The sequence below is a fragment of the Suncus etruscus genome, chromosome 17 (assembly GCF_024139225.1).
Source record: "Suncus etruscus isolate mSunEtr1 chromosome 17, mSunEtr1.pri.cur, whole genome shotgun sequence".
Classification (NCBI taxonomy): Eukaryota; Metazoa; Chordata; class Mammalia; order Eulipotyphla; family Soricidae; genus Suncus; species Suncus etruscus.
Genome location: NC_064864.1, coordinates 75,945,553 through 76,017,641, shown reverse-complemented (window position 1 = coordinate 76,017,641; position 72,089 = coordinate 75,945,553). Strand labels below are relative to the sequence as shown.

General features: G+C 40.5%; 1 pseudogene; it reads right to left on the bottom strand.

Annotated features, from left to right (window-relative positions):
- Positions 1-13,533: 13,533 nt before the first annotated feature.
- LOC126033512 (outer mitochondrial transmembrane helix translocase-like) lies at positions 13,534-64,369 on the bottom strand (annotated as a pseudogene).
- Positions 64,370-72,089: the final 7,720 nt, after the last annotated feature.

Here is a 72,089-nt window from a genome sequence, read left to right as displayed (position 1 = left end):
TTTCTGTGCTTATAAATGTTACATAGAATATGTTCATCTCGATTTTATCTCTGAATCCAGGATTCAAAATGTGTTCACTTTAATTTTTCTGAATGAATAAATAAATGAATGAGACCCATTTATTACATCTCCACCATGCAGCAACTCCAGCGGCCCTTAACAGGAATTCAGCACACAGCTCCACATGAGTGCTATCCATGTCCAAAGCTGCTCTGATTGTCATTGCTTCAATACAGGGCAAGAGAATTCTGGAAGTCACTGACCAGATGTGCTGCAAATGTTTCAAAAGGCAGTAGTGGAGTGTCCAGAATGAGGCCATAAAAGCTCCATATGTGAGTCCCGCAGAGCTTGATAAATGCTTTGAACAAATTGCTAGTTTGGGATTAGCCCAAGTGTTTCTCAGCATCAGTGACCTGTGGATTGGGTTTATGATGATATATATATTTGCTTTTTGGGTGATGATCAGGGGTTACTCCTGGCTATGTGCTCAGAAATCATCCCTGGCTTAGGGGACCATATGGAATGCTGGGGCCCTCCCTAGGTTAGCGCACGCAAGGCAAACACTCAACTGCCTGCACCACCATTCTGGCTCCATAGGATGATAAATTCTTAAGGAACAAGGGTCGCTTTCAGCATCTCTCAGAATCATGGGCAAGTGGAGGCTGATTTATCCTTAAAAAATTGTGTTTCCTGGCAAAAGCTGGCTCCCTGTGTGTGACACCAGGGGGGGAAAATCCGCGAAAGTACACCGGTCCAGTGGGGCTCAGCTGTGAAAGACTGTGAGTGTGACCTGTCTATGTCTGTCTACTGTCCTCTTGCGTGAAACTCTTGCGAGTGGGGCAAAAAGAGCCTCCAGAAACCTCGCTCGCCCAGACGCCATTTTCAGGGAGGGACTTCAGAGCATAAAAACCGGCTAAGCTTTGCAAGAGCTGGCTCCCTGTGTGTGACACCAGGCGGGGAAAATCCGCCAAAGTACACCGGCCCAGTGGGGCTCAGCTGTGAAAAACTGTGAGTGTGACCTGTCTATGTCTGTCTACTGTCCTTTTGCGTGAAACTCTTGCGAGTGGGGCAAAAAGAGCTTCCAGAAACCTCGCTCGCCCAGACGCCATTTTCAGGGAGGGACTTCAGAGCATAAAAACCGGCTAACCTTTGCAAAAGCTGGCTCCCTGTGTGTGACACCAGGCGGGGAAAATCCGCAAAAGTACACCGGCCCAGTGGGGCTCAGCTGTGAAAGACTGTGAGTGTGAACTGTCTATGTCTGTCTACTGTCCTCTTGCGTGAAACTCTTGCGAGTGGGGCAAAAAGAGCCTCCAGAAACCTCGCTCACCCAGATGCCATTTTCAGGGAGGGACTTCAGAGCATAAAAACCGGCTAAGCTTTGCAAGAGCTGGCTCCCTGTGTGTGACACCAGGCGGGGAAAATCCGCCAAAGTACACCGGCCCAGTGGGGCTCAGCTGTGAAAGACTGTGAGTGTGACCTGTCTATGTCTGTCTACTGTCCTCTTGCGTGAAACTCTTGCGAGTGGGGCAAAAAGAGCCTCCAGAAACCTCGCTCACCCAGACGCCATTTTCAGGGAGGGACTTCAGAGCATAAAAACCGGCTAAGATTTGCAAGAGCTGGCTCCCTGTGTGTGACACCAGGCGGGGAAAATCCGCGAAAGTACACCGGCCCAGTGGGGCTCAACTGTGAAAGACTGTGAGTGTGACCTGTCTATGTCTGTCTACTGTCCTTTTGCATGAAACTCTTGCGAGTGGGGCAAAAAGAGCCTCCAGAAACCTCGCTCGCCCAGACGCCATTTTCAGGGAGGGACTTCAGAGCATAAAAACCGGCTAAGCTTTGCAAGAGCTGGCTCCCTGTGTGTGACACCAGGCGGGGAAAATCCGCCAAAGTACACTGGCCCAGTGGAGCTCAGCTGTGAAAGACTGTGAGTGTGACCTGTCTATGTCTGTCTACTGTCCTCTTGCATGAAACTCTTGCGAGTGGGGCAAAAAGAGCCTCCAGAAACCTCGCTCGCCCAGACGCCATTTTCAGGGAGGGACTTCAGAGCATAAAAACCGGCTAACCTTTGCAAAAGCTGGCTCCCTGTGTGTGACACCAGGCGGGGAAAATCCGCCAAAGTACACCGGCCCAGTGGGGCTCAGCTGTGAAAGACTGTGAGTGTGACCTGTCTATGTCTGTCTACTGTCCTCTTGCGTGAAACTCTTGCGAGTGGGGCAAAAAGAGCCTCCAGAAACCTCGCTCGCCCAGACGCCATTTTCAGGGAGGGACTTCAGAGCATAAAAACCGGCTAAGCTTTGCAAGAGCTGGCTCCCTGTGTGTGACACCAGGCGGGGAAAATCCGCCAAAGTACACCGGCCCAGTGGGGCTCAGCTGTGAAAGACTGTGAGTGTGACCTGTCTATGTCTGTCTACTGTCCTCTTGCGTGAAACTCTTGCGAGTGGGGCAAAAAGAGCCTCCAGAAACCTCGCTCGCCCAGACGCCATTTTCAGGGAGGGACTTCAGAGCATAAAAACCGGCTAACCTTTGCAAAAGCTGGCTCCCTGTGTGTGACACCAGGCGGGGAAAATCCGCGTAAGTACACCGGCCCAGTGGGGCTCAGCTGTGAAAGACTGTGAGTGTGACCTGTCTATGTCTGTCTACTGTCCTCTTGCGTGAAACTCTTGCGAGTGGGGCAAAAAGAGCCTCCAGAAACCTCGCTCGCCCAGATGCCATTTTCAGGGAGGGACTTCAGAGCATAAAAACCGGCTAAGCTTTGCAAGAGCTGGCTCCCTGTGTGTGACACCAGGCGGGGAAAATCCGCCAAAGTACACCGGCCCAGTGGGGCTCAGCTGTGAAAGACTGTGAGTGTGACCTGTCTATGTCTGTCTACTGTCCTCTTGCGTGAAACTCTTGCGAGTGGGGCAAAAAGAGCTTCCAGAAACCTCGCTCGCCCAGACGCCATTTTCAGGGAGGGACTTCAGAGCATAAAAACCGGCTAAGCTTTGCAAGAGCTGGCTCCCTGTGTGTGACACCAGGCGGGGAAAATCCGCCAAAGTACACCGGCCCAGTGGGGCTCAGCTGTGAAAGACTGTGAGTGTGACCTGTCTATGTCTGTCTACTGTCCTCTTGCGTGAAACTCTTGCGAGTGGGGCAAAAAGAGCCTCCAAAAACCTCGCTCGCCCAGACGCCATTTTCAGGGAGGGACTTCAGAGCATAAAAACCGGCTAAGCTTTGCAAGAGCTGGCTCCCTGTGTGTGACACCAGGCGGGGAAAATCCGCCAAAGTACACCGGCCCAGTGGGGCTCAGCTGTGAAAGACTGTGAGTGTGACCTGTCTATGTCTGTCTACTGTCCTCTTGCGTGAAACTCTTGCGAGTGGGGCAAAAAGAGCCTCCAGAAACCTCGCTCGCCCAGACGCCATTTTCAGGGAGGGACTTCAGAGCATAAAAACCGGCTAAGCTTTGCAAGAGCTGGCTCCCTGTGTGTGACACCAGGCGGGGAAAATCCGCCAAAGTACACCGGCCCAGTGGGGCTCAGCTGTGAAAGACTGTGAGTGTGACCTGTCTATGTCTGTCTACTGTCCTCTTGCGTGAAACTCTTGCGAGTGGGGCAAAAAGAGCCTCCAGAAACCTCGCTCACCCAGACGCCATTTTCAGGGAGGGACTTCAGAGCATAAAAACCGGCTAAGATTTGCAAGAGCTGGCTCCCTGTGTGTGACACCAGGCGGGGAAAATCCGCGAAAGTACACCGGCCCAGTGGGGCTCAACTGTGAAAGACTGTGAGTGTGACCTGTCTATGTCTGTCTACTGTCCTTTTGCATGAAACTCTTGCGAGTGCGGCAAAAAGAGCCTCCAGAAACCTCGCTCGCCCAGACGCCATTTTCAGGGAGGGACTTCAGAGCATAAAAACCGGCTAAGCTTTGCAAGAGCTGGCTCCCTGTGTGTGACACCAGGCGGGGAAAATCCGCCAAAGTACACCGGCCCAGTGGGGCTCAGCTGTGAAAGACTGTGAGTGTGACCTGTCTATGTCTGTCTACTGTCCTCTTGCGTGAAACTCTTGCGAGTGGGGCAAAAAGAGCCTCCAGAAACCTCGCTCGCCCAGACGCCATTTTCAGGGAGGGACTTCAGAGCATAAAAACCGGCTAAGCTTTGCAAGAGCTGGCTCCCTGTGTGTGACAGCAGGCGGGGAAAATCCCCAAAAGTACAACGGCCCAGTGGGGCTCAGCTGTGAAAGACTGTGAGTGTGACCTGTCTATGTCTGTCTACTGTCCTCTTGCGTGAAACTCTTGCGAGTGGGGCAAAAAGAGCCTCCAGAAACCTCGCTCGCCCAGACGCCATTTTCAGGGAGGGACTTCAGAGCATAAAAACCGGCTAAGCTTTGCAAGAGCTGGCTCCCTGTGTGTGACACCAGGCGGGGAAAATCCGCCAAAGTACACCGGCCCAGTGGGGCTCAGCTGTGAAAGACTGTGAGTGTGACCTGTCTATGTCTGTCTACTGTCCTCTTGCGTGAAACTCTTGCGAGTGGGGCAAAAAGAGCCTCCAGAAACCTCGCTCGCCCAGACGCCATTTTCAGGGAGGGACTTCAGAGCATAAAAACCGGCTAAGCTTTGCAAGAGCTGGCTCCCTGTGTGTGACACCAGGTGGGGAAAATCCGCCAAAGTACACCGGCCCAGTGGGGCTCAGCTGTGAAAGACTGTGAGTGTGACCTGTCTATGTCTGTCTACTGTCCTCTTGCGTGAAACTCTTGCGAGTGGGGCAAAAAGAGCCTCCAGAAACCTCGCTCGCCCAGACGCCATTTTCAGGGAGGGACTTCAGAGCATAAAAACCGGCTAAGCTTTGCAAGAGCTGGCTCCCTGTGTGTGACACCAGGCGGGGAAAATCCGCCAAAGTACACCGGCCCAGTGGGGCTCAGCTGTGAAAGACTGTGAGTGTGACCTGTCTATGTCTGTCTACTGTCCTCTTGCGTGAAACTCTTGAGAGTGGGGCAAAAAGAGGCTCAGAGGAGCACAGCCGCTCCGCTTCGCTACGCGGCCGTTCACTCTTTCTAAGGAAAGAACTCCATTGCAACAAGAAGGAAAAATCACACTAAGAACGGCGCTATATCACAGAAGCAAACATTTCTCTCTGGACTGTCTTCTCTGTTGCATGCTCGGGCCTAAGATTTGACCCAGTGTGAGGCTTCATCCACGGAGGACTCCCCTCACTTAGAGGCAAGTCAGCCCATCCAGAAAGGGAGGAGCCAGAGGAGTGTGCTGCCTACATCATATAGACAATGAATACCACTACAACACGTAGAAAAACCCACAATACAAGTGTGACAATGGGGAAACAACGCAGGCCAGCATCAGACATAGAGAATGAAGATGACAATTCTGAGGACCAGATAATGACTGAACAACTAATCAACCTCTCAGATAAGGACTTTAGACTAGCAATATGGAAGGTGCTCAACAGACTCCAAGAAACCATGGATCGAGTTGAACAGAACACTAATAAGAACCAAGAAAATATGAAGGCAGAAATGACAAAACTCCAAACTGAAATAACATGTCAACTAACAGGACTGAAAAAGTCAGTAAACGAAGTGAATGACAAAATGGATAAGCTCTGGGACAGGGTATCAGAAGCTGAGAATAGACTTGGTGCTGTGGAAGATGAGATACATAACAATTCCATACAGCAGGAGAGATTGGACAAAAAACTTAAAGCAAATGAGCAGACAATGGAAAAATTAGTCAAAGAATGGGAACAGACGAAAATAGAAGTCTATGATAAGATCAACAGAAACAACTTAAGAATCATTGGAGTCCCAGAGACCCAGGAAGAAAATTTCCAGGAAGAATCAATGGTCAAGAACATCATTAAAGAGAAACTTCCAGAGCTAAAGAATATATGTGATCAAATCCTGCATGCCCGAAGAGTACCAACCAAAAGAGACCCCAGAAAAACCACCCCAAGACACATCCTAGTCACAATGACAAATCCCACAGATAGAGACAGAATTCTGAAAACAGCAAGATCAAAAGGAGAAATCATGTTCAAGCAAGCTTCCCTGAGATTTACAGCAGACCTGTCACCAGAAACGCTCAATGCCAGAAAGCAGTGGTGGGATATTGTGACAAGACTGAATGAAATGAATGCTTCACCCAGAATACTATACCCAGCAAAACTCACTTTCCGGTTTGATGGAAGAATACATGGTTTCACAGACAAAAAACAGCTCAGAAACTTCACAGACACAAAACCAGTCTTAAGAGAAAAACTGAAAGACCTAATCTAAGACAAGACTACCCAAAAGACACACCAAATTTTGAAATAAAGATGGCGTTAAATCCCAGGACAATTCTTTCTCTCAACGTCAATGGACTAAATGCACCAGTTAAGAGACACAGAGTGGCTAAATGGATCAAAAAACTCAATCCAACCTTCTGCTGCCTACAAGAAACGCACCTGAATAGTCAGAACAAACATAGACTCAAAATAAAAGGCTGGAGAAAAGTTATCCAAGCAAACAACACCCATAAAAAAGCTGGAGTGGCCATACTAATATCAGATAATGCAAACTTTATACTCAGGAAGGTTGTAAGGGACAAAGACGGACATTTTATATTAATCAAGGGGTACGTAGAGCAGGAAGAATTCACTCTCCTAAACATATATGCACCGAATGAGGGGCCAGCAAAATATTTAATACAACTGTTGACAAATCTGAAAAATAATATCAACAACAACACAATAATTGGGGGGACCTTAACACGGCTTTGTCAACACTGGATAGGTCAACCAGACTGAAACCCAACAAGAATATACTAGACCTGAGGAGAGAAATGGAAGAAAGAGGCCTAGTGGATATATATAGGACACTCCATCCCCAGAAACCTGGATACACATTCTTCTCCAATGTACATGGGACATTCTCCAGGATAGACTACATGCTGGCACATAAAACATACCTCCATAAGATCAAGAGGATAGAAATTTTGCAGACTACCTTCGCTGACCACAAGGCTCTGAAATTATTTGTGAACTCCAAAGGGACTCAGAAGAAACACTTTAACACCTGGAAGTTAAACAGCCTCATGCTCAATAACCAGTGGGTCCGAGATGAAATCAAGGAGGAAATAAAAAGGTTCCTGGAAACAAATGACAATAAAGACACAAACTCTCAGAACTTATGGGACACAGCAAAAGCAGTACTGAGAGGAAAATTTATAGCTTTGCAAGCACACATCAGGAAGGAAGAAGGAGCTTACCTGAGTAGCTTAATGACACAGCTAATAGAACTAGAAAATGCTCAACAAAAGGACCCAAGAATAGGAAGACAGAAGGAAATAACAAAGCTGAGAGCAGAAATCAACGAAGTGGAAACTCAAAAAACAATCCGAAAGATCAACGAAAGCAGAAGTTGGTTCTTTGAAAAAATAAACAAGATTGATAGACCACTGGCAAACCTAACAAAGAAAGAGAGAGAGAGAAACTTGATAACTCGTATCAGGAATGAAAAAGGAGAGATCACTACTGATATGACAGAGATTCAAAGGGTAATCAGAAACTACTTTGAAAAACTCTACGCCACTAAAAATGAGAACCTGGAAGAAATGGATAAATTCTTGGACTCTTATAATCTTCCACGGTTGAAGGAAGAGGATGTAGCATATCTAAACACCCCCATCACCATTGATGAAATTAAAACAGTAATCAAATGTCTGCCGAAAAACAAAAGCCCAGGTCCAGATGGATTCACTAATGAATTCTATCAAACTTTCCAAGAGGAACTACTGCCAATCTTGGCAAGACTCTTTCATGAAATTGAACAAGCAGAAACACTTCCAAATAGCTTTTATGAAGCCAACATCACCTTTATACCTAAACCAGACAGAGACGCTACCAAAAAAGAAAATTACAGACCAATATCACTGATGAATGCAGATGCAAAGATCCTCAACAAAATCCTGGCAAATAGGATTCAATGCCTCGTTAAGAAGATCATCCACTACGATCAAGTAGGTTTCATCCCAGGAATGCAAGGCTGGTTTAACATCCGTAAATCTATCAACATAATACACAACATCAATAACAAGAAAAATAAAAACCACATGATCATATCAATAGATGCAGAGAAAGCATTTGATAAGGTCCAACACCCATTCTTGATCAAAACTCTCAGCAAGATGGGAATGGAGGGAACCTTTCTCAATATAGTGAAGGCCATCTACCACAAGCCAGTGGCAAATATTATCCTCAATGGAGAAAAACTGAAAGCCTTCCCTCTAAATTCTGGCACAAGACAAGGCTGTCCTCTCTCACCACTCCTATTCAACATAGCACTGAAAGTACTTGCTATAGCGATTAGGCAAGAAAAGGATATCAAGGGAATCCAGATAGGAAAGGTAGAAGTCAAGCTCTCACTGTTTGCAGATGACATGATACTCTACTTAGAAAACCCTGAAGACTCTATCAAAAAGCTTCTAGAAACAATAGACTCATATAGCAAGGTGGCAGGCTACAAAATTAACACACAAAAATCAATGACCTTTCTATATACCAATAGTAATAAGGATGAAATGGACATTAAGAAAACAACCCCATTCACAATAGTACCACACAAACTCAAATATCTTGGAATCAACTTGACTAAATATGTGAAGGACCTATACAAAGAAAACTATAAAACTCTGCTCCATGAAATAAGAGAGGACACACGGAAATGGAAACACATACCCTGCTCATGGATTGGCAGGAATGACATCATCAAAATGTCAATACTCCCCAAGGCATTATACAGATTTAATGCCATCCCTCTAAAGATACCCATGACATTCTTCAAAGAAGTGGATCAGACACTTTTGAAATTCATTTGGAACAATAAACACCCTCGAATAGCTAAAGCAATCATTGGGAAAAAGAATATGGGAGGAATTACTTTTCCCAACTTTAAACTGTACTACAAAGCAACAGTTATCAAAACAGCATGGTATTGGAATAAGGATAGGTCCTCAGATCAGTGGAATAGGCTTGAATACTCAGAAAATGTTCCCCAGAGATACAACCATCTAATTTTTGATAAAGGAGCAGGAAATCCTAAATGGAGCAGGGAAAGCCTCTTCAACAAGTGGTGTTGGCACAATTGGATAGCCACTTGCAAAAAATTAAACTTAGACCCCCAGCTAACATCATGTACAAAGGTAAAATCCAAATGGATTAAAGACCTCGATATCAGCCCCAAAACCATAAGATATATAGAACAGCACATAGGCAAAACACTACAGGACATTACAGGCATCTTCAAGGAGGAAACTGCACTCTCCAAGCAAGTGAAAGCAGAGATTAACAGATGGGAATATATTAAGCTGAGAAGCTTCTGCACCTCAAAGGAAATAGTGCCCAGGATACAAGAGCCACCCACTGAGTGGGAGAAACTATTCACCCAATACCCATCAGATAAGGGGCTAATCTCCAAAATATACAAGGCACTGACAGAACTTTACAAGAAAAAAACATCTAACCCCATCAAAAAATGGGGAGAAGAAATGAACAGACACTTTGACAAAGAAGAAATACGCATGGCCAAAAGACACATGAAAAAATGTTCCACATCACTAATCATCAGGGAGATGCAAATCAAAACAATGATGAGATACCACCTCACACCCCAGAGAATGGCACACATCACAAAGAATGAGAATAAACAGTGTTGGCGGGGATGTGGAGAGAAAGGAACTCTTATCCACTGCTGGTGGGAATGCTGTCTAGTTCAACCTTTATGGAAAGCGATATGGAGATTCCTTCAAAAACTGGAAATCGAGCTCCCATACGATCCAGCTATACCACTCCTAGGAATATACCCTAGGAACACAAAAATACAATACAAAAACCCCTTCCTTACACCTATATTCATTGCAGCTCTATTTACCATAGCAAGACTCTGGAAACAACCAAGATGCCCTTCAACAGACGAATGGCTAAAGAAACTGTGGTACATATACACAATGGAATATTATGCAGCTGTCAGGAGAGATGAAGTCATGAAATTTTCCTATACATGGATGTACATGGAATCTATTATGCTGAGTGAAATAAGTCAGAGAGAGAGAGAAAAATGCAGAATGGTCTCACTCATCTATGGGTTTTAAGAAAAATGAAAGACACCCTTGTAATAATAATTTTCAGACACAAAAGAGAAAAGAGCTGGAAGTTCCAGCTCACCTCAGGAAGCTCACCACAAAGAGTGATGAGTTTAGTTAGAGAAATAACTACATTTTGAACTGTCCTAATATTGAGAATGTATGAGGGAAATGTAGAGCCTGTTTAGGGTACAGGCGGGGGTTGGGTGGGGAGGAGGGAGATTTGGGACTTGGGTGATGGGAATGTTGCACTGGTGATGGGTGGTGTTCCTTTTATGACTGAAACCCAAACACAATCATGTATGTAATCAAGGTGTTTAAATAAAAAAAAATTAAAAAAAATTGTGTTTCCTTTCTATAATATCATCAGGATATTTCTTTTCTTTCCTGATAGTTGAATACACTTCACAATTTGGTATCTATTTTTCATAATTTAACAGACATTACTTTTTATTCAGAAGAATATTTACTTTTACCTGAATATACTTCAAGAGATTATCCAAATGAAAATCTATTTATTATCTATGAGTCATTAGTGTATATTTATATCTTTATTTTAATCTGCCCATACCTGCAATTATCTATGTTTATTTCTATATGTATGTGGAGAGAGATATTTATGTCTATCGCTGTCCATTCATGATTTTCCTCACCTGGGGTATTGGACCTGGAGTTCACATTCAATTTTTTAAGAATTTTGAAAGCACTTAGATGCCACACATACTTCTGATGTTCACATGTTACTTTTCATCCACCCATCTTTTCGATGTGCTAACTTGAGAGAATCGCTTTCCCTATCTCCACTGGAAGCTTTGTCAGTTCTGTTGAACGAGCAGTATAAACTGCCCTATAACAGCTTCTTTTGAGCTTTTTTTTTTTTTTTTTGGGCCACACCCGTTTGAAGCTCAGGGGTTACTCCTGGCTATGCGCTCAGAAATCACCCCTGGCTTGGGGGGACCATATGGGACACCGGGGGATCGAACCGCGGTCCATCCGCTTGCAAGGCAGACACCTAATCTGTAGCGCCACCTTCCCGGCCCCAGAGCTTTTGAAGCACTTTTGTGGAGGTTTTAAATGAGAGTAAACATTTGAATCAAGATTGGAGAATCAGGCATGCAGCATTATTATTGACTCATACAAAAAAATAACTTTCTGACGTCTACCATTGTTATCGGCTTCATGAGTTATTTTGCTTTAAGGGGTTTTCATCTCTCTCCATTGGGTTTTCTTTCTTTGGGGGAAACTTTGAACTGACATTGATTATATTTGATAATATCTAAAACAAAAGTTGATTGGCAAATCGAGGGAGGAGATCACTTCTGGGCCAAGTTGCACTCACTGAGCTGAACTAGTGTCATCAACTGCACATAATCTACATATTAATACCAACGAGAGTCCCTGGAACTTCATTAAAATTCCCTCCTTCCCTTCTGCTCACTCTCATTTTCATTCCAACCACATGTTCCAGCTAATCACATACAAACAAATGATAGTGGAGGGTGCCGTTTCCTCTCACTGCCATTTCGAGTGATTGGGACATTTGAGCAGGTCTTAAATGTATGCGATATTCGAAATTTTATGGCTGTGACAATCAGGTATCTCGAACTCTGGAAGGCTCTGCTCCTGCTATTTCTTAGGTGCTTTGGATAATCACGAACCCAATTAGTTCTTGTCTTTGTCTTCTGATTTGGACCTAGAAGTCACTTCATTCACAAGACGGGGCTGTTGCTTAGCCCAGGGTGCGGATTTGGAAGAGGCTTGTTTTTATATGTGTAAGGAATGTTCCTCTGTATTGGTCAACATGAAGAAAATACTTTTGACCTCACAGGTTTAATAAAAAATGAGATGAATCTGGACATTGTTTTTAACTGGCCAGAAATTCCTTAACTCTGTGCATTTGGTTAACATTTTAAATTAAAATCAGATACAAAAATGGAAAGTGAATAAGGAACAGTCTTATCTAATTTTATTCATTTTCTCCAAGTTTAGAATCTTTCTTACAATCTAGACTCTGTCTCTTTTCTTTTTTCTCTGTTCCTGCCTCTTTCTTATCTGTTATTTATCGTCTTCCCTCTCGCCCTTTCTTGTCATCAGTCTGTTCCTTTCTTCACACTTTTATTCATTCCCCTGTCCTCTCTCTACCAGTTCAACTTTCATTTATTTTTCCTTCTTTTCCAAAAGTATTGGGAGTTAAGTTCCTTTTATCTCATTTACTGTGCATTCAAAAGGACCTTTTTTCACACCCATGGACAATTATGATGCATTGTAAACATTCACACTTTACTAATGATCTTCTGGGGTGCTGATTTCACCCAGAATCTGGGCTGTTGCCTTTGTCTGCTTTAATGTAGGTCCCTTCTTGGTCTTGGCCTCTCTTAACCTTGATCACCTTAAAGGACATAAGAAAACATGAACCTCCTTCTGTTTTTTGTTTTCATGATTTCAGAGAGGAAAACAGACACAAACGTTACCTTCCCTCTCTGTCAATAAATACTTAGAAGAATTTTATAGACATCTTAGCCTTCATGTCATTCCAAGTTCTCAACTCTAGCCTCTTTCCTCAGCATCTATATTTTGCTCTGTTCCAGGACAGGTAATATGAAGTCTCCACTTGTTTGGTCTCCATTGTTTTGCTCCTGTGATGGGTCAATGGAGCCCAGGGTCCTAAATCATATGGTGTTTCAATATGACGAGACTCTGTCTCAGGGTCTTTGCTCAAACTGGATGCTAACTTAGGGAAACATTTTTAGGAGCCGTGAAAAGAACAGCTGAGTGTCCAGTTCATCCAGTAGCTTCTCTCCAGCACAAAGCACAGCTGTGCAAACTAGGTTGAAAGTTTGAGGAGCTGATAAAGAAGTCTCAGACAAAGAGGTTCTGCTCTACATTGCGACCTGGGGGGGGGGGTAGTGTCAGTCTGAGTCCAGCCACTTAACAGTGGACTGTCAAGACTAGAACCTCAGCCCCCCTAACTATCTTCCACTTGCAGCTTGATGGGGCTTAGATCTGCAGACACTGATCCTCACATTATCTTTGTGTGTGTGTGTGTGTGTGTGTGTGTGTGTGTGTTTGGGGGGCACATCCAGCAGTTACTCCTGGCTCTGTGCTCAGAATTGCTCCTGGCTCAGGACCATATGGGATGCTGGGCATTGAACCTTCCTCCTGGGTCAGCCGTATGCAAGGCAAATGCTCTACCACTGTGCTACCACTCAGGCCCCAATCCTCACATTATCAAGTTACACAAGATCCCCCCCCACCTTTGACCTCTCTTAGACAAATATACATATCGAATATGTACACATATAGAACAGACTCATCAAATTAAATGTTATTCAGCCTTGAACATATGTGCTTATTTATTTTGTTTTGGGTCCAAAGCTGGCAATGTTCTGTGTTACTTCTGCCTTTGTGCTTGAGGGTCCCTCCTGGTACTGCTTAGAGAACCTTAGGTGGAGCAGGGATCCAACGCTGTGAGGACAGGCAGGACACATGGTGTAATCTCTGTATTGTCTCTGGTCCCACTTGGCAGTTTTGAGCGTTTGTCTGGAGGACATTATCCTGTGTGGCAGAGAATGAACAGCAAAGCCACAGGGGCGTGGGAATTCCTGGAGATGTAGAGGCACCCAGTGGGCAGCCGGCTTCATCTTGGAGAGGAGACACGTAGAGTGCTGCTCTGTGGACAAGGATCTGTTCATTCTGCAAGAAGGTAAAAATCTCAGCTGTGTACTACATGCCAACTTGTCTAGTACAAGGCTTAGTGCTATGTACCAATACAATGGTGGAGGTCTGTATACATGGTGCAGGGACTGAGGTGCATGTTTGCATACACTGGACCAGGGTTTGACCTCCAGTCTCCCTGGATCCCAAGCATCATGGGGTGCCACTTTGGAAGCTGCCGTGCATTGCTGAGCCTGGCCCTAATGGACCTCTGCACCTCCAGTGCAGTGCCACTACATAAATGGGCCTGAGCACTCAGTCTTGAGTAGGTTGGCTGAGTGTCTCTAGGAGAAGCATTCAGGCCATCTGGACACTTGGGAGGTACTCACACGTGTATGCACATACACAAGCACTAGAACACATCCACACACATGCACACATTCACACACATGCTTACATACATGCACATACATACACCCATACACTTACGTATACTTGCACATGGGTTACTTACATATACTTACATTACTTATACATGGGTTGTTACATGCATACACACATACACATTCATGCTGATACACACATTCATACACATGTACATATATACACATATTTACATACATGCATATACACAGATGCACACATATACACAAATTCACACTTGCACATGCTCTAATGCAAATACACATACACATATGTGAATAAACTGTTACACATGTACACATGTGCACATTCAGATAATACATTCACATACATACACAATACACCCTTACACATAGACACACATACACATTCACACATATGCACACACAAACACACACTATCAGTCAAGAAAGCAGATTTTATGTTCTGTGTTATTGAAGGAACCAACAAATGAGTGATTCAGTTTGAATTTCCAGCTAGTTGGAAAGTTGCTGGCTTGAAGCAAATGAGATTTGCTGGAAACAAGGGGAGAATGGAATATGATGTGCACCCCACTGTTTTGAATCAAACCTTCCTTCCTAAAGCAGAAACCATTCTAAATTGACTCACACTATGTTGACTTCTTGGTTTGGGAAAATGTCCTGGTAATGAATTACTATACTGCTAGACAGTATAATAGGTAATAGGACATTAAAACAATATACTTAATCAAAAGGACACATTAACACACATCTACATGCTCACCATGCATAGAGCTTTTTTGAGAAAATCATTTTTTTACATACTGGGCCATTGGTAGACACTGACCCCAATATTGGCACAACAGTCATGCCGTTGAGAAACATAAGAAGTTAAAAATTACAAATGTTTATTCTGGAAAATAGTAAATTAAAAAAAAACCACTTTCATTTGGAAATCCCCAAAATGGATCCACAGCTCAACAGAACCAGAGTTGAATTAACATGAGACTAATATCCTCAAATCATTTCAGGTCCTTCGCTATCCCCAATGTGAGAGCCAAAAAAAGCAAACAAACAAGGCTCCGAATTTTAAGTGGACCCTATAGGATAAAACCAAGGGCTGAGTAATGAAAGAATCTTCTTTTAAAGCACAGAATAATCACCCCCAAAGAAAGGAAAGGATGATGGAATCAAGGGGGTTCGTGAGATAGTAGTAGAGTATAAGCACTTGCTGTGATATTTTTGATATCTGGTGCCATCTATGGTCCCTGAGCATTGCTGGGAGTCACTCCTGAGCACAGAAGCAGGAGTAAACTGTGAGCACCACTAGGTGTGGAGCCCCTCAAACACACAAAAATTGATGGTAGAATTAATGATGAAAATAATAAAAGCGCTTTCTATGGGAGCCAGCCCAGAGACACCAAGGATCTCTCCAGGACCCACACCTGGTAAGATGTCCCCACCCAATTAGTGTGGGGCCGATTCCTGCCGTGTGATTGGGCACCCAGAGACATTATAAAGGACAGCTGCCCTGCTCTCTGCCTTCTTTCTGCGGGAGACAGACCAGAGACACCAAGGATCATAATCTCTCTAGGACCCACACCCGAGGAGCCTTCGCTCTGTGCCACGCTTATCTTTTAACCCCTAAACCCCACTTCTCCACATTGTAAAAAGCAATCTACAAACTTAACAATGGGGAAATTTTGCAGTACAACCCCATGTTTAAAGAATCAAGATGGCTGCTCTGATAATCCGAAAAGTACCAAACAGTTAAGTATCCTCTCAGATAAGATATTTAGAGTAGAATTATGGAAGATGTTCAGGGAGTTCAAAAAAGCATCGATAGACTTGAATGGAACACAAATAAGCATCAAGAGGATTTGAAGATTGAAATTAGAAATTTTCATACTGAAATAACAGGTCTGAAAAACTCGGCCCATGAATTGCAAACCTCAATAGAAAACCTCTCCACTGGAGTAACAGCAGCTGCAGACAGGGTCAGTGAGCCAGAGGATGAAATGCAGAACAACTCCATACAACAGAAGAGATTGGAAGAGAACTTTAAAGCAAATGATCAGACAATGTCTAAACTACTCAAAGCATGTGAACCGATGAAAATAGAAGTCTTTGAGAAAGTCAACAGAAACAACATAGGAATTAATGAAGTCCCAGAAAACCAGAACAAGAATAATAAGAGGAGTTGGAGAAAGAGTGAGAACAGGAAGAGGAGAAAAATTTTAAGAAGAATAAGGTGAAGAAGAATAAGAAAATAAGGCAAAGAAGAGTAAGAATAAGGTGAAGAGGAGTAAAGAGATTATTGTGAAAAATAGTAAGAAGAAGAGGGGGAAGATGAAAAGGATTCATCCTTTTCTTCTGAAAAAGAAGAGGAGGAAGGAGAGTAAGAAAGGGGCAAAGAATAGTAAGAAAAGAAGAAAAAAAGAGGAAGAAGAATAAAAGGAGGAAGAAGAATAGGAGTAAGAAGAAAAAGAAGAGGAAGAAGAGGAGAAAGGGGAAGAAGGAAAAGAAGAGAAGAAAAAAGACAAGAGGAAGAAGGGAAAGAAGAAGAGGAAGAAGGGAAAGAAGAAGAGGAAGAAGAGGAGGAAGAAAAGAAAGAAGAGGAGGAGGAAGAAGAATAAGAGAACAAAGAGGAGAAAGAGGAAGAAGAGTCTACAACCATACCACCCTGAATGTGCCCGATCTCAGAAAGAGGAAGAAGAAAAAGAGGAAAAATAAAGAAGAAAATGGATTAAAGATTTATTTTAATTTTCTTTCTTATAATACTGTCTTTGTTTAAACACCGTGATTATAACATATTTGTAGTTGGGTTTCAGTTAAAAAATTAAAAAAAAAACTTAAAAATAAATAAATAAAAATTAAATTTAAAACAAACAAAAAAAGAAAATAATAAAAGCATGAGCCAGAAGAGAAATCAGTACTTTGTGTCTTAGCCACAAGTTCCATATCCTATGATGCTGCCAGGAAGAAAGACACAGATGAGGCACTACCAGTCCAGAGATGAGAGAGATTTTTATGGTCACACCCACCTCCCCCAGGATGGACAGCGCAAGATATTGCTTGAAATAAAGAGGTGACTGCATCATGACCAATATCTTTTTAGAAAAGGGCATAATAGTGCTATAAAATATAATACACCCATTCTAGATACACACATTCTAGCTACTCACAGTACTATGTGACATGCTGTATTCATAGCATATATACAAAAGCTATCAGATACACCTACAATTGAGAATTTGGAATGGACGTTCCAAAGTTACAATTGAGGATTTCCACTCTCTTGAGCGTGCCACTTCACTGAAGAGGTGAAGGAAGACACATTTAGGAACTAGGGTTCCAAGTCTGGGTAAGACTAGCAAATAGAATTCCATTTTCATTTCTGTAATTAACTCTAACTTGTCAAAATATATTATTGTTTTTAATACACTGCTAGATACTATCTGCAATTATCTTTCAGGATGTTAGCATCTCTGCTCATGAAGGCATCTGTGTGGCTTTCATTATCTCTGCTTTATTAACTTTGCTATCACAATGCTTCTATCTGGTTGAAATGATTGAGGAAAATGCTAGCTTGCCATCAACTCTCAAGAGGAGGTTCCTGGGTCTCTGAGATTTTCACAACCACCCTAAGTTCAAGTACCTGACCTGTTGACAGTTAATAACAACTTTTAAACACACAAATACCCAGGAAGAGTCTAAGGAAGAACTACGTTCCATGTTGTGACAGATTACTACCAGAAAATGTGTGTGCCTTTAGTAGATCATGAGCAGATACACACTATTTTTGGGCATCAAACCCAATATCTCTCATTTGTTGTTAAGCTCCATTTCCCATGCTGAGTTTGCCTTTCCTAAGGAATTAGCTCCTTCTGTCTTGTTCACTGTGACTCTTACCACACAGGCTTGCATTCTAGCCATTTCTATATGGACTGTCTCCTGAACTCTTTTCCTTCTCATCCAACCATACGCAGATTTTGTTTCTGATCACTAGCTCCCATCTGGAAGCCCAATTTAGAGTTCACATTTCTCCTTTTACTCCTATTTATTCTCTTCCTTGATGCTCCCATCAGTTTCTGCCTTTTTGACTTTCATCTATGTTCTTTTAGATTCTCATGGTCTCTCTACAGAGACCGAGAAGGGCACATAGGGGTGAGGTCTTTACTTGGAGTTGCCCATTGGGAGGCATTATGTCTGAGCTGCATCACAGTCTGACATCCAGGACAGTCCCACTGGCAGCTCTGAGCAGCAGGAGGCTTTGCCTTCCTTGGTTCTGCATCTAAGACAGACACACAATCTCACTCTGGGTACTGAAGCCCCAAAAGTGGAAACAAGATTTCCACTTTCTGATATAAAATGAGGTGGCCCATTGGGATGCGATTAATACAGGAATTACGTGCAGTTGCATCCACCAGGAAGCAGATAAAATGCATTTATAGATGCTTAGAAATGCAATTCTTAGGAGGTTATAATGGATCTTTGTGCAACTGGAGACTTAGGCTGAGAGACAGACATTTCTTGGTATTAATCTACCACTCCTTTACCTGCTTCATTCCTAATGGGCTCGTGTGTAAAAAAATTAGATAGAAAAGAATGTCTCCCTCCACCTCCCCCCAAAAAAACTTATGCCTAAGTATTTCCAGAGAAGCAGTAGGTTATACAATTTTGGGAACAAATGGTGTATCAGGGATCTCAAACTCGCGGCCCGTGGGCCACAAACGGCCCTCCGTACAACATTTTGTGGCTCTGCCCTAGAGGAATCTTTTTTTGTTTTGTTTTGTTTTAGTTGTTTGGGTCACACCCCCCAATGTTCAAGGCTTACTACTGACTTTGCACTCAAGGATCACCTCGACTTTGCCTCCTGCGGCCCCCAGGTAAATTGAGTTTGAGACCCCTGCCTTAGATTAAAGTGCAAAGAAATGAAGCATCTTCCAGATCACTAATGTTCCAGAAAGAAAATGCCCATACAATAGCAGAACAACCCTAGGCAATTTCCTTAAATGTTTGAAATGTCAACTTCCCAGCTAGACTTTGTTTTGACGTCCACAGTTGCACCGAGGGTAGAGTCTTCACTTTTCTAATGAGACTGAGAAGGGTGAGTCGTGACATTACTAGTTGTGGCATCACTAAGCTGTAGCATCACTGAGTTATGACATCACTGACCTGTGACATAACACCTTCCTCCCCAGAACTCGGCAGAATCCCACATCCCACTGACCTTTGACTGCACCCTAGACTGGTGCACACAGTGAGGATGGATTGAATTGTATATTGTGTATACAAGAATTCCTGAGTATCAGGGAGAATAAAGGCACCCCACACGCTTGCTTTCTTATCAAAGAGGAGGTCCATTGTTGAATCAGAAGCCTGCTGCTCTAGGACTTAATTTTTAATTTCTTTCTATTCTTTCTGCAGCATTCTACTTGATAATCATTAGGGGATTACAAAATGTTCACTCCAGATTTCCACTTCCTGATATGAAATGGGGTGGCCCATTGGGATGTGATTAATACAGCGATGAAAGTGGAGGCCCAGAGCCGAGTGGAAGATGCGGCCGGAATAAAACGCTCGTGCTGTTAGTGCCAGTGCCAAGCAAGCCAACGAATCTCCCTGCGTGCCTCTGCGCCTGATCCTGACTTCTATAAATAATGTGATAAATTGCAGATTTCACATGGTCCATTAGCACTTCTCCAGAGTTAAAAGCTCCAGCTCTCCATAACTTATGAATCTCTTCCTTTATAAAAAAAAAATAACACACAAACCATTCTGTATTCACATAAATCAATGCTGCCTCCATTGCTGGGGAGCCAGAAGAGGGAGCAGATGTGTGGAGAAGCAAAGGGATGTGACACCCTGCCTGGGGATGGTTGTGTGTGTAAGAAAAGAACCATTAAGAGACTCGGGACCATGGACTAAGGAGCAAGCCCAGGCAGATTGATACAAAAAGAAGGAAGAGGTGCCCAGGGGAAGGAATACTTGGAATGCCAATGAGGTCAAGAAGAACAGACTTGTCAGAGACAGGAGAGGGGTCCTGGGCTCTTGCTGACTGGGAGGATGTGAGATGAGAACCTGGGCCCTGAAATTTGATCTTTGGGCCCTTGTAACATTTGAGTCTGCTGGAGTGCTCACACTGGTGAGAGCTGTTGATTCCTTGGTGTTTGTCATTGTCCTTTTGTCTTCAATATGAATGTGGCAAGGGCTGAAGTTATCTAAGGGACATTCTAGAAAAAAAAATACACATTATTGGTGTCTCCCATCCCCATAGGCACATCAGGGCAAGTCTAGGAATATTCTTTGTGCTTCTTGGTGTGGACTAAGGATGTTTCATTCTAAAAATGGCAGCAGTAGTGGATATTTTTGAGTCATTTTCAATCCCTTTCTTTGTATGTATTTTTTATTTCTTTCAAGTTTTCTATTTTCAAAAAATTGAATATGTATGAGAGAGCCCCAGAGTAGACCCTGCATACCCTCTTAGACATTTGAGCTTCTTAAAGTTTCTTATTTAATAAAACAACGGAGGACCAGTGCAACACTGTTTCTGCCAGCTCTATCTTTAGGGCATAGAAATTGATTTTTCTCATCTTTCATCTTGTTGTAGAAAAAAAAATTAGAATGCTGGTTGGACCACAACCTAAGGCATACTAGAATACTGATAGAAAACAAGTGAAAATATGTTTCATGTGGAAGATCAGGTGATATTTGACCAGTTGTGATTGTAAATGTCTTCTTGGGTCTTGGGACCATGTTGCATATTTCACAAATTATTTTCTCTCCAAAGATCTCTATGCATCAAGCTCTAGCTAACTGTGCCAGTCATGTGTTAGCCTGCTATTGTAATTCTCTCTCTTAATATGTTTATCCTTTTTTTAAAAAATAATATTTTTATTTAAGCATCATGATTACAAACATGCTTGTAGTTGTTCATTCTTTTTAAAAAATATTTAAAGCACTGCGGTTTACATTATTCTAAGTTTAGTTTGAGACTTGCAATGGTTTTGCATTTTTAGAAGCAAGGACAAGTTTACTAAGGGAACCATAAAATATTTCCACTGTGTCATTTCTAACTTAGCTCTGTTGTGTGTCTAGACCGCCAGACCTTGTGGTATGTCCAAATGTCATGCCAGAGATAGCACCAAGCAAGTTTTTGTTTCCTCTCCTGCACAAGTAGGCCAAGTTCATGGCCATCACATTCTCTCTAACACAGATCAGGCCTGAGCCCCTTTCCAAATGAGAAATAGGACTATCTGATCTGGCAGAATCTTAGAGGTTTGGGATTTTAGGGTTTGAAATCAAAGGACAAGACCACACAGTTGAAATAAAGCAAAAAAAGCTTTATTCTGTCAATCAACAAGCTGATTAATCAGGGCCACCACTTGCAGGAGGTAACCCTACCTGGGGGTCACAAGCCAGGTTATATAGTGCTAGAAGCAGGAAGACTTGACCTTTAAGTTAATTGGCTGTTATCTAAGGTGTTTTAATATGTCCTTCTATGGCTACATGTCTAGGGAGGTATATTGTGTTTCTAGGGCCTTAGGGTTTGTGTCATTATTGTTGCGATAGAAATTTCCTCTTTAAATGGAAACCTAACCTTGTTAGCCTTAAATGGAAATTTAACATTGGGCCACCAAATGAGTTTCTTCTGCACTAAGCTTCACAGGGGAAATAACTGATAAATAAGTCCTGCTGCATCCCAAGAACATGTGTCACCAGTGAACCAATTTCCTTAATGTCCTCAGGCCTGTCCATCAGAGGGACCATGTGAAAGGCCAGAGTAAAATTTCACTGAGGACATGGGCTGGGCCCTTTCTTCCCAGCATCTTCCTGTGCCTGGGTAGAGGTGAGAACATCATGGGTACATCTCCCTGATGTTGCTTTCCAACAGAGAAAAGCCTCAAGGACAATGGCAGACAGCAGGGCAGAGGCAGTAGGGACCAGGGACCCAGGATCCAGAGAACAAGCTAAACCTCACAGTCCAAACTAACCCTAACCCACACTGAATTGAGGCTGATATGGAGATGCTGCTGGGGGTTCCAGAGAAAGGAAGAGAGAGTTAGATGAAAATTCACTAGCCAGAGGGAGGCCTGGGTTCAAAGAAAATAGAAAAGCAAATAGAAGCAAAGCAGGCAGCATTTTTCCCATGCTTTATCTCTGGCCCTCAGCAAACCAGCAGGCACTGATCTGGCCACTATTCTGGGCCTCCTTCAACAGTCCAAGTTTCTCTTTTTATACTGACATGACAAGGGGATTGTTCAAGGGTCGTGTCCAGGTCAACAGTCATTACAATGGGGGTATCCAAGCGTGTCCAAGCCCAACTGCCAAATTTTTTCCAACTGCCAACCTATTCTCTTCAACTGTCTCTTTCAACTGCCATAATCATGGAAGCCTCCAGGTGCCTCTATATAGGAGCCTTGGCCCCCTCTGTTCGCTGTGCTTAGATTGTCTTCAGACCACAGAACTGTGTCCTCCATGAACTTGGAGGTCCAAGTGGACAGAGGCACTTTCTCAGGACCCTACGAATGGTGGAGATCATTGTGGTTTCAGACCTCTTCGTGCTCTCACACAGGGCACCAGAAGCTTCAGGTTGCTATAAACTACTTTTATAAAATGAATACTGCTCACTGAGTAATGAAAATATGAAAATGAGGGCTCCATGCTGTCATGGTAAACCTCACAAAAAAAGCCAAGTTTGGGTTTTATTGCTTTTTGCTGGATATTAATTTGCTTTCATCTCCTGTTATAAAATTGGCTCATGTATATGTACCATTTCATAAAGAACATGATGCCTAAAAATGTCAACATGCGGGCTTTTTATGAGATCAAATGGGATTTCATGCTCTTAAGCATATATGCAAAATTTACTTACTCAAAATGACAAAATCTTCTGTAAATTAAGTACATTTTCCAATCAAGAAATTCTGAGGGGCTGATTTGCACAAAGTAGCATGACTTTTACATAAGTATCATTCAAATTTCACTTATTTTTTTCTTCCCCAAAAGGATGAATAAATTATATTCTTCCTCTTAGATTCACTTCCTGGGAGAATTTGAAATTATGGTCAAATAAGTTTTATCTGCTTACAGAAATGAGTAGTTATGAATACAAAGGGAGCAAGTCAATAGATTTAGTTAGAAGAAGTTTGACTGTGTGGATGAGAATGTACATAAAAGAAACTGGCTCTTTAGCCAGCTTGGAATAATAAAGCTGTTTATTCCTTATATTCCACCTCCATGGACACAACTCTGGGCAGCTGTGTTTTTGGCATCTTTGTTAGAACTCCAGAAACTCCAATAACCCTGTTGCTTGTTGCTCAGTGCCTCCCTCAATTATTGGATTCTTACAATAGCTAAAGAGAATAATTCTAAATAAGATTCTTCCCTGCTGAAGAAACTAGTCACCCCAAATCACATTTTTGGGGGGTCACACCCGGCAGCGCTCAGTAGTTATTCCTGGCTCTATGCTCAGAAGTCGCTCCTGGCAGGCTCAGGGGACCATATGGGATGCCGGGATTCGAACCACTGACCTTTTGCATGCAAGGCAAACGCTTTACCTTTATGCTATCTCTCCGGCCCCCCAAATCACATTCTTGAAACTAGTCGTAGTATACTAACATGGTTAAAACAATGTTCTTAATAGGCAACATGAATGACTGTTTTGAAGAGTTTTAATTTTATGTTTAAATAATAGACATTTTAAATTTTCTCCATTCCCGCTTTCCCCTTTTTCCTTTTGACTCTTTTCTCTTTCTCGTTTTTCCTTTCTCCAGCCTCCCCTTTCCTCTCTCTCTTCACTCTTTTCTGCCTACCTCCTTCCCTCTCTCTTTCTCTCTCTTCACTTACTCTTCCATTATTTATCATTCTGCCCTTCCCCTTGGCTATAATTGCAGCATTGGGGAATGAAGCCCTAGCTTGTAGCCCACAAACTTGGTTGTCAGTCTACTATCAATTGTGTGTTTGTTATGGCAAAGGGAGTGACATCAGGAGTTACCGAGTATTACAAAATTAACTATATGGTGCTAGGAACTTGAAACAATTTCCTTCTGGAAAAATTCAAACTCATGACACCTGCCAGCCCCTCCACTGCCTCACCCTGGCTCTCTCTGGACATCAAGGTCCCACACACTGGCCTGGAGCTGCCATTAACAGGACTGAAAATGAACTCCACTAAGAAAATAGAAAGCCTTTCCCAGAGAGGAAAACCTTGAATTGGAGCTTGTTCTATTGAGAAGAGAGATACTAATGAGCATCGAATAATGATGAATAATAATGGTCTTCCATTCCTGAAGGGCAAGAGGCTCAGATTGAGATGGTCACTCAAGAATGTGCTTCCAACATAAAATGATTTCTCATTTGTAGGATATAAAAAATAACATAGTACAGTAATAGTATCCAGAGACAATAAAAATGAGAGTTCATGAAGGCCAGTCCACGAGAGGAAGCTGGTCTTAAAGAGCAGGGAGTGCAGGAGGTAGGTAGTGAAGGAGCCCTTATAATGATAGCTGGGAAATAATCACTCTGTTTAAGAACTGGCTGCTGAAAGGAGATAAAGTAATAGGCATGATACCTCTTCAGTAATTATATTGCAAACCACAGTGTCTAAAAGGAAAAAGAAGGAAGAGAGAGAAAGAAATAGAAGAAAATGTCTGCCCAGAGGCAGGTAGGGGGAGAGAGGAGGGAAACTAGGAACAGGAATTGGGAATGGGAACTGGTGGCAGGAAATATGCACTGGTGAAAGATGTTGAACATTAGAAGACTAAAACTCAATTATAAACAACTTCATTATGAACAACCTTGTAACCAGTTTTTAAATAAAGTAATTGATTAAAAAAAACTATACACAGAGGGGAGCATTTTTTAATTAATATCTTTAAACTCCTTGATTACAAATATAATTGTAGTTGGGTTTCAGTCATGTAAAGAACATCCCCATTCACCAGTGCAACATTCACATTACCAATGTCCCAGATCTTCCTCCTCCCCACCTCACCCTCACCTGTACTCTAGACAGGCTTTCTACTTCCCTCATTCATTCACATTATTATGATAGTTCTCAATGTAGTTATTTCTCTAACTGCACTCATCACTCTTTGTGGTGAGCTTCATGTTGGGAGCTGTACTTCCAGCCACAGAGGGGAGCAGTTAACACTAGCAGACGGTGGGGAGCAAGAAATGGAAATATAGGATGCATGCTGAGAAAAGGGGTGGAGGGAGGACAACACTGGTGGTAGGAATGGCCTGATTTATTGTCACTATGTACCTTAAATATTACTGTTACTGTGAAAGATTTATAACTCACTTTGGTCACACACACACACACACACACACACACACACACAAGATTGTGCTTCCAAGCTCTCCTGGCAGGAAGTGAATAAAGCTCTTTGTGTCAAGGAAGCATTTAAAGAATAGGTCGCAGGCTTACTGTTCCCTGCGGGAGACTACTTGAGGAAGATTCCAATTCAATTCCATCAATGTTCACCACCCAGGAAACAGAGGAGCACAGCCTCTCTGCTTTGCTCTGTGGCTGCGCACACCTCCTAGCCCATGAATTCCACCACGACAAGCAGTAAAAGCTTTGCTACAAGTGTGTCAATGGGGAAATAATGCAAGACAACAGCATGCATAGAGAATGTAGATAGCAGCTCTGATGACTCAGAAAGTATCAACTACATAGTCAACCTTCAGACAAGGAATTTAGAGTAGTAATATGGAGGATGCTCATAGAAGTCAAAGAAAAAAATAGATAAAGCTGAAGAGAACACAATCAAAAAACTTCAAACTGAAATAACAGGACTGAAAAACTCAATAGATGACATTAAAAACTCAATGAAAGCCTCTCAAACAGAGAACTGCAGCCAAGGACAGAATCAGCGAGCTGGAAGATGAGATGCAGAACAACTTCATACAGCAGAAGAGATTAGAAAAGAACCTTAAAGCAAATTATCAGACAATGGGAAAAATACTCAAAGAATGTGAACAGATGAAAAAAGAAGTCCTTAAGTTCAACAAAAACAACATAAAAATTATTAGAGTCCCAGAGATCCAGGAAGAAAATCCACAGAAAGGATCAATAGTCAAGGACATCATTACAGAAAAATTTTCAGAAGTAAAGACAGCATGCAACCAAATCCTGCATGCCCAAAGAGTACCAGCTAAAAGAGACCAGAAGAAAAGCACCTCAAGACACATCCTACTTACAATGACAAATCCCACAGATAGGGATACAATACTGAAAGCAAGATCAGAAAGAGAAATTACAAAGGAGCATCCTTACTATTTATAGAAGACTAGTCACAAGAAACCCTCAAGGCCAGAAGGCAGTGGTGGTATATAGTGACAAAACTCAATGAAATGAATACTTCGCCTAGAGTTTGAAGTTTGAAGGACATATACATAGTTTCACAAATAAACAGCAGCTCAGAAACTTTAGCTACTCAAAACCAGCCTTAAAAGAAAAACTGAAAAGTCTACTATTAGACAGACAAACAGACATGACAAACTTCTACACAAAAATGGCACTAACTCCCATGACAATTATATCTCTCAATGTGAATGGACTAAATGTACCAGTTAAAAGACACAGAGTGACAAAATAGATCAAAAAGCTGAAGCCAACATTCTGATTCCTACAAGAAACACATCTGAATAGACAGAACAAACATAGACTGAAAATAAAAGGCTGGAAGAAAATCATCCAAGCAAACAACACCCTCAAAAAAGCTGGAGTGGCCATGCTAATATCAGATGACACAAACTTTATACTCAGAAAAGTTGTAAGGGACAAAGATGGGCATTTTGTACTAATTAAGAGATATGTACAGCAGGAAGAAATTACTCTTCTAAACATATATGCATCCAATGAGGGACCAACAAAGTATTTAATACAATTGTTGCCAAATATGAAAAAAAGATATCAATAACAGCACAATAATTGTGGGAGACTTCAACACTGCCCTGTCACCCATAGCACTCCATCCCCCAGAAACATGGATATACATTCTTCTCCAATGCGAATGGTTCATTTTCCAGGATAAACCACATGCTGGCCTACAAAACGTATCTCCATAAAATCAAGAAGATAGAAATAGTGCAGACTACCTTCGCTGGTCACATGGCACTGAAATTAGATGTGAAATACAAAGGGATACAGAAGAAAAAGTTTAACACCTGGAAATTAAACAGCTTACTACTGAACAACCAGTGGGTCCAAGATGAAATCAAAGAGGAAATCAAAATTTGGAAACAAATGACAACAAAGATACAAATTATCAGAATTTATGGGACACAGCCAAAACGGGTACAGAGAGGAAAATTTAGAGCCTAACAAGCACACATCAGGATGGAAGAAGGGGCTACATGAATAGCTTAATGATACAGCTTATAAAATTAGAAAATGATCAACAAATGGAACCAAAAAATAGGTAGGCAGAAGGAAATAACAAAGCTTAAAGCAGAAATCAATGAACTGGAAATCCAGAAAACAATGCTAAAGATCAACAAAAGCAAAAGTTGGTTCCTTGAAAAAATAAACAAGATTCATAAACCACTGGCAAAATTCACAAAAAAATTGAGAGAACTTGATAAACCAGATTAGTAATAAAAAGGGAGAGATCATTACAAGACATTGCAGGGATTCAAAGAGTAATCAGAAACTACTTTGAAAAAGTCTATGCCATGAAACATGAGAACCTGGCAGAAATGGAAAAATTCTTGGACTCTTATAACCTTCCACAGCTGAATAAGGATGAGAGGTAGCATATATAAATAGCATATATATATAGCATATATAAATAGCATATATATATAGCATATATAAATCATTATTGAGGAAATTAAAATGGTGATCAAAAATCTTCCCCAAAACAAAAGCCCGGGCCCATATGGGTTCACTAATGAATTCTTTCAAACCTTTCAAGAGGAACTTCTACATATTCTTTTAAGGCTTTTTCATAAAATTGAAGAAACAGGAAGAGTTCCAAATAGTTTCTAAGAAGCTAAAATCACCTTGATACCAAAACCAGACAGAGAGGCTGCCAAAAAAGAAAATTACAGACCAATATACCTGATGAACACAGATGCAAAGATCCTCAACAAAATTCTGGTTAATATAATTCTGGTTAATATAATTCAATGCATCATCAAAAAGGTCATTCACCATGACCAAGTAGGTTTTATACCAGGAATGCAAGGATGGTTTAACATCCATAAATCAATCAACATAATACACCATATCAACAAAAAGAAAAACAGAAATCATATGATCATATTAATAGATGCAGAAAAAGCATTACATAAGTTCCAATACTCATTCTTGATAAAAACTCTCAACAAGATGGGAATGAAAGGAACTTTTCTCAATATAGTCAAGGCCATCTACCACAAGCCAATAGCAAATATTATTATTAGTGGAGATAAACTAAAAGCCTTTCCCCTAAAATCTGGCATAAGACAAGGCTTCCCTCTCTCACTACTCCTATTCAACATAGCCCTGTTAGTACTTGCCATAGCAAGAAAAAGATATCAAGGGCATTTAGATAGGTAAGGAAGAAGTGAAGCTCTTACTGTTTGCAGATGACATAATATATTTAGAAAACCCTAAAGACTCTGCCAAAAAACTTCTAAAACAATAGACTCATATAGCAAAGTGGCAGTCTACAAAATTAACATGCAAAGGCCAATGGCCTTCTTATACACTAATAATAATAGAGAAGAAATGCACATTAAGAAAACAATTCCAGGGCCCGGAGAGATAGCACAGCGGCATTTGCCTTGCAAGCAGCTGATCCAGGACCAAAGGTGGTTGGTTCAAATCCTGGTGTCCCATATGGTCCCCCGTGCCTGCCAGGAGCTATTTCTGAGCAGACAGCCAGGAGTAATCCCTGAGTACCACCGGGTGTGGCCCAAAAACCAAAAAAAAAAAAAAAAAAAAAAAGAAAGAAAACAATTCCATTCACATTAATGCCCCACAAACTCAAATATCTTGGGGTCAACTTAATTAAAGAGGTGAAGGACCTATACAAAGAAAACTACAAAACCCTACTTCAAGAAATAAGAGAGAACACAAGGAAATGGAGACACATACCCTGCTCATGGATTGGCAAATATTATTAAAATGGCTATACTCCCCAAGGCATTGTACAGATTTAATGCAATCCCTATCAATATACCCATGACATTTTTCAAAGAAGTGCATCAAACACTCCTGAAATTCATTTGGAACAATAAACACCCATGTATAGCTAAAGCAATCCTTAGGAAAAGGAATATGGAAAGCATTACTTTACTCAATTTTAAACTGTATTACAAAGCATTAGTCATCAAAACAGCATGGTATTAGAATAAAGACAGACCCTCAGATCAGTGGGATAGGCTTGAGTACTCAGAGAATGTTCCCCAGGCATATAATTACCTAATTTTTTGATAAAGGAGCAAGAAATCCTAAATGAACAAGGAAAGCTTCTTCAACAAGTGGTATTGTCACAACTGGTTAGCCACTTGCAAAAATGTGAACACAGACTCCAGCTATCACCATTTTATGAAGGTAAAATCCAAATGGATTAAAGACCTTGATATCAGACCTGAAACCATAGGTATATAGAACAACATGTAGGTAAAGCACTATATGACATTGAGACTAAAGGCATCTTCAAGGAGGAAACAGCACTCTCCAAACAAGTGGAAGCAGAGATAAACAGATGGGACTATATTAAGATGAGAAGTTCCTGCACCTCAAAGGAAATAGTGCCTAAGTTACAGAAGTCACCCACAGAATGGGAGAAACTATTCACCCAATACCCATCAGACAAGGGATTATATAAAAAATATATAAGATGCTGACAGAACGTAATAAGATAAAACATATAACCCCACCAAAAATGGGGAGAATAAATGAACAAACATTTCCTCAAAGAAGAAATACAAATGGCCAAAAGACACATGAAAAAATGATCCACATCACTAATCATCAGGGAGATGCTAATCAAAACTACAATGAGGTACCATCTCACATCACAGAGACTGGCACATATCACAAAGATAAAGAACAATTAGTGCTGGTGGGATGTGGAGAGAAAGGAACTCTTATTCACTGCTGGTGGGAATGTTGTCTAGTCCAACCTTTATGGAAAACAATATGGAGATTCCGCAAAAAAAACACAAACAAACTGTAAATTGAGCTCCCATTTGATCCAGCTATTCCACTCCTAGGGATATACCCTTGGAACTCTAAAATAGAATACAAAAATCCCTTCCTCACCTATATTCATTGCAGTGCTATTTACAATAGCCAGACTCTGGAAACAACCAAGATGTCCTTCAACAGATGAATGGCTAAAGAAACTGTGGTACATATACTCAATGGAATATTATGCAACCATGAGGAAAGATGAAGTCATGAAATTTTCCTATAATGGATGTATATAGAATCTATTATGCTGAGTGAAATAAGTCAGAGGGAGAGAGACACACAGAATAGTCTCACTAATCTATGGGTTTTAAGGAAAATAAAAAACATTATTGTAGTAATTCCCAGAGATGATGGCCTGAAAGACCAGATCACAATATGAAGCTCACCTCAAGGAGGGGTGAGTGCCCTTAGAACACTAACAACTACCAAGACAGAGTTAATGAGTGAGAGAAGTAGAATTCCTGTCTTGATTACAGATGTGGGTGGAGGAAGATGGGGTGCACTGGTGGTGGGATGTTGCACTGGGGAAGGGGGGTGTTCTTTTTGTGAATACAATCCAACTACAGTCATGTCTGTAATCACACTGTTAAATGAAGATATTAAATATTAATTTATTTATAAATTAAAAATATAAAGGCTAGATTACCAAGTAACCTGCTGGAAGAACTTAAAACAGTATGAATGCAGCTGAGCAGACAAGAGAGAACCTAACTGAACAGTTAGAGGATCCAGATGCACTGAACTCCATGTGGTACATAAATAGAAATATGTGCATACCCAATGAAAATGATTGCAATAGAAATGAAGCCACCAGCACTTAGTGCTAAGAGCTTGACCCTGCCAGTTCATGTCCTGAGTTAAAATCCTAGTGGCACCACTTTTTTGTGGTGTCAACAAAAAGTAGGCAATTTTAGTTCTTCATGCTTTCCTTCTCCATAAATTAGACATAGCCAGATTCATAATGCTCCTAGCGAGAATAAGATTTAAATGCATTTGCTGCTTCTCAGGTTCATAGAACATTGGCTGGCATAAAAGTGTGACATGGATGTGTCTGTTAAATAAACAAATGGATTGTGAAAAAAGCAAAAAATGAGAAATGGCTTAAAATTCCCAACACTTAGAGAGAAATGGAAACTTTGAACAATGAAATATGAATAACTGTGTCAGAACAACTGAATGGATAATGACTTTGTTGAAATCAAAGTGCTTCCCAGCAGCTCATTGTGGGGAAGGGAAAATTTCCAATAGTGCAGGTAGAAGAGTGTGAAGGAAGCCTGGCTCCAAAAGCTAGGGAGAAATGGGACTGGAAGTAAACGTCAATGCAGGAAATAATCCACACAGTGGAAGGGGGCAAAAATGGGCTCAGTAATTCCAACACACAAGCCTAAAATGGAAGGCAGCTTAGTAGAAAAAGATTGGAGAATGAGCTCTTTTCTTCCTGAAACCCACGCCTTTATTAGCAAGAACCAGACCACGTTCTAAGGTGGAGAACAAATATTAAGTAGGGAGGGACCCAGTAACCTAATCACCAGATCACACCCTAAGGTGGAGAAAACAAATACTGAGTAAGGTAGGACCCAGTAATCCAATAGAAGAGAAAGTGGGTCTGAGGGTTTTTGGGATATCAGGGTGCCAGAGTTTCCCAAAACCTCCTTGCATAAAACTGCTCTGAAGACTTTATCAGTTGTAGGCTCGAAGAATGCAGTCCAAAGTGTATCTGTCTAGTTCTTGCAGTATGGGAGAGGTTTTTGTTTGACATATGGAGAATGGCTATTAATGGAAAGAGAAATACAGTACAATTTAAAAATAAAGAGAAAAACAAGAGGAATGAATAGCATCTTGATAGAACCAGCAAAATTAAGAAAAGGAGAAAAAAGGAATTAATTAAATGATTAGCATAAATTAAAAGAGAAGAATGAGACAAAATGCAGCAATTGTTATACCATAAATGAACTGAATTATCCTAGTAAAAGAAAAACTGTCACATTAGTTCAGAATAAGTAGCAATTATGCAGGTTCCTTTTTTAAAAAAAAAAATCAGTTAATGGACAGTGAGTGCAGTTTTAAATAGAAAGTAAGCATTTAAAAATATTTCAAATAAAGACATGGGGAAATCAATACCAGACTATAGGAAATGGAAAATGCAGCATTATTTTCAGACAAGGTGAAACTGGAGATTAAAAGTACAAAAGAGCAACTTACAATGGTATTATGACAATCACTATAGTGATTGCTTCCAGGGGTAGAAACACTTTGAACTCAGACCAACATGTTTTGAAACATATCAAGTAAATACCAGTATTTGTAAATAGCAAGGACGTGTGATAAATAGGTAATGCTAGCAAATTATTGTAATATTGCATTTTCCAAATAAGAAAATCAGTGAATGTGCTTCTCACATTTCAACGTTGCAAGAATTAATTTTTCTTTTGTTTTTTTTGGGGGGGCCACACCCGGCAGTGCTCAGGGGTTGCTCCTGGCTGTCTGCTCAGAAATAGCTCCTGGCAGGCATGGGGGACCATATGGGACACCGGGATTCGAACCAACAACCTTTGGTCCTGGATTGGCTGCTTGCAAGGCAAACGCCGCTGTGCTATCTCGCTAGGCCCGCAAGAATTAATTTTTAATGATATTTTCCTAATCATAAGCAATCAAAAAATAAAACCTTCTAAACATAATGAAAATGAATTACTAGAAAAACACAAGTGTTTTTGATATAAGATGCAATGGGTATACAATTTCTTTCAAATTGTTATAATATTTTTCTAGATGCTAATGCAGTGTATCTGTACCAACTTCATTCAGCAGCCCTGTCTGCACTGCTTCTTGTCTATCATGTAAACCAGAAGACTAGTAACTAAGACAAATAACTATCCATAAACAAATGAGGAAGTCAAAAGGTAAATAAGTAATAAAGGAAAGTAGAGCTCACTTTAGAAGTCATAAAAGCATATCAAGAAACCAAAACATCCAGTACATTAATTAAGAGGAAATCTGAAAGTTGTAAATGAAAAGGCCCTAAATTATAAATAAAAAGGTCTTAGATAAACGTTAAAATAAATTTTTTGATGTAAAGAGTAAAATGAAATGCTCAAAAGTCTGGCATAGGAATGATCAAAGATAATGATCATTTTCAAAACTTAGTGATTTTAGAAAGATAAAAATATTTTTCCCTTCCATAAAATCATAGGGCACCTGTTGGACCAGAAAGATGCTCGAAGGACTGGCACACGTTTTGCTTACGGCCATCCTGAGGTCTATTCCTAAACAGCTCAGAGGGTTGTAAACTCTGAACAACAAAAGGGAGCAGCCCCTAAACACTGCAAGATGTACTCCCAAAGGTATATAAGAATATATCTTCGGTTACTTGTAAACAAAAATTATAGATAAAGTCCTGGCGTTTAGCAAGTAGCAAGGTTAAGATGAGCAGAAAATGAGTATTTTCTGAGGGCTGACTGTATGTTGTTATGTCACAGATGACCCACATTTGGAAATGAGAATGAGTATGTATGTAGGGTACCTCATCCCACTGTGGATGCTGCCAGACGAGTCTGCACAGAATCCTCACGTGGATTGCCCCTGTGTGCTCAGCATCGTCCAGAAACACTGGTAGTGAACTGCTCCTTCCAGGAGAAGCCACTATTGGGGCTGTCTGCGTTCCTGTGTCCAGTGACTGGTTCAGACCAACCGCTGGAGACACTCAAAGGAAGTGGATGTCGAGGAAATCAATCGCAGCCTCTTGGCTCATTCCCATTTGCGTGAATCCATTAGCTCAGCCTCAAGAGCTTGTCCAAGCCAGGCAGATCAGCGTGGATGCTGCTTGCTGTCTGCTGGAGTCCTTCCTGCCTGAGATCTCAGGGACTCAGCCCTGCCATTGTCTGGCCTTGTGAGACTGTGTGATTGGGGACACATTTTCCCCAGAGGTGATAACTGTGCATATATCTAAAGGGAGCCAGCAAAACTGAGACTCAACCAGCAAAAGTTAACCTTGAAAATCTCAACAAAGGCATAGGCTAGAGGAGCTGGTGAGGGAGCTGGTTGAAGGGAATTTATACTCCAGGTGGGATTGGAATTGACACAAAGAATGCCTATAATTCTAGCAGGAACACAATCACAAATTGCCACGCTTCAATTTTAAAAGTTATGGAAGGTGGCAGAGAGATAACACAGAGGTAAGGCATTTGTCTTGCACTTGACCAACACAGGACAGACCCCGGTTCAAATCCCATGTGGTCCCAAGTCTGCCAGGAGCGCCTTATGAGTGCAATGCCAGGAGTAACTCTTGAGCACCGCAGGGTGTGACCCAAAACCAAATAAATAAATAAAAGTTATGAGAAACTACTTAAAAGCAGAGTTTTCACAAGGCAAGTTAAATTAAAGCAAACTTCCTTAATATTCATAGTACTTAACAGAGTAATTATGATGGAGCTAGTTTCCAAATCATCAATACTGTTTTCTCTGGATGTAACCACCCTCATTGTTGGGTGCTAGATGATGTCTCTATCAATTGCTTGTTCCTCAGCTATAAAGTTGATCTTTTATTCACTCTCTCCATAATGAGCATATGCTTATAAAGTCTAATGTTGAGCAAGTACTTGGCAAGGGATTTTTCTGTGAACCCAACTGAGTTTTGCTGTACCTAGGATCCAATTATATATATCCAATTATATATATATTTCTATATATATACCCAATTATATTGAACTTGTAGTTCTCCATGGAAAGCATCACACCCCTCAGTTTTTAATGGAATACATTAAATACATTAGAGGAGGGCTTGCATTAGACACGGCTTCAGCCTTCCCTGTCCTCTGCAGCCTTCTGGACCCCTAACTGGAGTCTTTCTTCTCTGAGTATCATTGTGAGTCAGGGAGGTTTGGGAGCACAGAGAGTCAGTCTCAGAAAGAAGCAAATAGCAGCATAAAAACAAAGCCAAGGTGGACTATTGAAAACAGATTGTGTGGGCTGGATGGTGGTTTGAATCCTGGCATCCCATATGATCCCCTGAGCCTGCCAGGAGTGATTTCTGAGCATAGAGCCAGGAGTGTTCCCTGAGCGCTGCCGGTGTGACCCTCCCCCAAAAAAACAGATTGTGTAATGGAAATAAGGAGGAATGTGTCCTGGGAGCTGTGTGCTGGATGGTCCTGATGCAAATAGGAGCATAAGCCTACGACTACATTACGAGCATCGCTCTCAACCATTCTCTTGCTTGTCAGTTTCTTCTTTCCGTTAGATTAATTTTTCCCCTGTTCACTGTTGTCACATTTCCATCTAAAATCTGTCGTTTGCATCTGGTCAGAATGAGTTGATCTTGATATAGAAGGAATTAGTGTCTCTGAGGATCAGCCAACACCAGATAAACTAAGGAGAATAATCTAGTACTTGTCATAGGAGGAGAAAAATGTGCAATTTAGTTTTTTCTACTCAGGTGACTGTCTCCATGCTCTCAAAATGGATTGAAATAAACCAGACTTCTTAGAGGTTTGTTTTTGTTGTATTGGCAAATGCATTTTCAGGGTGGGTGATCTTTTACAGTAAAGTACCTGGACAGTTATTTAGATTCTTGCTGAATTTAGAACAAAAATAATAATGATGTCGTTATTTAAAACACTTAAAATATATTGTGTGCATACAAACATAGGCACGTATATTTTCACAAATGAATAACAATCTAGTCTCAGAGTTATGAAAGGGTCACTATAGAATTGCTTTCACCAGGGAGGGCACTCTGCTTGCATGAAGGCCAATCCAGGCTTAATCCCCAGCACACCATATTGTCTTCTGAGCCTGCCAGGAGTGATTTCTGAGCACAGATCCAGGAGTAACCCTTGAATGCTATCAGGTGTGGCCAACAAGCAAAAATATCTTATCATCTCATTCCTTGAAAGATTAGAATTATCTTGCCTAAGTGCAGTATCCAAACTTTCTGTGTGCTCTGAATCCCAATCATCATCCCCACACTGAAATGTTGTGGTATTGCTTTAGACATCAGCTCTCTCACTGGATTCTTTTGGAATCGTTGATTGGCAATGGAAATCCTGCATCCAAAGAGTTATTTTTGAACCTTTGAGCTGATGGTGCTGAGACTGTTAGGTTGGGTCTGTAACATGCAGAGTCTCCACCTCTACTCTGAGCCTTTCTTGCTGCAGGGACTCAAACTCATCCGCTGGGCAGATGAGTCACGAACAGGGCTTAATGCAGTTTCAGCTTTATGCCCCAGGAGAGCATATGAAATGGACAGGCAGACACCAATAAGGACAGAAGGAAAAGCCAGAGGTAAAATGGGGGGAGGGCGCTACTGACGGGGTGTTCAGCTCTGTTGTTTCCTGCTCACCATTGGCATGGTTGAGAGTGGGAATGGCTTCATCCTGTAGGTGCATTGGAAGTGGCAGTAGAGGGCGCAGTGCAAGAACCTCCATGCAAACTACCTTTGTCTTAGGACAGCAGCACTGCATACCAGCTACCACTTCCAGGTGGGGATAAAATGTGTCTGAACTTGGCAGGTACTGAGTTTTCTCAAGCTCTGTGACCCAACATAATCAATCACACCCAACACTATATTTTTTAAATTTTTGTTCACATTTGGAGGTGTACTGGACTCAGTCCTGGCTCTGAGCTCAGGAATCACTCCTAATAGCGGTCAGGGGACCCTGTGTAGTGTTGGGTCACTGTGTAGTGAACCTGGGTCAGCCACATGCAAGGCAAAAGCCCTGTTGTGGTACAATTTCTCTGTCCACCCCCTCCCCCTCAGTGCCCTATTCTTTTTGTTTTGTTTTAGGGCCATACCCAGCGGCACTCAGGGGGGCCAAAAATATCTGGCTATGCACTCAGAAATCGCTCCTGGTAGGCTCTAGGGACCATATGGATGCAGGGAATCAAACCTAAGTCTCGGTTTGACCAAGTGCAAGACAATGCTTTACTGCTGTGCTATCTCTCTGGCCCAGTGTCCTTTTTTTTTGGGGGGGGGGGGGGGTTGGGGCCACACCCAGTGACGCTCAGGGGTTACTCCTGGCTATGTGCTCAGAAGTCGCTCCTGGCTTGGGGGACCATATGGGACGTCGGGGGATCAAACCATGGTCCGTCCTAGGCTAGCCCAGGCAAGGCAGACACCTTACCTCTAGCGCCACCATGCCGGCCCCCAGTGTCCTATTCTTAATGGAATTTTCCCCCTTTAAGAAGTCAAAGAATTGGGGCTTGAGTGATAGCACAGTGGGTAGGCCATTTGTCTTGCATATGACCAAACCAGGTTTGATCCCCAGCATCCTATATAGTCCTCTGAGTTTGCTAGAAGTGATTTCTGAGCACACAACTAGGAGTAACCACTGACCACCACCAGGTGTGGCACAAAACAACAACAAAATAGAAGTCAAAGAATTTTATTGTTATATACACACTTCTCTGAAGAAATCTAATTAGGCATGGCTTCAGTGTGAAGCTGAAATGACTCCCCAAGTACCCACACACAAAGCCAGTTCAAGAAACTTCCCAAGGAGCCCACTATGAGTTCCTGTGCATGCTGCACTGAACATCTCTCCAACAGCAAGGAGGATGGTCTGGCCACGAGGGAGGGCATCATAGACTATGTTTTCAGTGTTAATGGGAAGAAGGGGAGGCTAAAGCCATCTTGATAGTTGGTGGGTATTAAAGAGGTTATGTGATCTCTCTGGTCAGGAGACAATGGTACAATCCCTGATGTAAACACATTTTAATGAAATATTAAAGGAATCATCCTTTTTATTCATCTAAAATCTATTGATGGTTCCTCAAAACAGCACTCTGAAGGAAAGCAGCCATGTTCTGCTCATGAAGATGCATTAGGAGGCTGAGTGCTTTCAAAATGAGTCCTGTTGACTGACAGTATCATCTAACATTGAAGATTAAAACCACTTAGATCTAATAGGAAGGCCTTTGGGAGAGGAGTTAGAATTGGATGGAAGCGGAAAACACTCAAGAAATAAGATCCCCTTTATCTGTAGCTGAAAATCCACTGAGCAAAAGTCCTCTATCAATGATGCAGCACCAAGTGAGGAAGGAAGGGTCACCAGGACTGACTGCATGACATAGTCATTTCAGAACAAATAGGATTCTGGAGGAAGGTCATGAACTAGTAAACAGCAGAGAATGCACACAAGCTGAAACAAGTGTTCTCCATCTAATTCCATCTTGTAGCTTTTATTTTCTTCACTAATTTTAACATGACTTATGCTGCAGGTGTATGCTGGGCTCTGGGAACAGAATGAAGGACAGAGTAAAGGTGCCTTTGAGCACAGGATCCAGGGATCAGAGTAGGACTACTCCATTCATGTACTGGGTAATATTGGTTGAGCTAATGGACTTCATTCAACCAGGCTTACAAAAATACAATAAGAAGTCGTACCTTTCAAGAATAGTGAAATGGAATATTTCATTCTTGACACACCAAATGTTAGATGTGGGTGTTATTGAACAGAAACTCATTATAAATTTATTCGAAAACCATGCCAAGTACTATATATATATATACATATATATGTATATATATATATATACACACATATATACATATATATATTCAAGAGGGCTTGTCTGATGTCTGATGTCGAATTTGCTAAATAGACTTATAAGCAAAATATTCTCTGGGTTGTAGCTGACTACCAAAGCCAGTCTCTCTAGTGACTATCATAAAAGGGTAAAGACAAAGGCCTTTGTTGGATGATCTCCCTGGAAGCTAGATGAGGCCTTGACCAATTTAAATGAAAAGGTCGTTTGGAATACTTGTTTCCTTCTTCTTAAAAAAGAAAATGTTTTTTCTCCCAATTGTCCCTACCTTCTTTTCTACAAGTCTGATTTTGTCATTGAAATCTCAGGACAGTAATTGGGACCACATGACAGAAATATTGAGCTGTGGGGGCAGCTACCAAGATCATCACCAAAATGCTGACCAAGATCTCAGATTTTTGCATTCACAGCTGAGATAGAAGCTTTGTTTTTCTGACTGAGAAATCATTCCTTTTATAACTCAGGCAATTGCTAGTTGATAGAAGGGATGTAGTAAGGGATACTCAGAGACATAAGGAAAATAAGAGGAAGACTCCATGGGTGGGGTGGGTTTTGTTGGGTTTTCCTAGACAAGATTTCAACTCTTATAGCTTTCTTTTGCTTACAGACATTGGGTTATTGTGTTGACTCCTGGTAATTCTTGTTTAGGGCTTCATTTTTGCTTTTACTTAGAGGTTTGTATCTGTTGCCAGATTCGAGAAGGCTGCAGCCACAAATTCCTTTTTATTTCTTTATTTAAGCACCATGATTAAATACATGATTGTAGTTGGGTTTCAGACATAAAATGAATGCCAGGGCATACCTAAGCTTTTAGGGGGGGCTCAGCCCACCAGATGTATCCTCAGATTTTCCTGGTGGGTAGAACTAATTTAGCCTCCATGGGGTTCCTCAAAAGGCCTGCTGTGGACACCTTTTTCCCCTGCATGGATGGTTGAGGAATTTCCAAAGAGACACCTGGCATTACATTCAGCCAGTAGTTGACTATCTCTCCTTTGTATACATCAGGTAAAATAATAGCCTCTATCAAATAATTTGGCTCAGAAATTCCAGCACCAAAGTTTATTTGAGAACCCCTTTTTCTGGATATAGTCAGCCCTAAACGCAACAATTTTTCTCTTAGCAACTGCAGTTTCTGGTAATCAAGGGCATAACCAGAATGCAGATCTTGACCCTCCTTTAGAAATAGGGAAGCTCATTCTTGGGGATTTGGCTCCTCCCTTCACTTAACCTCTATAACTATAGAGTTCAGCCTAGAAAGATCAAGTTTCTAGATATTTCCTACTTCCTCCTAATCCTGATTTTGTATTTAAAGTAAGCTTGCAAGGAGTTACCTTGAGTTGTGACCTTCTCTCTTGTAATTTAGAATTTTTACAGACACACCCATAGTTTAGATATTGTTATTGTAATACTAGGCTTTGTGATTACAATTATTCTTCACCTGTGGCTAATTTTACCTCTATAAATTCCCCTGCTCAAAAAATCAAACTTGTCGCACACCTGCCAAAAACGTGTTGACCCCACATTCTCTGTGTGGTTTTATTTATTTCATATGCATATTCAGCCGCTCGTGTTACCTGTTTACCTCCCATGAAAGGACTCCATCCCACTAGGATTGCTGAGACGCAAGATGCCTACAGCAGTTGGCACTCAATGTTTGGAGGCTGTCGGAGGAAAGCAAGCTGTCTCTCTCTTTTCTCTTCCTTTTTTTTTTCCTCTTTCATCTTATTTTTAGGGGCATGAAGCAGGACCTTTGTAAGAGTGCCTAGGACTCCCTGAACAGCAACAGGTTTAAGACGAGAAGATAAACAGAATTTTCCTACTGTTTTAAGGTAAAAGTTCATTAACTATATTAACTAAACAACAATTACAGTAATTTATCCAGGTTGTATGTACATAAAGTTAGTCCCTGGTTCTTTAAGGAACAGGATGGACCAGGACATTCTGGAGTCTCATGAACACAAAGCCACAGAAAACATCCATCTGGCTATCTCTTCTTCTATATGGACACAAATTGGTAATCTCACAGATGATAGACCTAAATCACAACCTAGGGCTCAAAAGGCTAAATTGCAAAATCAGGGGCCTTCTGAGATTATAAATTCAGTAAAAGGATCTAAAAATTGGTTGAATTATGAATTACACTTAGAAGTGGAGAAAATAAACATATATTGGCCTTGTTTTCTGCTTCTCCTATGCAAAAACTTAAGAAATTTCATAAAACTAACCAGTCCATATACTGCATCTGCTGATGCTGCAGAGTTTTGTTCTCCTGTAATGTGTGAGGAATATAAGGAAGCCTCAGGGCAACCTTTGCCTTACAGAAATATAAAACTAGAAAGTAAAGAGCCTTTAATATCTATAAAGATTCAGGGTAAGAATATACTAGGTCTCTTGGATACGGGTACAGACTGGCCTATTTATGGGCCATTGAACATATTTCATCTCCTTTGTTGGGCCTAGGATTAGCTAATAATGTCTCTAAAAGTGAAATCATTTTAGCTTGGGATGACGGTGTAAGCAAAGAAACTTTCCAGCCCTATAATCTACCTCATTATCATATACCTTATGGGGAAGAGATACACTAAAAATATACTAAAAAATGTGTCTAAACATTATGATAACTAACATCTAATGAGTAAAATTTTACTATAAGTCTCTGCTCAATGTTATGTAAAAAAATAAACATGTGTGTATCTATAGAAAATTACATGTCATGTCTGATGCAACAAAAATAGAAATTTACCAACTAAAAATTTAAAGAAATAAATAAATGCTCTTAATTTCTTTTCCTCTTCTAAAACTACCTTTTCAATAGAGCCGGCTCTTTTAAAAAGGCCTTCTTTTCCTAAAAAAAAATATTTTCCGATGTATAGCCAGCAAAGATGTGTTGGGAAAGTTTGAAGACGTCCAAAAAATTTCCCACATATTTTTCTCATCTCTCATCTCTCATATCTTTTATCTGTAACTCATCTATATACTGTTGTCAGTTTATGTGCTGTGTGAATCTGAAAGTTCATTTGAGTATACATTGAGATTGTATGTTGGAATTATGTGTTGAAACAGTGAGTACTTTTTGCTATGACTAAGTGTATCATAGATATGTAAACTTTATTATTTTATTTTATTTATTTATTATTTATTTATTTATTTATGGTTTTTGGGCCACACCCGGCGTTGCTCAGGGGTTACTCATAGCTCCTGGCAGGCACGGGGTGGGGGTGGGGAATCCATATGGGACACCGGGATTCGAACCAACCACCTTTGCTCCTGGATCTGCTGCTTGCAAGGCAAACGCCACTGTGCTATTTCTCCAGGCCCAGATATGTAAACTTTAACCAGCCGCTTTTCCTAGGTCAAACCTGGCCTCAGAGAAAAGCAAAGAAAAAAAAATGTACTTGACTTTTAAATCCAAGAGCTTCAAGGTCTTAGATCTTGCTCATTTCCCTGAGGGGAAAGGATCACCCCAGGAAGCCCACTGTTTAAGGAAATAAGGTCTGGGTTTTTTAAAGTTTCCAATTTTCTCTAACTTTCTATTAAAGTTTTTAAGAAATAAGAATTGTTTGAATAATATTGCTAATTTTGTTAGTGCATGATATTGTTAATTTCATTGACAGTTTTAAATTTAATCTTGGTCATATAATAACTTTATTAAAGCATGCTATTACCATTGGTCAGAATAATATTAGAAATGCTATCTAATTTTAATACTTTATTGTCATCCTAAAATAGTAGATCTAGGAAACTAAGTGTCTTTAATAAACATCTATCATTAATTATCTATATTAACATTATTTTTTATAAATAAGGACGGTTTTTATAATTTCCACCTTTGAGCCTTAATGTAAGTTTTAAATACTAATTTAATGAGCTGGCATATACTGCCTGTCAGCACTGGTCTTAAATTTAGTTGAGGTGTAATTCACCTTCAAAGGATGCCCTCAAATTTTACCAGATATAAGTACTTTATTTGGTAAAAGGGGACCTGTCCCCAGACTCTAAAGGCTTTAATTCTTGTAGCTAATGGCATTAAAGCTAATTAATCTAGCCATTGATTGTCAATCAATGCAAAATTGTTTTCAGACATTAATACTACTTAATTTGAAACCTACCTCCACTCCTGCTGGTCGCATTTAGAGCATAAAACCAGTGGAGTGAATTTACATTCTTTTTTTTTTTTTTTTGGTTTTTGGGTCACACCCCGTGGTGCTCAGGGGTTACTCCTGGCTGTCTGCTCAGAAATAGCTCCTGGCAGGCATGGGGGACCATATGGGACACCGGGATTCGAACCAACCACCTTAGGTTCTGGATCGGCTGCTTGCAAGGCAAACACCACTGTGCTATCTCTCCGGGCCCGAATTTACATTCTTTACAAAAAATAAATTGTTATTATATATAGGTGACTTTTGGTTATCAACATCAATATGGTCATGAAAGATTAGAAATAAATGTGTAACTGTTTAAATAAAAATAGTAAATTTATGATATTGCGTGAACAAACTAAATTATTTTTTAAATAACCTAATGTTTTATATAGAAAATTCTAGATATTAAGGACTTAAATGCTCATGTTACAGTGCTCATAAAATCAGAGCTCCATTAGTTTCTATAGCCTAAATTAATAAATTGAAATTTTTAAATTTAATGGTTGCTCTGTATGTTCAGTAAATTTGACAAAATGTTGCCTGTTGGCATCTCCAATGTTTTTTAGATATTGTGATACTTAATGGCTATATTAGTCTGCATATGTATAAACAAAAAGCCTTCTCTGCAGTCCAGATTAATCCTCTTGCAAACAGAAATTTAACCCAACTAGGGACTTTATAGCCATCAATGGGTGTCCCAAAGAAGGAGATTTCTCCAATCTTACTAAATTTATGCTAAAGAGCATAACGTAAAATTATTCAGCGATCTAAAAATAAAATTTAAAGTTAGCATGTAAAGAGCAACTAACTTTCTGTATCTTACTAAATGATATAGATTTTTAGAGGACTTAAGTCCAATCCTCTGTGTTAAAGTGGAAGTTATTTACTGATTATAACAAACTAGTCATAAGTAACAAAGTTTTAATGCAACTACTATTCTAGCTTACCAGGGAAATCTTACCCTGAAAATTAAAGTGAGAAAATAACAGTAATTTAATTCAGCTGTGTTTTCTCCCAGCATAGCATTAAAGTTTTTTCCTAACTAAAACTGGCAGTATTACTTGCTACTTAACTTTCCATTTAAAAAAGGAAATTTTTTCCTCTCCCTATTTTCTTTTTATGATTTTTAAAATAAATTTGCTCTCCTTATTTTAAAAATATATACAATATGATCAGTTATGTCAAATATGTGATTTTCTTAACAAAATTTTTCTTAAGTATAGAATAATTATTTTATTATCTTCGGTATAACTAAATTTAATTTAAACTTGCAATCATGGCAAAAATTTTGCTTCTTTTATTTTCCTTATACTTCTAGCCTCAAAAATATAGCTATACCATAATTTGTGTAACCTCATAATTAAATAAATAAAAAAAAACTTAACTGTTTCCCAAGCAGGTGATAGGAAGTCTAATTGATTCTCTCTATGCAACTTTTACATGTTTTCATTATTGATAGAACTAAATTGATTCATTTATATATATGTATTAAATATATACTTAGAAAATTTTAATCATTTTTGTCAAGTATTTCCATAAATCTGTATGTGTATGTAAGTGTAAACTCTAGGTAGATCCACTATGGGTTTAAAAATAACATTAACTCGTGTACTTTTTGCAGCCATTTATACATTTATGGCAGGGACAGAAAATATTAGCATTACTCCAATTTTTTAATTCTTATAATTTTCTCATATACAGTGCTTTACCTATTTGTTGTAACTCCTCAGTGTCAGGAAAGAATCTGTCTATATTAGTCTATATTTAAGTCCTTGTAAGTTCTTTAGATAATAACTGATATCCTAGTCTTCATACTATTTTAACCAATTTAGCTAATGTAAGTTTTATATTTATTACAACTTCTGTATCTCACATTACTGGGATCAGATTGCTAATTATTAATTTTTTTGGTGCTGTTATTTCTCTATCTTCTATTTTCACAGCAAAGACATTATTTACTATTACAATAAGACAAGGCTGAGAGATAGCATGGAGGTAAAGCGTTTGCCTTCCATGCAGAATGTCAGTGGTTCAAACCATCCCATATGGTCCCCTAAACCTGCCAGGAGGAACTTCTGAGCGCAGAGCCAGGAGTAACCCCTGAGCACTACCTGGTGTGACCTTAAAAAAAAAAAAGACTATAATGCCAGGACATACATAAGCTTTTAGGGGTGGCTCAGCCCACCAGATGTATCCTCAGATTTTCCTGGTGGGTAAAACTAATTTAGCCCCCATGGGGTTCCTCAAAAGGCCTGCTGTGGACACCTTTTCCCCCTGCATGGATGGTTGAGGAATTTCCAAAGAGACACCTGGCATTACATTTTCAGCCAGTATTTGACTATCTCTCCTTTGTATATATCAGGCAAAATAATAGCCTCTATCAAATAATTTGGCTCAGAAATTCCAGCACCAAAGTTTATTTGAGAACCCCTTTTTCTGGATATAGTCAGCCCTAAACGCAAAGACAATTTTTCTCTTAGCAACTGCAGTTTCTGGTAATCAAGGGCATAACCAGAATGCAGATCTTGACCCTCCTTTAGAAATAGGGAAGCTCGCTCTCCTTGCTGGGAGCCGGGAGTCTAGCAGGAGGAGGTTTGGTAGGCCCACGCCATGCCGGAGGCCTGCTTGGCCAGGCCTAGGGGGGGTGCGGGATTTGGGTAACCCCAGCACCCCTCGGGGACCTTGCTCCAGATCTCCAGGGCTTCCCCAGGCCACACGCCTGGGCAAGCCGGTGAGTTGGGTCCCTTGGTGGAGCTTGAAGGTACCCTAGGCCTTCCCCCACTATCCATGCGGCTCCTTAGGGAGGGTCTGGGTGGGGCTCTGAACTTCTGTTCTCCCAGCTTCTTGAAGGATCTCTCCTTGCTGGGAGCCGGGAGTCTAGCAGGAGGAGGTTTGGCTGGCACTGGTAATCTCTGTCCAGTCTACATTTTCAAGAAACATTAATAGTACTCTCACAAGAAACATTAATAGTACTCACTATCATTGAATTATGTTTTTATGTATGCAGAATATCCATTTTGTACTCTGCCCTTTTGCATACCCCTTCATAAGTTCATACTTCTCTTTAACTTCTTTAACTCCTATCATCATTACTCCTTTTTTACCCTTTCTATCTTAAGTACTGTTGAGTCCTAATTCACAGACCAAAGTGATGCCCTAGAGTTAACACCCACCCTACTATTTTAAAAGGCATAAAAAGGACACATATCTTTTCAACATTTTATGGGTGTTTTCTTTGACGGCTATAACTTTTGCTAAATACTTTCTTATACAGTGATGATCCCCCCCCCATGTTTTTTATCTTCTCTTTGTGAACTGCTCAATATGGAATTTGGTGTGAAAGAATCCCTCAGTTTAATACTTATGTTTGAACCAAGTCATGGGTCTTGTTGGAAATGTTCTTATGCCCCCATATATCTGATAGCACCACGTGGCTTTATATCTTGTTTGCGTAGGCACACTAACATGGGAAAATACGATACATACCAATAAGTTCTTATCTAATAGAAATGGGAACACACAAATCTTGTAGTGCAATGAGACCTTACACCCTGAACATTCACATAAAGACCTGGCACAGGCCTCAGAAGAATGGGCATTCTCCATTTACCCCTTGATCTACAGAAGACATTTACAAAACATCCAAGGTTGTATATAACATCACCCGGAGGCATTCCTGTACCAGGGACGATCCTACAGCTGCTCTGACATCGATCTACTCAAAAGAGACATCCCTTAACACTGAGAAGACAACAAGAACAATGACCTGCTTACTGGACAGGGCTTGCTGTATTGCCCCTTTATGGTGAGGTTTGTCTATAACATCACCTGGAAGCAATCCTCTACCACGGAAGACCCTACCACTGCTCAGACATCGTCCTGCTCAAAAGAGACTTCCCTTAACACTGAGAGGACTTAACAACAACAACCCGCTTACAGGACAGGGCTTCCTGCATTCCCCTTTCATGGTGAGGTGAAACGAGAAGGCACTCCACATCATGACTTCAATGTAGGACATGCAGATTCCAGAATCTTTAATACAGAAACATGAGACCAACAACAGAGACTGTGTGATAAGTGTGTTGGCGCTACGGACAATGTCTTGGAGCGAACGATAACTTTCCTGAGGCCTAGAGCTGGTCTTATGCCAGGAAACTTCAGGGGTAAGGATCTCTTTGTATTTAGGTCAAGGCTATTCCTTTCCATTCATATTTTGGTGGGCCTATGCAAACAACAATTGCCACTGTAACACCGTTTTTACTGTGCTCCTTTGACTCTAATCCTTAAAACACACCCACTTAAAATTTGAGGTTAACTTAAGCTAATATGCATGTACATGGAAATGTAAAAAATACTATGCCTCTAATGTTTAAGGAGTTACGTAAGTTTGATGGCTTTAGATTGCCTTGTGTGCTGTTAAGAAATATTATAATGTGCTACAATCTGGGGACTTGAGGGAAAAAGTAATTGCACATGGATTCTGTTTTATTTATCTTAACTTTCTTTGGTGAAAGTTCAAAGTTAAGATATCAGCAAGGGGACTTCTTCAGATAATTATGTTATGGGTGATTGTCCTTCCACTGTAACTTTACCTTATCCTCTTTCTTTGCATCTTTTGTTCTCATAATTCATAATAAAAAAAAAGTGAAAAAAAAAAAAAAAGAAATAGGGAAGCTCATTCTTGGGGATTTGGCTCCTCCCTTCACTTAACCTCTATAACTATAGAGTTCAGCCTAAAAAGATCCAAGTTTCTAGATATTTCCTACTTCCTTCTAATCCTGATTTTGCATTTAAAGTAAGTTTGCAAGGAGTTACCTTGAGTTGTGACCTTCTCTCTTGTAATTTAGAATTTTTACAGTCACACCCATAGTTTAGGTATTGTTATTGTTATGCTAGGCTTTGTGATTACAATTATTCTTCACCTGTGGCTATTTTTAACCCTATAAATTCCCCTGCTCAAAAAATTAACCTTGTCGCACGCCTGTCAGAAACGTGTTGACCCATATTCTCTGTGTGTTTTTATTTATTTCATATTTCATATTCAGCTGCTCGTGTGACCCGTTTTCCTCCCATGAAAGGGCTCCATTCCACTAGGATTGCTGAGACACAAGATGCCTACACCCCCTTTCACCAGTGCAACCTTCCCACCACCAATGCCCCCCATTTCCCTCCTTCCCCACCCCCTCCCTGCCTGTATTCAAGACAAGTATTCTATTTCTCTCACTCATTAACATTGTCATGATAGTGTAGTAATCTCTCTAAACTCACCAGTCTATGTGGGGAGCTTCACATCAAGAGCCGGTGCTTCCAGTCCTCATCTCTGTTGTCTCTGGGCATTATTACAATAATGACTTTTGTTTTTCTTAAAATGCATAGATGAGTGAGACTCTCTGTATCTCCCTCTCCCTCTAACTCAGCATAATAGATTCCATGTACATCTATGTATAGGAAATTTTCATAACTTCATCTCTCCTGATGGCTGCATAACATTAGTTTCTTTAGCCATTTATCTGTTGAAGGGCATCTCGGTTGTTTCCAGAGTCTGGCTATTGTAAATAGTACTGTAATAAATATAGGTGTGAGGAAGGGATTTTTGTATTGTATTTTTGTGTTCCTAGGGTATATCTTTAGGAGTGGACTAGCTGGATCAAATGGGAGCTCAATACAGTTTTTTGAGGAACCTCCATATTGTTTTCCATAAAGGTTGGACTAGACAGCATTCCCACCAGCAGTGAATGAGTGTTCCTTTCTCTCCACATCCCTACCAGCACTTAATTGTTTTTGTTCTTTGTGATGTTATATTTAAACTTGATTCAAGAAAATATCTTAAACAATGAGGGAGAAATCATCATTCCATTGATAGTTTATTTCTCATCAAGCTCCTGGGAGGTTGGAAGGAAGAGGCATGGCACTATTTCGGCAGAAATAAAAGAAGTATCAATTGAGAGTCCATCTTCCTGTGCATTTCCTTAAGAAAAGGGAAGATAAGCATATTACCATATAAAGAATATTTATATATGTGATACTAAAATAAGTACCCGGTGAGAACAGCTGATGGAAATTTTTTTAAATAGGAAAACTAGTCTGTTCATTGGTAGAGAGATTAAGTGTTGGCCTAGAAAACAGTTTCTACACTTGATCCTTACTTTCTGTAAGGACACACATACATACCAGTATGTGTGTGGATGGGGTGTTAGAGTATGTGTGTGTGTGTGTATGTGTGTGTGAGTGTGAATCATTGGCAAACTGTGAAGTTTTTATCAGGAAGCCCTAGACTACTGATATCCCAGAAGAGAATAAGGAACCTACCTAACTGATATCCATGGACTGAAAGGGGATTAGAGGATGAGTAATAAGTAGAGAAATTACAGCAAAGGTCTCACATAATTGTAAAAGATGAGAACTGAACCAACCATGTGACCTCCTTCCTCTATCAATAGTTTGCTACTTATCTTCAAATTTCTTGTGCTGGGTAACTTGAGGTATATCCATGGGCTTCCTGGCAATCAAGTCCAAGGGAGCAGTCTGTCGAGACCCTGGGGGAGATGTTAGGGTCACAGGCTGGGCCCACCCTTCCCCGAGAGGGGTAGTCTGTTTATGTGGGAAGAGCTGCTTGTTGAACAGTTGAGCCAAGGACCATGGTTGGGGCCACCTACTTAACACCCACCCTGCTCTGCTCTTCTTCCCCATCTAAAAATAGCGGTGAAACCCATATACCTACATGCCCTGCACATTCAGCCCTGTTATTTGACTTCTAAAAGCCTCTGAGCCAAGAATAGCATCATATGGTGGCATGAATGAAAAGAGAAAGTCTAAAGCTTTGGCTCAGGGGCTAGTGGGGCTTCTTAGGGCCAACAGCAGCTCTGGGTAGGAAGATGGGCTCCCTCTATGCTCACACTCATGCACAATTTTGGGTAGAGAAGGGGTGCATAGTCTCGGGGGTGGGTCCCTCTACACCAGCCCCACAGCACTTCATAGTCTTCCCCACCACTTCTTTTTTTTTTTTTGAATTCTTTCTCATTTTTGTCCATGTTGTCCCCATTTTTTAAATTATTTGCTTGATCCAAACTTGTTCATGATTGAATTTCAGTAATATAATGTATACCACCCTTCATCTGTGCATATTTCCTGCCTGCAATGTCCCCAGTTTCCCTCCAGCATTTTCCCCCTGCCTACTGCTGGAACAAACATTTTACTGCTCCTTTTATTTCCTCTCTTTCCTTTCCCCACTCCCTTTTTTCCTTTTTGATACTATGGTTTGCACTATTGTCAATTTGTTAATGACAAGGTTACCATACATATCACTTTATCTCCTTTCAGCACCCAGTTCTTGTCTAGAGTGATCATTTCCAATTCTCATTACCAGAGTTATCCTTCTCTGTCCTAACTGTACTCCTCCACTCTTAGTGGCAAACTTCTTTTTTTTTATTTAAACAAATTTATTACATACATGATTGTGTTTGGGTTTCAGTCATGTAAAGAACACCACCCATCACCAATGTTCCAAATCTCCCTCCCAACCCAAACCCTGCCTGTACTCTAGACAGGCTTTCTATTTCCCTTGTACATTCTCATTATTAGGATAGTTCAAAACTTAGTTATTTCTCTAACTAAGCTCATCCCTGTTTGTGGTGAGCTTCAAAAGTGAGCTGTAACTTCCAGTTCTTTTCTCTTTTGTGTCTGAAAGTTATTATTGCAAGAATGTCTTTCATTTTTCTTAAAACTCATAGATGAGTGAGACCATTCTGTGTCTTTCTCTCTCTGACATATTTCACTCAGCATAATAGATTCCATGTACAATAATGTATAGGAAAATTTCATGACTTCATCTCTCCTGACAGCTGCATAATATTCCATTGTGTATATGTACCACAGTTTCTTTAGCCATTCATCTGTTGAAGGGTATCTTGGCTGTTTCCAGAGTCTTGCTATGGTAAATAGTGCTGCAATGAATATCGGTGTAAGGAAGGGTTTTTTGTATTGTATTTTTGTGTTCCTAGGGTATATTCCTAGGAGTGGTACAGCTGGGTCATATGGGAGCTCAATTTCCAGTTTTTGGAGGAATCTCCATGTTTCTTTCCATAAAGGTTGAACTAGATGGCATTCCCACCAGCAGTGGATGAGTTCCTTTCTCTCCACATCCCGGCCAACACTGCTTGTTCTCATTCTTTGTGACGTGTGCCAATCTCTGAGGTGTGAGGTGGTATCTCATCGTTGTTTTGATTTGCATCTCCCTGATGATTAGTGATGTGGAGCATTTTTTTATGTATCTTTTGGCCATTTGTATTTCTTCTTTGTCAAAGTGTCTGTCCATTTCTTCTCCCCACTTTTTGATGGGATTAGATGTTTTTTCTTGTAAAGTTCTGTCAGTGCCTTGTATATTTTGGAGATTAGCCCCTTATCTGATGGGTATTGGGTGAATAGTTTCTCCCACTCAGTGGGTGGCTCGTGTATCCTGGGCGCTATTTCTTTTGAGGTGCAGAAGCTTCTCAGTTTAATATATTCCCATCTGTTAAGCTCTGCTTTCACTTGCTTGGAGAGTGCAGTTTCCTCCTTGAAGATGCCTTTAGTCTCAATGTCCTGGAGTGTTTTACCTACGTGTTGTTCTATATATCTTATGGTTTCGGGTCTGGTATCGAGGTCTTTCATCCATTTGGATTTAACCTTCGTACGTGATGTTAGCTGGGGGTCTAAGTTCAATTTTTTGCAAGTGGCTAGCCTGTTGTGCCAACACCACTTGTTGAAGAGGCTTTCCCTGCTCCATTTAGGATTTCCTGCTCCTTTATCAAAAATTAGGTGATTGTATGTCTGAGGAACATTCTCTGAGTATTCAAGCCTATTCCACTGATCTGAGAGCCTGTCTTTATTCCAATACCATGCTGTTTTGATAACTATTGCTTTGTAGTACAGTTTAAAGTTGGGGAAAGTAATTCTTCCCATATTCTTTTTCCCAATAATTGCTTTAGCTATTCTAGGGTGTTTATTGTTCCAAATGAATTTCAACAGTGCCTGATCCACTTCTTTAAAGAATGTCATGGGTATCTTTAGAGGGATCGCATTAAATCTGTACAATGCTTTGGGGAGTATTGCCATTTTAATGAGGTTAATAGTACCAATCCATGAGCAGGGTATGTGCTTTCATTTCCATGTGTCCTCTCTTATTTCTTGGAGCAGAGTTTTATAGTTTTCTTTGTATAGGTCCTTCACATTTTTAGTCAAGTTGATTTCAAGATATTTGAGTTTGTGTGGCACTATTGTGAATGGGGTTGTTTTCTTAATGTCCATTTCTTTCTTATTACTATTGGTGTATAGAAAGGCCATTGATTTTTGTGTGTTAATTTTGTAGCCTGCCACCTTGCTATATAGTCTATTGTTTCTAGAAGCTTTTTCATAGAGACTTTAGGGTTTTCTAAGTAGAGTATCATGTCATCTGCAAACAGCGAGAGCTTGACATCTTCCTTTCCTATCTGGATTCCTTTGATATCTTTTTCTTGCCTAATCACTATAGAGAGTACTTCTAGTGCTATGTTGAATAGGAGTGGTGAGAGAGGACAGCCTTGTCTTGTGCCAGAATTTAGAGGAAAGGCTTTCAGTTTTTCTCCATTGAGGATAATATTTGCCTCTGGCTTGTGGTCGATGGCCTTAACTATATTGAAAAAGGTTCCTTCCATTCCCATCTTATTTTTATAAAAAATACATCATGTTTAATTTATAAAGCATTCCTGTATATATTACAAAAAAATTCTAGGAAATACAATCAGGTACTTATCATTTCATCTTTATTTTGAAGTCAATGTCATTTTTTTAAATATAAAAAAATAAACCTATTTTCAAATAACCACCTAAATATGGCTTTGAAAACCAGTTTTGTTTAGAACAAATAAACAGTGGCACAACAGCATTTACAGATATTAATAAATAAACACGGCAACATTCTAACATCTTATCCATTCCCATCTTGCTGAGAGTTTTGATCAAGAATGGGTGTCGGACCTTATCAAATGCTTTCTCTGTGTCTATTGATATGATTATGTGATTTCTATTTTTCTTGTTGATGTTGTGTATTATGTTAGATTTACGGATGTTAAACCAGCCTTGCATTCCTGGGATGAAACCTACTTGATCATAGTGGATGGTTTTCTTAATGAGGCATTGAATCCTATTTGCCAGGATTTTGTTGAGGATCTTTGTATTTGTATTCATTATCAATATTGGTCTGTAATTTTCTTTTTTGGTAGCATCTCTGTCTGGTTTGGGTATCAAGGTGATGTTGGCTTCATAAAAGCTATTTGGAAGTGTTCCTGTATTTTCAGTTTCATGAGTCTTGCCAGGATTGGTTTGAAAGAATTCATTAGTAAATCCATCTGGGCCTGGACTTTTGTTTTTGGGCAGACATTTTATTACTCTCTTAATTTCCTCAATAGTTATGGGTGTGTTTAGATATGCTACATCCTCTTCATTCAACCGTGGAAGATTATGAGTCTAAAAATTTATCCATTTCTTCCAGATTTTCATTTTTAGTGGCATAGAGTTTCTCAAAGTAGTTTCTGATTACCCTTTGGATCTCTACCATATCAGTAGTGATCTCTCCTTTTTAATTTTTTTTTTGGGGGGGAAGTCACACCTGGCAGTGCTCAGGGGTTACTCCTGGCTGTCTGCTCAGAAATAGCTCCTGGCAGGCATGGGGGACCATATGGGACACCGGGATTCGAACCAACCATCTTTGCTCCTGGATTGGCTGCTTGCAAGGCAAACGCCACTGTGCTATCTCTCCTGGGCCCTCCTTTTTCATTTTTAATATGAGTTATCAAGTTTCTCTCTCTCTCTTTCTTTGTTAATTTTGCCAGTGGTCTATCAATCTGGTTTATTTTTTCAAAGAACCAACTTCTGCTTTCGTTGATCTTTTGGATTGTTTTTCGGGTTTCCACTTCATTGATTTTTCCTTCTCTTTCCCTATTTTTGGGTCCTTTTGTTGAGTACTTTCTAATTCTATGAACTGCGTCATTAAGCTATTCAGGTATACCCCTTCTTCTTTCCTGATGTGTGCTTGCAAAGCTATAAATTTTCCTCTCAGTACCTCTTTTGCTGTGTCCCATAGGTTCTGATAGTTTGTGTCTCCATTGCCATTTGTTTCTAGGAAGGTTTTGATTTCCTCTTTGATTTTATCTCGGACCCACTGGTTATTCAGTATTAGGCTGTTTAACTTCCAGGTATTAAAGTTTTTCTTCTGTGTTCTTTTGTGGTTCAGATATAATTTCAGGGCCTTGTGGTCAGTGAAGGTAGCCTGCAAAATTTCTATCCTCTTGATATTATGGAGGTATGTTTTATGTGCTAACATGTAGTCTATCCTGGAAAATGTCCCATGTATATTTGAGAAGAATGTGTATTCAGGCTTCTGGGGGTTGAGTGTCCTTGATATATCTACTAGGCCTCTTTCTTCCATTTCTCTTTTCAGGTCTAGTATATTCTTGTTGGGTTTCAGTCTGGTTGACCTGTCAAGTGTTGACAATGCCGTGTTGAGGTCTCCCACAATTATTGAGTTGTTATTGATATTATTTTTCAGATTTGTCAACAGTTTTATTAAATATTTTACTGGCCCCTCATTTGATGCATATATGTTTAGGAGAGTGATTTCTTCCTGCTGTAATATCCCTGGATTAATACAAAATATCCATCTTTGTTTTTTACAACTTTCCTGAGTATAAAGTTTGCATCATCTGATTTTAGTATGGCCAGTCCCATTTTTATGGGTGTTGTTTGCTTGAATAATTTTCCTCCAGCCTTTATTTTGAGTCTGTTTGTTCTGACTATTCAGGTGCATTTCTTATAGGCAGCAGAAGGTCGGATTGAGTTTTTTGATCCATTTAGCCACTCTGTGTCTCTTAACTGGTGCATTTAGTCCATTGACATTGAGAGAAAGAATTGTCCTGCGAGTTGGTGCCATCTTTATATCGAAGTTTGGTGTGTTTGTTGGTCAGTCTTGTCTTAAAGTAGGCCGTTCAGTTTTTCTTCTAAGAATGGTTTTGAGTCTGTAAAGTTTCTGAGCTGTTGTTTGTCTGTGAAGTCATGTATTGTTCCTTCAAACCTGAAAGTGAGTTTCATTGAGTTTTGTCACTATGTCCCACCACTGCCTTTTAGCCTTGAGTGTTTCCAGTGACAGGTCTGCAGTAAATCTCAAGGCTGTTCCCTTGAACGTAATTTCTCTTTTCAATCTTGCTGCTTTCAGAATTCTCTCTCTATGTGTGGGATTCGTCATTGTGACTAGGATGTGTCTTGGGGTGTTTTTTCTGGGGTCTCTTTTAGTTGGTACTCTTCAGGCATGCAGGATTTGATCGCATATATACATTAGCTCTGGTAGTTTCTCTTTAATGATGTGCTTGACCATTGATTCTTTCTGGAGATTTCCTTCCGGGGTCTCTGCGACTCCAATGATTCTTAAGTTGTTTCTGTTGAGCTTATCATAGACTTCTATTTTCATCTGTTCTCATTCTTTGAGTGATTTTTCCATTGTTCAATTGTTTGCTTTAAGGCTTTTTTTCAATTTCTTCTGCTGTATGGAATTGTTATTCATCTCATCTTCCAGTTTACTAATTCTATTCTCTGTTGCTGTTAACTCATGGGACAGCTCAACCATGTTTTTCTTCAATTCATCTACTGAGTTTTTCAGACCTGTTATTTGACCTGAAATTTCAGTTTGGAGTTTTCTGATTTCTATCTTTATATTCTCTTGATTCTTATTTGTGTTCTCTTCTATACTTTCTTTGAGTTCTTTGAACATCTTCCATATTGTGACTCTAAACTCCTTATCTGAGGGACTGACTAGTTGGTTGGTTATGTTCAAGTCATCAGTGTTGTCATCGTCATTCTCTATGTCTGGCGCTGGCCTGCATTGTTTCCCCGTTGTCACACTTGTATTGTGGGTTTTTCTACGTGTTGTTGTTGTATTCATTTGCTAAATGATGTGCACGGCTGGAAAGTGAAGCAGAGCGGCCATGCTCCTCTGGCTCCACCCTTTCTGGGCTTGTAAATTCACCTCCAGGGAAGGCTCCAGGGAAGGCAAGCCATCCACAGATGGGCCACACACAGGATAAAATCAGGCCAAAGATGGAGCACAGCACAGAAGACAGGCAAATAGGGCTGCTGGCATCTGAGTTCCAGCAGAGTTCAGCGGTTTCTCCTTTCTGGGATTGTAAACTCACCTCCAGGGAAGGCTCCAGGGAAGGCAAGTCTTCCATGGATGAGCCACACACAGGATGAAATCAGGCCGAAAATGGAGCACAACACAGAAGACAGACAGATAGGGGTGCTGGCATCTGAGTTACAGCAGAGTTCAGTGGCTTCCCCTTTCTGGGCTTGTAAAGTCAGCCATTTCTTACTCACTAGCTCTCTGGGTAGCTTCAGAGTGCAGTTATTGGGGGGGTTCGCTTTCCAGGGCTCTGAGGAGAGCTTGAAGGATTCAGGAAAGACAGAGGGGCACAGGACAGGGTTCTCTTTAGGTCCTCAGCTTCCTCAGAGGAAGCACAGCAGGGCGGAGACTCCTCAGGTGAAGCAATCAGCACTTCACCTGGCAGTCCCCACAGTCAGCCATTTCTTACTCACTCACTCGCTAGCTGGGTAGCTTCAGAATGCAGTTTTTGGGGGGGTTCGCTTTCCAGGGCTCTGAGGAGAGCTTGAAGGATTCAGGAAAGACAGAGGAGCACAGGACAGGGTTCTCTTTAGGTCCTCAGCTTCCACCACTTCTGAGCTTGTTGTAAAATGTTTTTCAAATCTTGTCAAAGAATCTGCATAAAGTCAAAGAGAAAGGATACTCAGTAATCATTGTCTCCCTCACAGAAAGTTCTCTTATCTGACCACATGTCCAGAAATTGTTCTTGCATCTAATGTCTTAGAGGGACAAGAAAAATGACCCACACTGAAAAATGAAAAGCATTGAAATATTTTTTAACAGTTGACTTTGGAAAAGAAATGACCACATTCTCAAAAAAAAAAAAAAAAGAAATAAAAGCTTATAATACTTAGTGTTATGCATTGTTAAGATCCAGCATTTTCAGTGTTTCTAGGCTCAGGCTGCCTGGAGAAATGAAGTTTCAAAGAAGAAGGTGTCTTGTAATATTTGAGCATCAGTTGGGAGTTTACCAGGAAGAAAAGATAAAGTCTTGAAAATTAGGATTTCAACGTAAAGGGGGAAAGAGTTTAAATGGGTAGGTGTTTAGGGAATACTTTCTAATAATCAGCTCATTAGATTCTTAATGCATCATTTAAGTGAAATTCACATGTAATTCTCACAGATATTTTTTTAAATTTTTATTTTGATCATAATGGCTTACATATCTTTCACAGTAGTATTTTAGGTACATATCAACATTGAATGAGGGGGATATACATCACCAAATTTGTCCTCCCCCATCCCAGTTCCCCTTCTGCAATCCATATACCCCACCATTACACCCTGGACTGCTAGAGTAGGTGGTCCCCTCTTTGACCAGCTCACTATTAGTGATCATATATCTGTTTGGTCCTGGTACCCTCCCATATCTCCCTCCCTATTTAAGAAGCGAATCTAGGTAAATTGAGTTATGTGGCTTTGTTTGAAGGAAATAAAAGCAATAGATTAGGGTACAAAATAATAGAGAAAAAAAAAGAAGTCAAATATGCTGAAAATAGGTGGAGTCCTTCCAGAGGATTTCTACCTCAGTTTGAGAGAGGATGTGAAAAAGGCAATTGAAACACCACCACAATACAGAAAGAGATATCAAAGTAAATATCCAGTGAGCACCACAGCAATAAAGACAAGCTCCACACAACAGTCTCGGTTTTGAAATCAACTCATGCTGGAGTGCAAAAAGAAAGAGAAAGATAAGATAAAATAAAATAATATTGGAGACATCAACTTCAATTTCTACACTAATATAAAGACGTCAAAAATATCGATCGATCGATAAGTATGTGGGAAAATAATTTTTTGTGCTTTTTTTTTCTTTTTCCCCCTGCATAGGCACAGTAACTATTGGGGATATTATAGAGGGAATTCCCTTGGCCTAGGAGATACAGGGTTTCTCCCCCCCTGAAGTGTACTGTCATGGGATTAACTAAATGATCACTTGCATGATCATTTACTCTCCCCTCGATGTTTTTGTGGTGTATGGAAGACTTCTGCTTTGTCTTAGATGGTAAAATCAACCTCTGTATCTAGAGATCTTGGTGACTGTGCAGCTCAAGGACTGGAGTTTATGATGAAGTCTTTCTTTGTGGTTCTAGCAGTTTTGCTTCTTCAGTGTCATTTTAATCCATCTTCTGTAGTTGGTGGTCCTGGTCATTACTCACAGATATTTTTTTAATCACAGAAATGTCTATGAATAAAACATGTCTTGGTTGTTTCTGCAAGTTATGAGTTCTTGAGTAGATTACACCCATTAGTTTAATTGTTACTTGAAAATATTTTTAATGCCACTGAGTGCTTACTATGTGCAACCCTGATTACTAAGTAAAGATGAGTATTTCTTTTTTATAAATATGTGGCTGGAGATAGTGCAGTAGTTAAGAAACTTGCCTTTCACACAGCACTCAGGTTCCCCCCTGGCATCATGTAGGGAATGAGCCATAGGTAAGAGCCTAGAGTAAAGTTCTGAGCATCATTGTGCATGCCCCCACCTGAAACAAAATACTAACATCTGAAATCCTTTTATAAATAATTATCCAACTTTGTGAGTTGTGAAAGGTGCCTGCAGATTATACAAGATGAATCTTTTTTCTCTTCTGCTAAAATAAGCCCCTCAAAATAAAGACATGGGTTTAGTTTTCTGTGACAGTGACCCAGGAGCCAGTAAAATGAGATCTCACCTCTTTATTTTCTCTAAGCTAGCAGGTAGTGTTGTTTGCCTATTTTTTTCTCTTTTTTAAATTTATTTTTAATTATGTGAACAATGATGTAAAGAAAGAGGACAAGGTAAAGTTACAGTGAAAGGCAATCACCCAAAAACAGAGTTCTCAGAAGAAATCCCCCTGCTGACACATTAATTTTGATCTTACAGTCAAGGAACATTAAGAAAAATAAAACCGAACCCATGTACAATTATTTTGTCCCTCAAGTCCCCAGATTGTAGGACATTATAACACTTCTTAGCCATACACCAAGCAATCTAAAGCCATAAAATTTATGTAACTCCTTAAACTTGAAGGCATAGTAGTTTTTCACATTTCCATTCACATGCATATTAGTTTAAGTTAACCTGAAAAGTTTAAGCGGATATTTTTTAAGGTTTAGAGTCAAAGGAGCACAGTAAAAGCAGTGTTAGAGTGGCAATTAACATTTGCATAGGCCCACCAAAATATGGGGGACATGAGAAGGAAAAGCCTTGCCCTAAATACAAGGAGACTCTACCCCAGAAGTTTCCTGGCATAAGACCAACTCTAGGCTCCAGGCATTGTTTGCCTATTTGGAACAGTTCTCTGATCTCTGAATCCAATGAGGATGACTTGCTAGGGTTCTATTATAGAAATTTCAGGGACTTGCTAGCCAACTCAGGGTCATAGACTACAATTTCTTCTTTCAAGATTAATTATAGATCAGAGACAAACAAATAAGGTGAATTTCCTTGCTAATTCTCTGGGAAACATGCAATATTATCTCTGGTCTGAGCCAGGAAGTTGAAGGAGTCTGAACAATTTTCCAGCCCATCCGTTGCTAGCTGAGCCATGTACTTCCTTTGCTGGGGTGAAGATGAGGGATTGGTTCAGTCAAAAGGACACATTTAAGTCATTGCAGCAGAGTTTCTAAGGGCATAGCTTTCAAGGAAACACCTCAAATCCTTTCCCTATATCCTATAAGCTGGGCCTCTGCACACATGTTTATGAGAACATTGGCTCTTGGTTCCAGCAAATACCTGAGCCAGAAATACTGGAAGCCTCCATTAAAAGGACCAGCTGTGCTCACTGTTTGTGCCTCTCATCTAAGATTAACCTGATGAGATCACAGTTCCAGAGGAGTGAAGGTCCCAGTACATCTCTGAGTGCCCAAGGCACTGTGGAGGGGCATGGTGCTTTGAAGTGTGGGCACTTTTCCAAGCTGGCCCATTTCAAAAGGCCTGAAGTTGGTATCAAACATTTACATTCTTGTAGCAAACTCAATTCTCAACCCCTCTAGAGCCGTTGGGTGTGCGGGGGGAAGAGGGGGAATGGCTGTGTTTCTGTTTAGTTCTTCAGTCTTTGATTTTCTTTTCTCTCTCCTTTCCATCCAATCACTCAGAAAATTATTTTAAGTACCAAAATAACTTAATTTCACCATTTAAACAGCTCAATATTTTGCTTTGTTTGGGGGACACACCCAGCTATGCTCAGGGGACACATGGGACCACAAAGACTACAATGGGTAGGACCAAATCCACTCTACCTGTTGTGTAATATCACTCTGGCCCCTCAACAGTTTGGATCTTGCAGAGAATTCTAGGCTTGCTTCTGTTAGAATAATTTTAATGTCACTTTCAAACGAAATGACACACTTTGAATGACATTCAAAAATGAAAAAAGCTTTTTAAAAAGGTGTGTCATGTGCTTACCCCCTCCCCAGGACTCACAAGTATGAAGCTATCCCCATGATCCCACATGACATTGATGGCTGGTTTAGGAGAACATTTCTTTACTGAGATATTTGACATAAACTTTGGCAGACATGATAAATTCCCTCTTCAAACTATATCCTTGTAATAAAATGATAAACATGGTATAATAAAAGTGAGCTATCCTATTTAAAAGCTGCTACCTTATTTTGATTAGTCCAAATCATATTTTGAGTTTTTCATGAGCTAGTAGTTCTTAAGCCAATGTATATATTTAGGTTATATAAAACTCTCAAAAATTAGAGTTTAATTACAGCTATTCAAAATTACTGCAATTATTCTTCCCTAATTTAAAAGCATGCTCTAGTTCACATTTCCCACTTAAAACAGAGTTGTAAATTATCTATTAAAAATTAGCTTACTTTCTTTTATTTTTTATATTAAGCATAAGTTAATATTTTTAATGATTCAGAAGACACGCACCTCAAAATCATATTGTGTCATTTTCCTCTTGCTGTGTTTAAGTGATTATGACAAAATTCTGGTTAGTGAAATATTGGTCATAAAAATATTTTTCATACTTAGTGCAGAGCATCATGACTAAAGATGTAATATGGAAATTTTGATGTGGTTGTTTTTTACTAACTGAGCACAACGTATACTAAGAAAACAAACTATTATAAAAGTGAGTATAGGGCCCGGAGAGATAGCACAGCGGTGTTTGCCTCGCAAGCAGCCGATCCAGGACCAAAGGTGGTTGATTCGAATCCCGGTGTCCCATATGGTCCCCCGTGCCTGCCAGGAGCTATTTCTAAGCAGACAGCCAGGAGTAACCCCTGAGCACTGCCGGGTGTGGCCCAAAAACCAAAAAAAAAAAAAAAAAAAAAAAAAGTGAGTATAGCATGTGTAGTCATATTGTCTTTTACATTTTTTCATTTTTTAAATATCTACATGGTATTTGAGCCCAATAAAAGAACATATAACTTTAAAAAATGTTTCAAAACCATGATTACAACACAACTATCTTACATTTGAGAAGAAAGGAAAGTTACATCCATGTGTTAAATGGTACTGGGCTCTTTCCAAGCCATTTCTATGAAAGGCTTTCAATCCATCTTTACATACAGCAACTAATAAAGAGGAGTTAACTCTTTTTGCTTGCAGGAAAAGGTCAAAATGATATTGCTCTTACAAATACATAGCAACCAGTCAATGCTGACCACTGAACAAGTATTTTTATTATCCTGGAAACCACAATAATAAAGCTACATTTGAAATATTCAGATGTAGCTGACTTGAGCTACTAAACTACAAAAAAATGCTTAACTTAAGATTAAAAAGTAACATCTGGTAACAACTGAATTACTGTATCTTTTAGACACAACCTTAAATCTTGGTTTTGCTATACAGACTTGGTTCAAAAAATGGATTTTTAAAAAGTTTCTATATTCAAACATATCTAAAGAATGTTCATATAAAGTGTGAATATATACATTAATATATACTCAGACATACATACTCACATATCTAGAACCCTGTGATTAAATCACATTCCTATTTCTCACTAATGTCTGAATGTTACTAATTTATTACTTTAAGAAAAGCTTAGGTGGGAATGCTGTCTAGTCCAATTATTATAGATAGCAATATGGAGATTCCTCAAAAAACTGGAAATTGAGCTACATACAAACCAGCTATAGCACTCCTAGGGATATACCCTAGGAACACAAAAATACAATGCAAAAATCCCTTCCTCATACCAATATTCATTGTAGCACTATTTACAATAGCCAGAGTCTGGAAACAACCAAGATGCCCTTCAACAGATGAATGGCTAAAGAAACTGTGTTACATATACACAATGGAATATTATTATACAGCCATCAGGAGAGATGAAGTCATGACATTTTCCTATACATGGATGTACATGGAATTTATTATGCCGAGTAAAATAAGCCAGAGGAAGTGAGATAGACGCAGAATCATCTCAATCATCTATGGGTTTTAATAATTAAAAAAAGACAATTTTGCAATAACTCTCAGAGACAAAAGAAAGGAAGACTGGAAGGTTCAGCTCAGGACATGAAGCTCACCACAGAGTGATGAGTGCAGTTAGAGAAATAACTACATTGAGAACTATCATAACAAAGTTAATGATTGAGGGAAGCAGAAAGCCTGTCTGGAGTACAGGCGGTGGTGGGGTGGGGAGGAGGGAGATTCAGGACATTGGTGATGGGAATGTTGCAGTGGTGAAGGGGGGGTGTTCTTTACATGACTGAAACCCAAGTACAATCATATTTGTAATCAAGGTGTTTAAAGATATTTAAAATATATAAAAACAAAACAAAATAAAAGAACAGCTTAGATGCTATAAGGCTGCAACATATGGCTAAAAAGGTCAAACATAAGCACCCACACTCAAGATGGATTAAATTGTTCCTCTCATGATTTGTGACAGTAGTAATACCATTTATATAACTATATCTCAATAACTTAGAATTCAGAGTTTAAAACCAATGTCAAATATTTGGTTCCCTCACTGTTAAAACACTTATGACTATCTGCACTAATAAGAGGGCACATGAAAGTGGACCACACCAGTGAACTGTACTCTTAATATAAACAAACATGTGTTGAAACATAATGAAATACTTCAATTTCTTCATCTTTTCAATTGCCTAATGCAGGTTCTGTTGTTGCACAGGCCGAATTTTATCTTCATCTTGGCTTTCTTCTGATACAGAATTGATATGCTCCTTACAGCAGCATCACAATACATCTCTATTCTATTAAATCCATATGTCTATTCATGTCTTTATTTTTCAAGATAAGCTTGAGGATTGTTTCTTTTTGTTTTAGAGCTGGCTGGCTGATTGATATGAAGTCTTGTAGGCATTCTTCTCATAATAGCTGAGTCAGATCCTGAGGATGGTTAGAAGCTCCCAACACTATCTGGCAGCTATGATCAGTATTTAACCCATCCCAGAGACTTATAAACTGAGTTTTCATTATGACTGTGACTTCATGGTTAAAACTTGAAATAAAACTAATAGAAAGGAGTCAATCTCATCTATAAAGATGGTGGAAGGCTGCAACTTTATGGCTAACTTTTGAGATTCTCCATACCACTTATCAGTCAATGTTGAAGGCTAAAAGTTAATAAATTGACAGCCTGGGGCTGGAGAGATAGCACAGTGGTTTGCCTTGCAAGCAGCCAACCCAGGACCTAAGGTGGTTGGTTTGAATCCCAGCATCCCATATGGTCCCCCATGCCTGCCAGGGGCTATTTCTGAGCAGATAGCCAGGAGTAACCCCTGAGCACCCGGGTGTGACCCAAGACAGCCTGTTTCTTTGGCTGTAGCCTTGGCAATCAAAGTTTTACCACAGCCCGGAGACTCATAGAGAAGAACACCCTTTAAAGGCTACAAAAACCTGGAATTCTCAAACAAGTTCTTCTTTTTAATAGGAAAGATGATTGTGTCTTTCAGATCTGTAATAACATCATCTAAACCTGCGATATCATTCCAAGCAACACGCATGTTAAGAGTCTACCAGATGGGCAGCAATACTCATTTCATATTCTAAAAGCTTAACATTTTCCACATCAATTTGCTTCACTAAAATTTCTGCCTGTTTCTGAGCTTCTACATTTTGCTTTCTGGTTGGATCAATTGCATCTACCATCCACTTGATTGTGAAGTATGTTCCTGAACCAAATATCATCAAATGAAAAATTAAACCAACAACTTTATTCTGACTCAAAGGACAAGAAAAAGCTTCAGCATGGACCATCTTGATTGTTAACTCCAAGCAGAAAAAGCAGCAGCAGATGCCCCCTCACTTTACTTTATGATGTCAGTTGACTGTACGCACTTCAGCCTTGTTCCCAGGTAATGCTTTTTCATAACCTCTGGAAACTAGTGTTCTACTGGGCACCTAACACAACAATCTTTGTAAACTCAGGAAAGATTTTGAACCCCTTTTTTTAATGTGCTTTTCTGGGGCTATAGAGAGAGAATGCTTGCTTTCCTTCCAGCTTGCCTGGATTTGGTCACCGGCAGACATAATAGGTCCCAGGGACAGCCAGGAGTTATCTGTAAGGATGGCCAGTTCCAACAGAAACACACAAAATAAAATCATGTGCTTTGCCCAGGAGAGAGAAATCTCTGCCTAGGGACAGAGACTGGAAGGGGGAAGCTTTGAGTCAGCAGCATGTAGGCTGGGAAAAGTTTGGGCCAAGTGGTGACCAAGTTTCCATCCCTGAGTAAGAAGTAAATGTCCACGGAGTAGTTCCAGCCCCTTGAGACTCAGGCTCTAATCGGTGATTCCAGCTACAGATTCCTAACCCAAGAAGTGACCCTGAGAGAGGGTCTCCTACCAAAAAGTAGTGTTGCCACATCTGAGCAGAGCCCACGTTGTTTGTGTTTCTAAACGAGGCTCCCACAACTTTTCTCTGGTTTTGAGGGAAGGCACATGCCTGCCTAAAGTTCCCTCCTCATTGTCCATGGCATCTTGAGCGCCCAGGCTCATCAAGAGGAACACTGAGTCATCAAAGCACGACCCTTCCTTAAAGCTGATCATCATGGTCTGAGTCAAAGGGGAGCAGCAGAGAAGCAGATGACAGGGAGTGAGGGAGGAGGCCACATGGAAGCCTCGTGACAGGATCAGCATGGTTCCTCCACAATGTTGGGAACAGCAAGTGTTGGTGTGAAAAAAACGGCAGCACAAGGGACTCAGGAGACCACGTACCTACAAGGATTTTTGGTCATTGGGAGCCATTTCATGGAAAATTCTGGAAGCAAGGCTGGCTGTGCTGAGGTACGGTGTTTCTCTCCCTGGCCTGTGTTATGCAGCAAATATGAGATTTCATTTGTCTCCTTTTTTTGTTTGTTTGTTTGTTTTTTGTTTGTATTTGGGGCAGTACCAGCTCTGCTTGGGGGTCATTCCTAGCTGTTCCAAGAGAAGCCAAGCTGTTGTAGGGGATTGAACTTGAACTACAACTACTATAAGGCAAATTAAATGCCAGACCCACTTCCTGTCTTTTTGGCCCTACTTATTTTTTTCCCTGGCCCCCACCTCTTCCCCCCTACTTATTTTTAGTGAGTGAAAAGACATGGGAAAGGGTAGTTGAAGGAGGGGTGGGCTTCTAAAGCACAGAATATCCAATTCACCTGTGAGGTCACAGAAACTCACCAGATCAAGTGCTTCCCACTACTCAAGGCTTTGTCCTAAATAGCACATGAGCTATTTTTGCCCAATCAGCCCATGTAAAAGTGTACCCTCCTCGAAGGCAAAGTTTTTATTATTTCCCATGAGATCTCTGCTAATATAGGATTAGAATTTTTAACTCTTTTGTATGTTTTTGGGCCATACCCAGGAGTGCTCAGGGGTTACTCTGCAATAAGAAATTACTCCTGCAGGATCTGGGGACCATATGGGATGCCGAGGATCAAATTCAGGTGGGCCTGTGTAAGGCAAATGCCCTGCCTGCTGTGCTGTTCTCCAGCCCCTGCTTTTAGGTCCTCCTTTTTGGTCAGTGAGTGCAGAATAGTGCCAGCTCCACCCTGCTGAGTACAGATCCCTAGAGTGCCAGTGAGGTCATGAACTCTCTGGATTTGGCTGCTGGGCATGCAGGAAATTCTGACCTATTTCTGTTTAGTAGGTTGGTGCTATTGCCAGGAACATGTAGGGATTGGGACCACCAAACCCAAAGCCAAGGAGAATGAGCTTATAATTGGCAAGTTCGAATTGACACCTTCTTCTAAACCATCACTGTTGGTTGAATCTATGAAGCAGAGTCCATGCATGGATAAAATCTAAAAGCACATGGGCTTGTCCAGCTCACACCATAATGGTAGAGAAACACAGAAAAAAGAATACAGCTGTGATTTAGACACATGCATCCTGAATTAGTTGTCAGCACCAGTCAGTGAACATTCTCGTTATTGGAGCACTTCACTTTGACTCTTCCAGCAAACTCAGAGTTTAAGACGCAGGATTGTTGTTTACCGTTGCCAGTAAACAATGGCTCTGGCTTATCTCAATGGTCTTACCTATGTACTCATATGGTCATAAATGGCACAATCTCCTTTTCTTTCCAGGTGTTATCTATCACCGCCCTGTTCTGGTCCAGTCCTCAGTCCATGAACACAGGATTGTTTCTGATCAAGGCTGTTGTGAATCCTGCTGGTCTGGAGATATGGGAACAGATGATACTTCCAGGCTGTTATTTCAATAAAAGTGCATATGAGCCAGGCCACTGCTGGGAGCACTGTTGGCTTTATAAGGACAATGCATCATGGCTGGACAGTGAAACTCTCATCACCAGTGCTCAAGCATTTCCTTTCTTCACTTTTTTGCAAGTACATTTGTTACTTCTTGCTGTATTTGGTGGTAGGTGTGTAAGTCCAATCATACTGGGTGACCATGTGGTTCTAGGGGTGGGATTCAGAACCCAATATACCAAGCTTGTGCTCTAGCCCTTCCCACTAATTCTCTGATTCTTACCCTTTTTAATGATCTAACTTACTTTCTTAGAAGAGAGAGTATAGATGCCAGTAAGGTGCTAATGTGACTAAGAAATCATCTATGAGAAATTGGCAACACATCTACAGTGTTGTTAATCTCAGAAGAAGCCCAGTATCCCTTGATTCAAACTCCTCAATGGCTTCCCTTGCATGGGGCAGATGTTCTTGTAGACTGAAAAATTTAGAGTTATTGTTGTGATCTAATTTTATAGTGAGGAACACACCTGGTGATGCTCAGGGCTTACCGTTATTTTTGTTTTTGTTGGTGTTGGTTATTTTTTTAATTTATTAATTTTACATTTCAGGAGCAAATGTAAGTTCCTGTTCAGGTCAGAGACTGGTGACACTGAAACAAACTGTTTCAGTGAACTGTGACCCTGGCTGCCTAAGAGCAGCCTGGGTGGTTGTGAGCTGCGTCAAGGACAGAAATTTCGATTTTCTGAAGCAATGAAGGGGCTAGTTGGTGTGGGTAATTGTCCTGTGCATGTAATTTGCCCAGCAGGGTCTAGTACTGGGCACAGCTGCCTCCTCTCCTCCACTCAGCATCTTCCTCCATCCTCAGTCACTCGTGCTTTCCAGCCCTTCCCAGCACAGTGTCTTTCCAAGACACAGTGAGTGAGACTAAAGGGGCATTTGGGAGGCCAGAAGAGTGACACTAATTCATGTTCTGGCCACCACTAGGGGAGCCATTTGTCTGGTAATATCTATGCTGATCTTCATCTTTGTCTTTAAAAGGCCTTCAGTAGGCCAGAGCATGAAGTTTCTGTGCTGTCATAGGTATGGTTCTTTAGGTTTCTTCAATTATATATAATTATTATATATAAATATATAAGCCTGCAAGGCTGGAACTAAATGGGAAGAAATGCATGTTTGCTGTTGCTTGCATCTTTCTGTAGTGAGAACACTGATTATCAGGTATTTCTCCATGCTGTCCTTTAGAGAATCACCACCCCCCAATTCTGCTTTACATGCTGCCAACCCACATCTCAATTCCCAGGTAGCTGATGCTAAACTTCTTACTGTTTATTAAAAATATAAAATATAAAGAGTTCCCCATTTTGGATGAGCCCTCCCACAGCATAGCATCTCTAGCCTCTTTGGCCTGCAGGCCTGTAGATGCAGAGTAACAGCAGAGAAATAATTTACAAGCAGTCAGTTAAAGTTTCATTGGAGTTAGTAAACCTTGTTCACCATGTTTTTTCCGCACATGTGCTTCTTTGCTAAGCTTTCTGTTACCCCTCTATCTGCCTTATTTTTTTTCTGTTACACTTGCCTGCCTCCCCCAGAAAGACTTTTTATACTTTATTTAAAAAAGCCCAACCTGTCCCAGGTGTGGGCAGGTCTGATCATCCAGGTGGGATTAACATCTCAAAAAAAAGTTAAGGTAAAAGAGTTTGGGGAAGGGTTACATATCCGCTTTTTCTGTTTTAAATAAAACAAAACAAAAGTTATAAAACTTTTGTTCTCCTGTTTGCCACCAGAGGTGAGAACTTCACTTGAGAACTTAAGTCATCAAAGTTTAAATTGTATACAATTCTCAAAACAATCAGCCTTTTTTATATCTTATACATATCACAAATTTTCCCCTAGACTTCTCTGAGCATAAACAGAACTTTTCTGCAGATACACTTAGAGTTTAAAAATTCTTAGCACTAAGCACTGTTAATAAATCTAGAACATCTGGTGAAAAACTGTGAGTGCTGCCTGTGTGTGTTTGTCTACTGTCCTCTTGCGTGAACCTCTTGGGAGTGGGCCGAAAAGAGGATCCAGCAGAGCACTTTGGCTCCACTTCACTACATGGCCGTGCGCTCTTTCTAAGAAAAGAACACTATTGCAACAAGAAGAAAAAATCACACTAAGAACTGTGTTGGATCACAGAAGCAAGCATTTCTCTCCAGACTGTCTTCTCTGTTGCATGCTCGGGCCTAAGATTTGGTACTGTGTGAGGCTTCATCCACGGATGACTCCCCTCCCTTAAAGGCAAGTCGGCCATCCAGAAAGGGCGGAGACAGAGGAGTGTGCTGCCTGCATCATATAGCCAATGAATACCACCACAACACATAGAAAAACCCACAATACAAGTGTGACAATGGGGAAACAACGCAGGCCACCATCAAACATAGAGAATGAAGATGACAATTCTGATGACCAGATAATGACCAACCAACTAATCAACCTCTCAGATAAGGACTTTAGACTAGCAATATGGAAGATTCTCAATGAACTCAAAGAAACCATGGATCAAGTTGAACAGAACACTAATAAGAACCAAGAAAATATGAAGACAAAAATCACAAAACTCCAAACTGAAATAACATGTCAACTAACAGGCCTGAAAAAGTCAGTAAATGAAGTGAATGACAAAACGGATAAACTCTGGGACAGGGTATCAGAAGCTGAGAATAGACTTGGTGCTGTGGAAGATGAGATACATAACAATTCCATACAGCAGGAGAGATTGGAAAAAAAAACTTAAAGCAAATGAACAGACAATGGAAAAATTAGTCAAAGAATGGGAACAGATAGGCCCGGAGAGACAGCACAGCGGCCTTTGCCTTGCAAGCAGCCGATCCAGGACCAAAGGTGGTTGGTTCGAATCCCGGTGTCCCATATGGTCCCCGTGCCTGCCAGGAGCTATTTCTGAGCAGACAGCCAGGAGTAACCCCTGAGCACCGCTGGGTGTGACCCAAAAACTAAAAGAAAAAAAAATGAGAACAGATGAAAATAGAAGTCTATGATAAGCTCAACAGAAACAACTTAAGAATCATTGGAGTCCCAGAGACCCAAGAAGAAAATTTCCAGGAAGAATCAACGGTCAAGAACATCATTAGGGGCCGGGCAGTGGCGCTAAAGGTAAGGTGCCTGCCTTGCCTGTGCTAGCCTTGGATGGACCGTGGTTCGATCCCCCGGTGTCCCATATGGTCCCCCAAGCCAGGAGCAACTTCTGAGCACATAGCCAGGAGTAAACCCTGAGCGTTACCGGGTGTGGCCCAAAAACAAAACAAAACAAACAAACAAACATCATTAAAGAGAAACTCCCAGAGCTAAAGAATATATGTGATCAAATCCTGCATGCTCGAAGAGTACCAACCAAGAGAGACCCCAGAAAAACCACCTCAAGACACATCCTAGTCACAATGACAAATTCCACAGATAGAGACAGAATTCTGAAAACAGCAAGATCAAAAGGGGAAATTACGTTCAAGCAAGCATCCTTGAGATTTACAGCAGACCTGTCACCAGAAACACTCAATGCCAGAAAGCAGTGGTGGGATATTGTGACAAGACTGAATGAAATGAATGCTTCACCTAGAATACTGTACCCAGCAAAACTCACTTTCCGGTTTGATGGAAGAATACATGGTTTCACAGACAAAAAACAGCTCAGAAACTTTACAGACTCAAAACCAGTCTTAAGCGAAAAACTGAAAGACCTAATTTAAGACAAGACTAACCAAAAGACACACCAAATTTCGATATAAAGATGGCATTAAATCCCAGGACAATTCTTTCTCTCAACGTCAATGGACTAAATGCACCAGTTAAGAGACACAGAGTGGCTAAATGAATCAAAAAACTCAATCCAACCTTCTACTGCCTACAAGAAACGCACCTGAATAGTCAGAACAAACATAGACTCAAAATAAAAGGCTGGAGAAAAATTATCCAAGCAAACAACACCCATAAAAAAGCTTGAGTGGCCATACTAATATCAGATAATGCAAACTTTATACTCAGGAAGGTAGTAAGGGACAAAGATGGACATTTTATATTAATCAAGGGGTATGTAGAGCCGGAAGAAATAACTCTCCTAGGGGCCGGGTGGTGGCGCTAGAGGTAAGGTGCCTGCCTTGCCTGCGCTAGCCTTGGACGGACCGCGGTTCGATCCCCCGGCGTCCCATATGGTCCCCCAAGCCAGGAGCGACTTCTGAGCACATAGCCAGGAGTAACCCCTGAGTGTTACCGGGTGTGGCCCAAAAACCAAAAAAAAAAAAAAGAAATAACTCTCCTAAACATATATGCACCGAATGAGGGGCCAGCAAAATATTTAATACAACTGTTGAAAAATCTGAAAAATAATATCAATAACAACACAATAACTGTGGGGGACCTCAACACGGCTTTGCCAACACTGGATAGGTCAACCAGACTGAATCCCAACAAGAATATACTAGACCTGAGAAGAGAAATGGAAGAAAGAAGCCTAGTGGATATATAAAGACACTCCATCCCCAGAAACCTGGATAAACATTCTTCTCCAATGTACATGGGGCATTCTCCAGGATAGACTACATGCTGGCACATAAAATATACCTCCATAAGATCAAGAGAATAGAAATTTTGCAGACTACATTTGCTGACCACAAGGCTCTGAAATTATTTGTGAATTCCAAAGGGATTCAGAAGAAAAACTTTAACACCTGGAAGTTAAACAGCCTCATACTCAATAACCAGTGGGTCCGAGCTGAAATCAAGGAGGAAATAAAAAGGTTCCTGGAAACAAATGACAATAAAGACACAAACTATCAGAACTTATGGGACACTGAAAAAGCTGTACTGAGGAAAATTTATAGCTTTGCAAGCACACATCAGGAAGAAGAAGCTTACCTGAGTAGCTTAATGACAGAGCTAATAGAACTACAAAGTGCTAAACAAAAGGACCCAAAAATAGGGAGACAGAAGGAAATAACAAAGCTGAGAGCAGAAATCAACGAAGTGGAAACCCAAAAAACAATCCGAAAGATCAACGAAAGCAGAAGTTGGTTCTTCGAAAAAATAAACAAGATTGATAGACCACTGGCAAACCTAACAAAGAAAGAGAGAGAGAGAAACTTGATAACTCGTATTAGGAATGAAAAAGGACATATCACTACTGATATGAAAGAGATTCAAAGGGTAATCAGAAACTACTTTGAGAAACTCTACGCCACTAAAAATGAGAACCTGGAAGAAATGGATAAATTCTTGGACTCTTAAATTCTTCCACGGTT